This window comes from Lissotriton helveticus, chromosome 3_1 (assembly GCF_964261635.1).
Source record: "Lissotriton helveticus chromosome 3_1, aLisHel1.1, whole genome shotgun sequence".
NCBI classification, from domain to species: domain Eukaryota; kingdom Metazoa; phylum Chordata; class Amphibia; order Caudata; family Salamandridae; genus Lissotriton; species Lissotriton helveticus.
This window is the reverse complement of record NC_136061.1, coordinates 2,018,994,563-2,019,066,651: the sequence shown is the minus strand read 5'-3', so window position 1 is coordinate 2,019,066,651 and position 72,089 is coordinate 2,018,994,563.

The window sequence follows — 72,089 nt, the reverse complement described above, 5'->3', positions numbered from 1 at the left end:
GGAGGGGAACCCAGAGACCACCTGAAGTGACCTGCTGAGGAGAACCTCCAACTCAACCCTCCACCCTCCTTTCAAGGAAACAAGAATTTACTTCAGAAGGGCGCAGGACTACGGGGGATTGACCAGGTATTGGGCCTTGCCACCTCTGCGCCCTGTGAATCAACCTGTGCCCCCAACGCTGTCCTGCCTAAAGTGATAACCTGCCTCCAATTTAACTAAACTACCTGTGGAGCGAACTGCCTGCCTAGCGCTTGAACTCCACCCAGCTGTGCCCCCTCAGAAGCGCTGCAATTTGCGACCTGCTGACTGACCCAAGCGCCGTGAAACCCCCCGGCACTAGGTCCCTCGAGATCGCTGAGCCACTGAACTGCCCCTGGTTCCAACGCGCTATCTGGGAACTCACCGCCACAGACCCTGGGGACGCGCTGTGCCTTGGAGCGCTCCCGGGCCCCCGGCGCTGCGGTGACCTGCTGCTGCTTCTCCCGGGCGTCTGAGGAGCCCAGGGCCCTGCCGCTAGCGCCGCGGCCCCAGCGCTGTTGCTGGCATCATCGTGGCGGCCCCCGGTGTCAGGAGAGGGCCGCCGCTGCGCTGGAGTAGGCCGTACTAGGCCCTTAGGCCGCCGAAGCCTGAAGCTGGTCTCCCGCATCACGTGACGGGGCGCCGCGACTTCGGTCGCGCCCCCGCCCGTGTAGCCTTGCTCTTGGCCATCCTGGCCGCAACCTCCTCTGCCGGCCGCGCTGTGATTGGCGGCCGGCCCTGCCTTGCTGCGAGGCCCGGAAACCGGCAACATCCCTGTCGGAGGGCTCCGGGAGAACCGGAGAGCCCTCCCCCAACGAGGAACACGCCGCAAGGGCCCAGACAGGCCGAAGATCAAGGTAACACCCCTGGGAGGCGGGGGGAGGCCTAGAGGAAGAGCGGAAGCCCCGCGGTCGCCCCGCCCCAAAGGAGAACTGTGGTTGGGGCCCCGTTGGCCCCAGAGGACACTGTGAAGTCCCCTCCTGAACGGGAAGGGAGCCTGTAAGCTATTTTGAGGCCCGGATTCCCATCAAGGTAACCCCCGCTGGGGAAGACTGGTGACTGGGCCCCGTTGGCCCCATATTAGGGCCAGAGCTGGGCCAGGGCTCTGCCAAACGCCTTTGGGGCCTGAGTTTAGTCGAGTTAACCCCTGGCTAGGGGTCTGTTAATGCGTTCCTAAATGTTTAATTAACCTGCAGACTGAAGAGGTTATTCCTAAGGAATTAAATGTTTTACCTATGCTTAATGAAACACTCATTTCACTCTATGCACTGTTTCTCTTTGCCTTAAAGAAATGCTCTACATATGTTTAATGAACTATTAGCCTTCATTTGATGACCTGCTTATTCCTGCCAATAGGAAATGTTATTGCTGAATAATGAAACGTTATTACTGGGATGAAATGTTTATTCCTGCGAAATGAAATGTGTTTAATTGCCTTTATAAAGAATTCCTTGCATGTGCTGACAAGGAGCAAGGCTGTTGCCAGGCCTGCAGTTATTTAATATTTAATATTTATTCATTTTAGTATTTATTGCTGAGTGAGGAAACCCATGTGTTTTTAAGAGAAGCTAATAAGTTATACTCCTGTGAATTTATGATCACCCTGATGCTAATCTTATATAAATAGCTATTGATTTGAATCCAGCATACTGGTGTGGTCCCAGTCATTGCGTGTGCATTTATTGTCTCAGTGGATGCGTGTGCTGTGTAGTCACTTAACACCTGAGCTTTCGGGTGCCTACCTGCTCCTGCCAGTCTACCCCCGGGGAATTGGTGACCCCAGTTCCTACATTTGGTGCCGAGCGGTGGGATTCAGGACCTGTGACTATACAGCAACCTCCAGTGGGACAGAGTGCACTGCAATTAGACTGCACGCCTATTGTGCCTGCAAGTATAATGAATTCCCCCCACTGTCTAGCCTGTGTGTATAGAGAACTGTTTGACCCAGAATTGTTACCTACGTCCTAGTGCGTTCCCTTTATTTTATTTGGGTCCCCACCTGGCAAAATGGAGTTCCAGCTAGCCGATCTGGAAGAATACACAGTGGTGCAGCTTAGGGAATTTTGTCAGGGGATGGGGGTGCCGGTTGGGCGGAGAGCCGCAAAGGAAGAACCCCGTACTGCCTTGAGGGCATGGGTAAGGGCCCACCCAGAGGAGAGAGGGGATGGGGAACAGGAGGGGCAGGTCACAACAGGGGAGGTGGGCACTCCAGAAGACCCAGGCCTGCTCAACATTGATATGTCTGACAATGTGTTGCCGGGAAGACGTTCCGGGGCAGGGAGCAGTGTATCCAGGGGCAGTGCGTCGTCGCAGGAGTATGAGGACAGGAGGGAGGAGAGGCGATTGAAGTGGGAGCTTGCCAAGTTAGAGCACGAGAGGGAGAGAGAAAGGGAAGATAAGAAGCTTGCTTTGGAGGAAAAAAGATTAGCTATGGAGGAAAGGAAGTTGGCGCACAAGCTTCAGCTCAAGGAAATGGAGCTGAGAGCATTGCAATTGGATGCGCCAGGAAGTCCCAATGGTGGCAGCCTACAAGGGGCTCAACAGGAGCCTATATTTTGGTTACCCAAGGAGGTGATAGCGAGCTACACACAGGGGGATGACATTGCCAGGTGGTTGGAGGCGTATGAAGTAGCCTTGACCGCCCATGGGGTGCCCGGGAAACACTGGGGAGGTGGCCTGTATCGTTATACACCTCCCAACGTCAGGGACACCCTCCTGTACTTGGATAAGGCGGACCAGTTCAGGTATTCCCCCATGAAGGAGGCGCTCATTAAAAAGTTTGGCCTCAACCCCGAAAGGTATCGCCAGAACTTTTGTGGCAGCCATAAGCTGTCCACGCAGAATTAGGGGAATTTTTTTGACTATGCCCGTAAGGGTCTGGATGGTTGGGTGCGTGGCAGCGAGGTGCATGATTATGAGGGCCTGTATAATCTTTTTTTGAGAGAGCACCTCTTGGATAAATGCTTTCCGGAGCTGCGCCAACATCTGGTGGACCGCAAGCTGACTGATCCCCGTGAGCTTGCGGAGGAGGCGGATACTTGGGTTAGCACCCGGGTGTCACACAAGTGCCCTGGGGGAGATGGCCCGAAAGGCGGACAGGGCGTCCCCCAGAAGAAAGAGGGGGGAGATAAAAAGGAGGAGGAGGACACTGCAAGGGAGATGCCCAGTGTCGCAAACGACCCGGGATGGCTAGTATAGCGCTTGGGATGGAGCTGCCCCTAGATAGGGAAGGGCAGTGGACAGGCCTGACCCTGGTTTCACTTGGGGATAGAGAGATGGTCCCAGTGACGCCCTTACCATCGAATACTGCTAAGTACCAGCAGAGGGTGAAGGTCAATGGGGAGGAGGTGGACGCTCTGAGGGACACAGGTGCCAGCATGACCACCGTATTGAGGCGGCTGGTGTCCCCTGAGCAGGTAGTACCTGATGTGTTCCATCCGGCCGTGTTGGCTGATGGCAGTCTGAGCTACTATCCCGTGGCTCAGGTTCCCCTTGAGTGGGGAGGAGTTCAAGGCCCGTTGAGAGTTGCGATAAGCCCTGCCTTGCCTGTGGACTGTCTGCTGGGAAACTACCTGGAACATACCGCCTGGAAGGAAGTGGAGTTTAAGGCCCACACTGAGATGCTGGGGTTACCAGGGTGGACTTGCGTGGTGACGCGGTCCATGGCTGCCCAGCGAGAAGCTCAACCCGGGTTGGAGCCTGAGACAATGGCCCAACCCAATGCTGGTCGTGAAGAGGAGAGTGTTGTGGAGGACACACCCCGTGTGATGGATGGGGAGCCCACGGAGGTACCCCCGGAGTCCGTGGAGGTGGATGTCGTTCCCGTGGGGGACTTGCCGACCCTTGCCGAGTGGCATGGGGAAGGAGGGCCTACCCAGGAGGAATTCTGTTGGGCGCAGAAGGAGTGCCCCATGCTTGAAGGTATGCGGCGACAGGCCAAGGCTGAAGCAACTGATCAGGAGACCGGCAGTTTTCATGTATACTGGGAGGATGGCCTCCTTTACAGTGAGCCTAAGGTTCCGGTGCATGGATCCTCGAGGGCCTTAGTGGTCCCCCAATGCTACCGGGCCTTCCTATTGGAACTGGCGCATGAAATTCCTTTTGCTGGACACCTTTGCGAGGCTAGTCCCTCATTTTTATTGGCCCAGGATGAGAGTTGCCTCTGACACCTACTGCAAGACCTGCAGGACTTCCCAGGCAAGTGGCAAGACTGGGACTAAAGTGAAGGTCCCTTTGGAAACGCTCCCGGTGGTCGTGACCACTTTAGAGCGGATCGACATCGTTGGGCCGTTGGACCCTCCGACCTCTGCGGGACACCGGTTCATCTTGGTGTTAGTGGACCACGCCACTCAGTTCCATGGAGGCTATTCCTCTGAGGACCGTCACTGCACCTGTGGTGGCGCGGGCCCTGATGGGGATATTTACCAGAGTGGGATTCCCCAAGGTCGTGGTGTCGGAGAGGGGCACAAACTTCATGTCGGCCTACATGCAGGCCATGTGGAAGGAGTGCGGAGTGACCTATCGGTTCTCCACTCTTTACCACCCCCAGACTAACGGGCTCGTAGAGCGCTTCAATAAGACCTTGAAGGGGATGATCCAGAGCCTGCCAGAGGACTTGAGGCGGAAGTGGGACATCCTCCTCCCTTGCCTGCTGTTTTCGTACCGCGAGGTACCACAGAAGGGAGTCGGGTTCAGCCCCTTCGAACTGCTCTATGGCCACCCCGTTAGGGGGCCCCTCAGCCTTGTCAAGGAGGGGTGAGAGAATACTTTGAAGAAGCGTCCCCGTGATGTCGTCAGCTACATGCTGGCATTCCGCAGCCAGATGGCCAAGCTGTGGAAGGAAGCCTCAGACAACTTGGAGGCTAGCCAGGCCGTTATGAAGGAGTGGTATGACCGCAACGCTCGGACGGTGCAGTTGGACGCTGGACAGAAGGTGTGGGTCATGGAGCCTGGGAAGCTTAGTGCCCTCCAGGACCGGTGGACTGGTCCGTACGAGATTGTGGAGCGCCGAGGCCAGACCACCTACGTCGTGGATTTGAAGACCCCCCGTCAGCCCCATTGGGTGCTCCACGTCAACCGCCTGAAGCCTCACCATGAGCGATCGGAGCTTGCTCTCCTCATGGTGACGGATGGGAGCGAGGAGGAGGAGAGTGAGCCTCTTCCTGACCTTCTGGCGGCCCAGTAGAAGGATGGTTCAGTGGAGGGAGTTGTCCTCTCCCCATCCTTGACCCCAAAGCAACAGAGGGACTGCCGCCAGGTATTGGCGCAGCATGCCTCGTTGTTCTCCCTCACGCCTGGAATTACACATCTGTGTACCCATGATGTGGACAAGGGGACAGTCCGCCAGTAAAAACCAAGTCTTACCGGCTGTCCGAGAAAGTGAAGAACAGCATCCATGGTGAGGTGACCAAAATGCTGGAGCTGGGTGTGATCGAGCCTTCCAGCAGCCCATGGGCTAGTCCGGTCGTGTTGGTACCGAAAGCGGCCCCACTGGGCACCACACCAGAACTTCGGTTCTGTGTGGACTATCGGGGATTGAACTCTGTCACCAAGACAGACGCTCACCCGATCCCACGGGCAGACGAGCTGATTGACCGGCTGGGAGCAGCCAAGTACCTCAGCACCATCGACTTGACATCAGGGTACTGGCAGATTGCCATGGCCGATGGAGCAAATGAGAAGACAGCGTTCTCCACCCCCGAGGGCCACTTCCAATTCAGAGTGATGCCCTAATGAATGACGTTTTTATAGGGTTAAGTTTCCAGCCGTGGGTCCGGGCAGTAAATCAGAAATCTCTAACTTTTAAAGGCAAAACGCGGGAGTACTAAAACATGTACTTGGACGTTTTATCTGCTGTGGTAAGAGACGGCGCGCGACAGTGTCTCTCTTCTGCTGTTACAATAAGTTATATTTTTAACACTTAAAATAATCTTCCTAGCTCATCATATCACTGGGTTTACTTTCATGGATTGTGAAACCACAGGCGGTTCAGAGGTTGGCGAGAGAAGCAAAAACGTCTGCATCCTCTTTGTCCTGGATCAAAATACAACATCGTTAAAACATTTCATGAATATAATTGTTTCCTCTTCAACCTAGGACGCTACACCTGCCACTGACTATAGTTGTCAGCTATACTACATAAATATAATACCTTCAGTCATGTTTTTCCAGATTTACCAGTGCTGGGTCAGTTATTCATTTTTCTTTCAGAGGACCCTGATAGGTAAACATCACGCTTTGCCAAATGCTCTGTAGTGTTTCAAAGGCGCTAGGCTAGTATCCGTCTATTTCTGGTACTTTTCTGCAGTTTCAAGATATTCCTAGAGTTTCTAATCGCTAAAATTGGGACCCTACGCAGGAGATTTAGGTGGTAGGGCCTAGTCAGAAACCTATACCACTGGGGGTGACAGGGTCTTGGCGCTGCCCACCAAGCTGAGTAAGGAACACTGAACTAGCCCACTGATCTGGCCCGGCGGGAGGGGAACCCAGGGACCACCTGAAGTGAACTGCTGAGGAGAACCTCCAACTCAACCCCCCACGCCTCCTTTCAAGGAACCAAGAATTTACTTCAGAAGGGCGCAGGACTCAACTGGCGCTGAGAAGACCCCCTTTCTGTGCCCCCAAGGACTAAGGGGGATCGACCAGGTATTGGGCCTTGCCACCTCTGCGCCCCGTGAATCAACCTGTGCCCCCAGCGCTGTCCTGCCTAAAGTGATAACCTGCCTCCAATTTAACTAAACTACCTGTGGAGCGCACTGCCTGCCTAGCGCTTGAACTCCACCCAGCTGTGCCCCCTCAGAAGCGCTGCAATTTGCGACCTGCTGACTGACCCAAGCGCCGTGAAACCCCGCGGCGCTAGGTCCCTCGCGATCGCTGAGCCACTGAACTGCCCCTGGCTCCAACGTGCTATCTGGGAACTCACCGCCACAGACCCTGGAGATGCGCTGTGCCTTGGAGCGCTCCCGGGCCCCCGGCGCTGCCGTGACCTGCTGCCGCTGCTCCCGGGCGTCTGAGGAGCCCAGGGCCCTGCCGCTAGCGCCGCGGCCCCAGCGCTGTCAAGGCGAGTTCTCCCGCTGTTGCTGGCATCATCGCGGCGGCCCTCGGTGTCAGGAGAGGGCCGCCGCTGCGCTGGAGTAGGCCGCACTAAGCCCTTAGGCCGCCAAAGCCTGAAGCTGGTCTCCCGCATCACGTGACGGGGGTGCCGCGACTTCGGCCACGCCCCCGCCCGTGTAGCCTTGCTATTGGCCATCCCGGCCGCACCCTCCTCTGCCGGCCGTGCTGTGATTGGCAGCCGGCCCTGCCTTGCTGCGAGGCCTGGAAACCGGCAACATCCCTGTCAGAGGGCTCCGGGAGAACCGGAGAGCCCTCCCCCAACGAGGAACATGCCGCAAGGGCCCCGACGGTACAAAAGGGGGTGGTGATGGACGGAGCATCTGAACCAATCAAACACTCACACCCAGTCAACAGACCTGGGTTTAATCCATCACCGTTCTTTAGCCCACTCTGCCACCCCAGTTCAGACATGGCCATATGCAAATCAGTCTGACCCTGTGCCTCATGGGAACACTCCAGCCCGAGTTATCAAGCCATGCCTTCCCTGCACCGGAAACAAGCTTCCGAGGACCGGTTTCTGGCATTTCAGCCGTCTTCAGCCCGGCTTGCTTGAATCCAGTGGCAAAGTGAGCAAGGGACTCACGTCTGAGCATACCCTCCCAACTTATGGCGAACAAAGCGGTACTAAAGGGGGTGGTGATGGACGGAGCATCTGAACCAATCAAACACTCACACCCAGTCAACAGATCTGGGTATAATCCATCACCGTTCTTTAGCCCACTCTGCTACCCCAGTTCAGACATGGCCATATGCACATCAGTCTGACCCTGTGCCTCATGGGAACAGTCCAGCACGAACTGCCAAGCCATGCCTTCCCTGGACCGGAAACAAGCTTCCGAGGACCGGTTTCTGGCATTTCAGCCGTCTTCAGCCCGGCTTGCTTGAATCCAGTGGCAAAGTGAGCAAGGGACTCACATCTGAGCATACCCTGCCAACTTATGGCGAACAAAGCGGTTCAAAAGGGGGTGGTGATGGACGGAGCATCTGAACCAATCAAACACTCACACCCAGTCAACAGATCTGGGTATAATCCATCACCGTTCTTTAGCCCACTCTGCCACCCCAGTTCAGACATGGCCATATGCAAATCAGTCTGACCCTGTGCCTCATGGGAACAGTCCAGCCCGAACTGCCAAGCCATGCCTTCCCTGGACCGGAAACAAGCATCCTGGGACCGGTTTCAGATTCATAATCCTCATCAGCCAGGCTATCTTGAATCCAGTGGCCAAGTGAGCAAGGGACGTCTGAGCATACCCTGCCACACTTAGGGCGAACAAAGCGATACAAAAGGGGATGATGGACGGAGCGTTTGAGCAAATCAAACACTCACCACCAGTCAACTGATCTGGGTTTAATCTTTACCATATTAGGACCAGAGCTGGGCCAGGGCCCTGCCAAACGCTTTTGGGGCCTGAGTTTAGTCGAGTTAACCCTTGGCTAGGGGTCTGTTAATGCTTTCTTAACCCCTTCGGAGGTGGGCTCTTCATGGCGCACACCGGTCGTACGCTGATGACTAGCCCAGCTCGTCATAAGCCCCACCCTTGGGGGAAGCGCTGGCGCTCCCCCCGAGGGTCTGCGATCGAATTTTAAAGTACGGGGCTGGCAGCGGAAGAGTTTCCGCTGCCGCCCCCGCCCCTCCCCATGGGAATCCCTGATGACGTCAGCGCGCACAGCGCGCGCTGACATCATCAGGGATTCCCAGGCGCTCGGGAAGCCATTTGCTTCCTGCACGCCAAGGGAACAGGTAGGTTTTTCGTGCTTGGGGGGGGTTTGGGGCCGCAAAGAGGCATCAGGGGAGAGGAAAGAGATTTTCCTCTCCCCTGATGTCTCTTTGCAGGGCATTTCTGCCTCACGATCGCGCACAGCGTCACGAGCGTGCGGCGGAAATGCCCCCACTAGCACCAGGGATTGTGAATTTAGCTTTTCGGAAGGGACCCCTTGGGCAAGGGTCGCTTCCAGGTGGGCAGCCATTTTATTTTCGATTTTCTGCCCCCCCCCAGGGGGCTAATCGGCCCGTTTTTTCGGCCGTTTTGCCCCCAGGGGGGGCATAAATTCCCCACTGGCACCAGGGATATTTTTAAAGGGCAATGTGTTTGTTTTGAGAAGCGACTCCTTGGGTAAGGGTCGCTTCCAGGTGGCCTTGATTTTGTTGTTGATTTTCTGTCCCCCCTGGGGGCAAATCGGCCCCTTTTTTTTGCCGTTTTGCCCCCAGGGAGGCAGAAAATGCCCACTAGCACCAGGGAATTTAAATTTAGTTTTTAGGAAGCGACCCCTTGGGCAAGGGTCGCTTCCAGGTGGGCTGTGATAATCTTTTTGATTTTCTGCCCCCCCCTGGGGGCAAATTGGCCTGTTTTTTCAGCCGTTTTGCCCCCTGGGGGGGGCAGAAATTCCCCACTAGCACCAGGGATTTGTTTTGGGGCAATGTATATGTTTTGGAAGCGACCCCTTGGGGAATGGTCGCTTCCTGGTGGCTGGTAGTTATGTTTATTAATTTCTGCCCCCCCTTGGGGCAAAGAGGCCTGTTTTTTTTGACGTTTTGCCTCCTTGGGGGGCAGAAAATTGCCGCTAGCACCAGGGTTATTTTTTTTACATGGTTTGTATTGACCGCTTGTGCAATGGTCCCTTCCTGGAGGGGTCTTAATTTTTTATGTATATCTTTGCCCCCCCCCCCCGGGGCAAATAGGCCAGTTTTTTTGCCCCGGGGGGGGGGGGGCAGAAAATGGCACTAGGCACCAGGGATTGTTTTTTTTTCTTATGGCGGCTACCCCTTGGGCAAGGTTTGCTTCTTAGAGGGAACTTGTTTTGGGAATGTTTTTCTGCTTCACCCCTACCCACCTGGGGGCGAATTGGCCCTTTTCTCTTCTGTTTTTTGGCCCACTAGGCCCTAGGATTTGAGTTTTGTAGTGTGTCGAAGCGATCCCTTGGGCAAGGCTTGGTTCCAATGGTGGTTATATTTTTGGTTGTTTTTTACTGACCGCCTCCCTTGGTGCCAATTGGTCTTTTTTTGTCCTTACTGCCCCCGTGTGATGGGGGTACTGTTAGGAGCAAAAGACTGACTGGCACCAAAGGGGTCAGGCAGTAAAAAACTTTCAAAAAATTAACCAGTGTTTTGATTGTTTTCCTCACCTAATCCCAATTTGTCTAAGCCCTATTTGATGGCCCACCTGGGCGAATGTAAATTTGGGGGGCAAATTTGTGTGTTGTTTTTTTACTTCTTCTATTGTTTGTGAAATGTGGTAGTAATTTTTTTTTCTTCTCTATTTTTGTCTTGTTCCAGGCTTTAGCTGTTTGGATTGTTGTAGGTTGCGGGTCTGTTACTGCTGGTTTTGCAGCTTGTGTAGTTGCTTGTGCTTGGTAAGTGAATGTATTTTGTACTACTTTCCCTTGATGATTGTCTTTTTGAAAAAGGTGTACTTATAGCAGTTTGTGTGGCTCTGTTTTTTTTCTTTCCAGCATTAGTGCTTGATGTGCACTTTGTTTTATAATCTGTATATATTTTTTTTCTTTCTAGTGGGATATCATTTCTTTTTGCTGTGTCTCAGCAGAGTAGGTGCTGGTGAGTGTAGCTATATTTGGTAAGAGTGAAATTGTTTTGGATTGGATTGTATTGTTCTTTGTGTGAAAGCCTTACCTTGTTTACTTCTTACTTTGCACAGTGTAGGTTGTTGTTCACTTGTGTGTGCAGTCTTCTTGCTTTGTAAGGATAATGGCTAGTCGCAGGATTACTGCTCAGCAGGTTCTTGGGTTGCTTTTTGAGTCTTCCTCTGACCATGGTTCAGAGACTGACTCCGATTCAAACCCAGAGGTAGGGGCAGAAGATTCAGGCAGTGAGTTTTCTCTTCGCATGGAATCATCGGAAGATGAATCTTCTTCTAGTGCTGATGAAGTGCCTATGGTAGAGGAGAACATTGATATGCCGGTAGTGGTGCAAGAGGCACCTGTGCTGCTGCCTAGGGCCGCAAGGTTTCCTTTTTTTTACGTCGGCAAGAGGCATGTGGACTGCAGCCTGCGCACAAAAGGCTTCACATTGCTGTGGTACGCCAAGAGGCATCTGGTGCTGTTAGTCTTCCTGTTGGTGTAGTGCAGCAAGAGGCATGTGGGGCTGTTAGGCTTCCCATTGGTGTAGAGCGGCAAGAGGCATCTGGGCCTGCTTGGTTTCCCGGTGGTGTAGTGCAGCAAGAAGCATCTCAGGCTGCTAGGCTTCCCGTTGGTGTAGTGCAGGAAGAGCCCTCTGGGGATGCTATGTTTTCTGTTGGTGTTGTGCAGCCAGAAGTATCTGTGGCTGTTAGGCTTCCCGTTGGTGAACAGCATCAAGAGGCTTCTGGGCTGCAGGCTGGGGTGGCTGCTCCCCCCGTTGATAGGGATGGCCTCTGGGTTCCCCCTGGCATGGTGCAGCCGACATTGCCAGAGTTTACTGGTGTTCCTGGGTGTAGAGTGAATACTGAGAGTTTTCTGCCAATAAATTTTTTTCAGTTGTTTTTTGACGATGTGTTTTTGCAAGAGATTGTTGAGCAAACTAATTTGTATGCAGAACAGTTTTTGAGGGACAACAGTGCCAGCCTTAAGCCCCATTCTAGAGCTACCCGGTGGACTCCCACAAATGTTGAAGAGATGAAGAAGTTTTTGGGATTCACTTTTTTGATGGGCTTGCTAAGGAAGCCATCAATGTCTTCATATTGGTCCACTAGTCCCTTGATGGCAACAGCTATATTTCCAGCAGTCATAAGTCGCGATCGGTATATGCTTCTTCTTCGGATGATGCATTTTGTTGATAATGGTTTAGCGTTGCCACGCGATCACCCTGATTGTGACCGTCTGTTTAAAATTCAGCCTGTCCTTGATCACTTTGTTGATCGTTTTTCTGAGATCTTTGCCCCTGGTAAAGAAATTGCAGTGGATGAGTCTTTGCTATTGTTCAAGGGCCGCTTGGTTTTTAGGCAATACATTCCTAGTAAGAGGGCACGCTATGGAATCAAACTGTATATGCTGTGTGACAGTGAGACTGGATATGTCTACAATTTCAGGGTGTACACTGGTAAGGAGTCCAGCATTAACCCTCCTGGTTGTCCTTCCACTTTTGGAGTGACTGAGAAAATCGTGTGGGAACTAGGTAGAGGATTATTTAACAAAGGCCACCATTTATATGTAGATAACTTCTACACTGGTGTGCGGTTCAAGGAGTTGGCCAAAGTGGGCACTGTTGCTTGTGGCACAATGCGCTGTAACCGTAAAGGTTTCCCAAAGGAACATGTTTGCAAAACGCTTGTGCGGGGACAGTCTACTGCATTGCGATGTGGGGAGCTTCTAACTGTGAAGTTTTCAGACAAGAGATATGTGTACATGCTGACTACTATCCACGATGAAAGTACTGTACCTGTGCCTGTTTGGAGTCAGGGTGCTGAAGTGCGCAAACCTGTGTGCATTTTAGCTTACAATAAGTACATGGGTGGTGTTGACAGAGTAGATCAGAGGTTGGAACCTTATGCTGCTCTTCGAAAGGCTTACGTTTGGTACAAGAAGTGGGCTAAAAAAATAATTTGATATGTATCAATCTAGGCAACAGAGCGTAACGAGAGGTCGAAATGAACTGAGCTAAAACATTGGTTTTTTGTAAAAAAGGGGAGTTCAATTTTATTCACAAATTATTAAAACACATTGAAATAATAATACACATTTACAATTTACATTAAACACATGTAACTCAATGAATTGAGAATACACAACAACACTGTTAAAAAGAAGCAAATAATTCAACGAGATGGAAGTTACATAAAATGAACACAATTTTTAAGAGAAAAATGTGGCTAAATTAATCTCTACGCGCGTTTCGGCGAACCAGCGCCTTCTTCTGGAGCAGCCACGATAGTATCTACAAAAAGGAAAATATCATATAAAGAAACATTATATACAATATTACTCTTGTTGTGTAACATAAAAACACTTCAGAACAATCCAATGTTATTGTAGTAGTCTCAGACTTTCCATTTTGTTTTGACCAAACGTTTTTATATTATAACATTACTATTAAGGATTTCATTTCCTTGCCTTGAAGGTAATCATACATGCGTAACTGTGGTAGATCATTGAACCCATAATCTTTTATCTGCACTAGTGGTCACAGAAAGAAGACAGTGTCTTATAATCATAGATTGACTATTCCCAATGTTGTAAGTTTAAAGGGTTTTTACATTGGATGGTTAATAAAGGGATTCTGATATTTGTATCTCTCTAGTTGAACCTCTAACTAGCGTGAACGATGAAGTAGAGAACACTAGAGATGGTCGCAGTTATCAGGAAGTTATTCTAGCAGGACCTAAATAATAATATGCAATGCATCTATATCATAAATAAGGTCACTTACTTTAAAAACACGAAATATATTGCTGTAATTCGATGACGCAATCTGGTCTGTACGTCCAACGAGTACCCTTTCTTTTGTTTATGTTATGTAGATATTCTAAACCATAAAGAAACAGTAAATGAACATTTGAGCCCTTATTATTATAGCCTAGTCTTATGATTTCTTCATGGCCAATACTTAATAGACGAACAAGTTTGGTGTATTACCTATTTTAATTGAGGTTTGCAGATGGATATTCCATAAACATTGATGTGATTCGTTGGTCTCGAATGTTGATTTAAATTTCTATATTTCCTAAAGAAATTATAGGATCTTTCAATATATTCGATCTTTCAACTTTTGATTTTTTAATTTTAACTAAACAATTAGTAAGGATATAGTTTTTTACTTTAGAAGATGAAGGTACCTTAATTAAGGAGTAGGGGTTCATTTAGACCCGCCGCCCGGAGTTAAAAAGTAGTGGCCGCAGTAATGCGTATTTATGTGAAACTGGAAAGGTATGATCCTCCTGATGTGGGGATAGTTAATTGTGATGATTGCCTACAGAATGGATAGAAAGAAAACTGGCATAAACATCTATACTATATAGTCACAGGGTAGCAATTTCCTAACTAAAACTCTTAAGGAGAGGAAGGACTGATGGTTACCTTTTTGGTTGCGCTCAGAGGCGGTTGATTCAGATGATTTTAAAATAACTCCCTGTCTGTAAAATAGAAAAAATGGTAGGGAAGTTATGTTACTCGCTTATTATTTAAAACTTGCGAGTCAACTAAAGAGTGACTAGATTGAAGGTGTCGCATTAAGGATTTCTCCCAGGACTCACCCAATAGATATCAACAGGGCTCCAAAAATCCGGCGGCGGGACACGGGGGTTCTATGCTCCTTCCACGAACGATGGCAACTGAAAGCTCTATCAACTGCTGTTTATATACCCTACTTGATTGGATAAGTAAGTGCACCTGACCTGTGTGTGGGAATGGAGAAAGGACCACCAATTGCAGGGAAGTAGAAAGAGGACTCGATTCTCTAAAGGGATAACCAAGATGGCTTCCAAGTACACTGTCACTTGAGTAGACATAGATGATGGTGTGGAGCGATTAGACTCACCTAACTCAACAGAAGAGTAAAAACGGAGAAGGGAGCCATATTATCAAGGGGCACTAAGGTCAATTTTACCTATTGACCAAATACAAATTAGGAAACTCTATGTACATAGCGCAACAAGAATGATTCCAAATATAGCCATAGGCACGTTATGTATTGAGTAGCGATCTACCTAATAATTTGCAAAAGAAAGGGTCAAATCGTGCGGAATCTCATAAGGCTTGGAACTCTGTTTGATACCACTATACGTGTAAACTGGAAGAAACTCCAGATTTTCTATACTTTTAGTAATTATTAGATCAATGCTTCCCAGATCTAATGTTGCTTAAATCAACATAAACGACAGTGTGGAACGCAAGGAAAATTCCACCTAGTCAGGATAATGGAAGATAACACGAGGAAGTTGCATCTTAGGTGGGCACTGAACTCAATTGTTATTGTTGTAAAAATCAAACCAGGGAATTATCAGTGACACACCGCACGTGTATGCGGGAATAAATCTGGACTCGTTATAAAGCGGTATGCGCTCTATTTTATGGATGTGAAAATCAAACCATAAAGAGAATAGTGCAACTAAATAGTATATTTGACAGAACCATAGATGTCAACATGATGGAAATCTATATCATTTACTATTTTAAAAGATTATACATAAATAATATGAATTGACAGAAAGAAAGAATGGTTATGGTAGTAATAGCTAGAAGAGGAAGAAAGGGGACCCCAGTGTATGTGATATAATACGTGATATCACATGAGGAGAAATACTTTGGAGCTTCTTAATAATTATTTTACTCAGGACACACTATACATAACTGTCAATTTATAAACGGAATGGATCTTCAACATTACATCAGATAGAGCCAAAACAAATATTCCTGAGGTAGGAAAAATCTGCGGTTATTCTAGCAAATAGCGTGCTCCCATGGCAATTCACTATTCATTCCTTCCCGAAAGGTGTTAAAGACAAATATCCAGAACACCTCCCTCTTTTTTCTAATTGCACATCCACCATTGGAGTCTGAGATATGAATTTTTTCCAGCACTCTCCATTTGAAGTCATCTGCTTGGTGTCCCTTCTCCAAGAAATGCTTCACCATTGGGGCAGCAAGTTTGTGAGTTCTTATCGCCGAACGATGTTCGTTTAGCCGTGTTTGTATAGCACGGGATGTTTCTCCTATATACCCGAGGAGACACGGACACTGTATGAAATAGATCAGATTTGAGGATCTGCAATTCCACATTTCTTTCGCCACTGTTGTATGGCCATTGTGTGTGAATTCTTTGCCTCTTATGATGTTGGTACATGAGGAACATGAGGAACAAGGGAAGGTTCCTTTTATTGGATTGCCTGATACAATCGACCTTTGTACTGAATGATTTCTGTCAGATGTAGGTTGGAAGCGTGAACGAACGATATGTTCCTTAATATTTCTGTTCCTCTTGTAGGCAAAAAGTGGCTTAGCTAATTTCAATTCTGGAGTACAGTTGCTGTTTAAGATGTGCCAGTTTGAATTTATGACTTGTTTAATTTTAGTGTCCAGGGTAGAATGTTTAGTTACACAAACCACCTGGTCAGTAGTTTTTGCAGGTTTTGGTTGGAGCAAGTGATCACGGTCATAATAGCGGGCACGCTTATAGGAGTGTCTCACTAATCGGTGAGGATAGCCTCTCTCGATGAATTTGCTTCTCATCACCATTGCCTGTCTGTCGAAATCTGCAAGGCTTGTGCAGTTGCGCCTGACCCTTAGAAACTGGGAGAATGGGATTGAATCTTTTTGTGACCTAGGGTGAAAACTACTGTAATGCAGTAGGGTGTTTCTGGCTGTAGGTTTCGTATGCAGATCAACTTTTAAGATGCCCGCATCATTCATAATTTCAATATCTAAGAATTCCACCTTATCATCACTGATATGAGACGTAAAGTGCAGGTTGGAATCTGCTTCGTTTATCCAAGAGATAAACTCCTCTAATGTCTCCCTCCCATTGGTCCAGACAAAGAAGATATCATCTATGTATCTGGACCAATGGGAGACGGACTCGAAAAAGGGAGCTAATTCATTATATATATTTTTTGCTTCAAAAGCCGCCATATATATATTCGCAATCGAAGGCGCTACTGATGCGCCCATACTTACCCCCTTGATCTGGCGGTAAGTATTCGATCCAAATTCAAAAAAGTTGTCGGTTAGGACAATTTCCAAACATGCCAGTAAAAATGATTTGGGGCAAGAGATGTTATATGAATCAATGAACCAAGATGTAGCTTTCATTGCTCCAATGAGGGGAATATTGCTGTACAAAGACTCAACGTCTAATGTGACTAACAGATCTCTTCCAGGGGCAAAGGTTAAGCCTTCTGTTTTTTGTATCATGTCACCTGTGTCACGCACATATGACTTGATCTTAGATACAAATGGACGTAGATAGTTGTCTATATATTTGGAAAGGGGCTCAGTAGCTGTACCTATGGTAGAGACTATTGGTCGATAAGGGGGATCAGATGGGTTTTTATGGATCTTTGGAAGCCCATATATGCAGGCTGTTTTTCCTTGGTGATGATTTAAAAATTCAAATTCCTTGGGATTGATGTGGCCATCTTCTAAAGCTGTTTTAGTTAAGGATCTTATTTTTTTAGATAGATTCAATGAGGAGTATGCTTGAATCGGGATGTAAAAAGTTGTGTCACCCAACATTTTTAGCATGTTGAGTTCATATTGGGCCGTGTCGATGAGAACAATCCCACCACCCTTGTCACAACTCTTAATAGTGAGATCTTTATTGGATGAAATAGTCGATAGAGCTAGATGTTCTTCTTTGTTTATATTATAAATTGGTTTTGGGATGTATCGCAAAGCTTGGTCCAGTTTCTTTAAAACGACTAGCTCAAAAGTGGCTACTTCCGGTCCTAGTTGTTCCAAGGAAGGACTAAAGGTCGATGGAAGACTCAAAGATTTAATATTGGTAGTTTCTATATCAATACCCTCATTAGTTGCAAAAAATCTTTTTAGACGTACTTTCCGGAAGAATGAAATTATGTCACAGTATAGTTCAAAGAGGTTTGGGGTTGAATGGGGCACAAAGGAAAGACCCTTAGATAACAATGCAATACTGGAAGAGTCTAGATTAGTTTTAGAAAGATTAAAGATTGGAATTATGTCCCCTGCTTCCAATATTGCCTGTTTCTTGTCTCTCGTACAAATTGGGCTTCCTCCTGTTGTTGTTGTTGATGGTGTTGGGGTTTGTAGTTCCCTCTCGGTTGCCCCTGAAAATGGACTCTGGGGCGTCCCCGTCCCATCCCTCTGTTCCCTAAAAAAGGCTGTCTGCGTACCCCTCTACCTGAATTGTAGTTGTAATTAGGTTCTGGTTCGTAATACCCTTCAGTCTCATTCTCTGAATCGGAACTTTGGGAAAAGATGTTTACCCGTTGCTGTTCTTCACTGTTGTCTACAGTGAAGTGATTTTGTTTATAAAAATCTGTTTTTAGATAAGGGTAGGTATTTTCAATTGTGGCATATCGTTTGTCTTTAAGTAATTTGTCGTTTTTTCTTTTGTCCAGATAGCTGGAGAACGATTCTAATTCTTTATTGCACTCAGCAATTTTTTTCATTGCATCCTCTATATTCCCCATTTTTTTGATTTTGTCTTCAAGCTCATCAATATCTGATCTTACTTCTGCAGCTAGTTCTTTTGCAGTTTCGACTATTAGCATCATCAAGTCTCTTGAACACCGGCTGGCAATTCTGCTCCACTTATCAAGAAATGCCTTGTGGTGCACAAAGAGACCAGGGATGTTTTTAACACGAAGACCTAATGGGATAATGCCCAGGCGAAGATATGCCAACATGAATTCGCCATGGGCTTCAATACGTGTTAGCTTTTTCTTAAGATCTAGTAATTTTTTAGTGTCGTCATTATGGCGTAAGGGTTCACTTGAAGGATGATTAAATGAACTCGAAGTGCCAACAAGTGTCTCGAATTCCTCGTCAGTGAATCCGAAGGTTTTTTGGAGAGCCATAAGGTCTGACAATTTATAGGGATCTATATATACGTTATCTAATGTCTATGATAGCTTTTAAGGCAAGGAAAGGAATTACAATGTTTAAAAAATAGAACAAACAACAAAGTGGCCCTGCACAGACAAGCTGTGGGAAAATTGCGTCAATATTTATCAAGGACCCCCTGAGTGCATGGAAATAGAGTTCCTAGACCAGGGAAAAGCAAATAATTTGATATGTATCAATCTAGGCAACAGAGCGTAACGAGAGGTCGAAATGAACTGAGCTAAAACATTGGTTTTTTGTAAAAAAGGGGAGTTCAATTTTATTCACAAATTATTAAAACACATTGAAATAATAATACACATTTACAATTTACATTAAACACATGTAACTCAATGAATTGAGAATACACAACAACACTGTTAAAAAGAAGCAAATAATTCAACGAGATGGAAGTTACATAAAATGAACACAATTTTTAAGAGAAAAATGTGGCTAAATTAATCTCTACGCGCGTTTCGGCGAACCAGCGCCTTCTTCTGGAGCAGCCACGATAGTATCTACAAAAAGGAAAATATCATATAAAGAAACATTATATACAATATTACTCTTGTTGTGTAACATAAAAACACTTCAGAACAATCCAATGTTATTGTAGTAGTCTCAGACTTTCCATTTTGTTTTGACCAAACGTTTTTATATTATAACATTACTATTAAGGATTTCATATCCTTGCCTTGAAGGTAATCATACATGCGTAACTGTGGTAGATCATTGAACCCATCATCTTTTATCTGCACTAGTGGTCACAGAAAGAAGACAGTGTCTTATAATCATAGATTGACTATTCCCAATGTTGTAAGTTTAAAGGGTTTTTACATTGGATGGTTAATAAAGGGATTCTGATATTTGTATCTCTCTAGTTGAACCTCTAACTAGCGTGAACGATGAAGTAGAGAACACTAGAGATGGTCGCAGTTATCAGGAAGTTATTCTAGCAGGACCTAAATAATAATATGCAATGCATCTATATCATAAATAAGGTCACTTACTTTAAAAACACGAAATATATTGCTGTAATTCGATGACGCAATCTGGTCTGTACGTCCAACGAGTACCCTTTCTTTTGTTTATGTTATGTAGATATTCTAAACCATAAAGAAACAGTAAATGAACATTTGAGCCCTTATTATTATAGCCTAGTCTTATGATTTCTTCATGGCCAATACTTAATAGACGAACAAGTTTGGTGTATTACCTATTTTAATTGAGGTTTGCAGATGGATATTCCATAAACATTGATGTAACCATCAGTCCTTCCTCTCCTTAAGAGTTTTAGTTAAGAAATTGCTACCCTGTGACTATATAGTATAGATGTTTATGCCAGTTTTCTTTCTATCCATTCTGTAGGCAATCATCACAATTAACTATCCCCACATCAGGAGGATCATACCTTTCCAGTTTCACATAAATACGCATTACTGCGGCCACTACTTTTTAACTCCGGGCGGCGGGTCTAAATGAACCCCTACTCCTTAATTAAGGTACCTTCATCTTCTAAAGTAAAAAACTATATCCTTACTAATTGTTTAGTTAAAATTAAAAAATCAAAAGTTGAAAGATCGAATATATTGAAAGATCCTATAATTTCTTTAGGAAATATAGAAATTTAAATCAACATTCGAGACCAACGAATCACATCAATGTTTATGGAATATCCATCTGCAAACCTCAATTAAAATAGGTAATACACCAAACTTGTTCGTCTATTAAGTATTGGCCATGAAGAAATCATAAGACTAGGCTATAATAATAAGGGCTCAAATGTTCATTTACTGTTTCTTTATGGTTTAGAATATCTACATAACATAAACAAAAGAAAGGGTACTCGTTGGACGTACAGACCAGATTGCGTCATCGAATTACAGCAATATATTTCGTGTTTTTAAAGTAAGTGACCTTATTTATGATATAGATGCATTGCATATTATTATTTAGGTCCTGCTAGAATAACTTCCTGATAACTGCGACCATCTCTAGTGTTCTCTACTTCATCGTTCACGCTAGTTAGAGGTTCAACTAGAGAGATACAAATATCAGAATCCCTTTATTAACCATCCAATGTAAAAACCCTTTAAACTTACAACATTGGGAATAGTCAATCTATGATTATAAGACACTGTCTTCTTTCTGTGACCACTAGTGCAGATAAAAGATTATGGGTTCAATGATCTACCACAGTTACGCATGTATGATTACCTTCAAGGCAAGGAAATGAAATCCTTAATAGTAATGTTATAATATAAAAACGTTTGGTCAAAACAAAATGGAAAGTCTGAGACTACTACAATAACATTGGATTGTTCTGAAGTGTTTTTATGTTACACAACAAGAGTAATATTGTATATAATGTTTCTTTATATGATATTTTCCTTTTTGTAGATACTATCGTGGCTGCTCCAGAAGAAGGCGCTGGTTCGCCGAAACGCGCGTAGAGATTAATTTAGCCACATTTTTCTCTTAAAAATTGTGTTCATTTTATGTAACTTCCATCTCGTTGAATTATTTGCTTCTTTTTAACAGTGTTGTTGTGTATTCTCAATTCATTGAGTTACATGTGTTTAATGTAAATTGTAAATGTGTATTATTATTTCAATGTGTTTTAATAATTTGTGAATAAAATTGAACTCCCCTTTTTTACAAAAAACCAATGTTTTAGCTCAGTTCATTTCGACCTCTCGTTACGCTCTGTTGCCTAGATTGATACATATCAAATTATTTGCTTTTCCCTGGTCTAGGAACTCTATTTCCATGCACTCAGGGGGTCCTTGATAAATATTGACACAAGAAGTGGGCTATCCATCTGTTCCACTTGGCATCCTTTAATGCTTTTGTTGTATACCAGAAGTCTTGTCCCGAGTCGAATATGCCTTTTGTTAAGTTTCAGGAGTCTATAATAGGCAGCCTTGTACTTGTGGAGCAGGCAAGTGTTCCTAGATTTGGAGTGGTGGAGGATGTGGCTAGATTGAAAGATCGCCACTTTCCTGAATACATTCCTCCCACTACCGCAAGACACTTTCCGACTAGAAGATGCAGAGTCTGTTGGCGAAGAGGCGTGCGGAAGGAGTCTCGTATGTACTGCCCTGACTGTCCTTCTAAGCCTGGATTGTGTCTGTCAGCTTGTTTTAAATCGTACCACACGCAAAAGAGGTTTTGGGAGTTTTAATGAGCTGTAAAGTGAATTGCCTGGTCTGTATTCTGTAAAAAATGTTAGTTTGTTTCAAGGATTGGCATTAGTGCAATGTGTTTAGTTTTAGAATTTGTGTTAGCTGATTTGTAGGTATTTCCATTTGTTTAGTGTTATTTTGAAAAAAAGAATTCTAAATGTGTTTGTGGTGTGTGCAGGCTGGTGCTTGGCTGGCGGTGTGTGTGGAGTGGCGCTTGGCTGGATGGTGTGTGTGGAGTGGTACTTGGCTGTCTGTGCACGGAGTGGTGCTTGGCTGGCGGTGTGTGTGGAGTGGCACTTGGCTGGTGGTGTGCGTGGAGTGGTACTTGGCTGTCTGTGCACGAAGTGGTGCTTGGCTGATGGTGTGTGTGAAGTGGCGCTTGGCTGGTGGTGTGCGTGGAGTGGTACTTGGCTGGTGGTGTGCGTGGAGTGGTACTTGGCTGTCTGTGCACAAAGTGGTGCTTGGCTGGCGGTGTGTGTGGAGTGGCGCTTGGCTGGTGGTGTGCGTGGAGTGGTACTTGGCTGTCTGTGCACGGAGTGATGCTTGGCTGGCGGTGTGTGTGGAGTGGCGCTTGGCTGGCGGTGTGTGTGGAGTGGCGCTTGGCTGGTGGTGTGCATGGAGTGGTACTTGGCTGTCTGTGCACGGAGTGGTGCTTGGCTGGTGGTGTGTGTGGAGTGGTGCTTGGCTGGTGGTGTGTGTGGAGTGGTGCTTGGCTGGCGGTGTGTGTGGAGTGGCACTTGGCTGGATGGTGTGTGTGGAGTGGCGCTTGGCTGGTGGTGTGCGTGGAGTGGTACTTTGCTGTCTGTGCACGGAGTGGAGCTTGGCTTGGCAGTGTGTGTGGAGTGGCACTTGGCTGGTGGTGTGCATGGAGTGGTACTTGGCTGTCTGTGCACGGAGTGGTGCTTGGCTGGTGGTGTGTGTAGAGTGGCGCTTGACTGGATGGTGTGTGTGGAGTGGTACTTGGCTGTCTGTGCACAGAGTGGTGCTTGGCTGGTGGTGTGTGTGGAGTGGCGCTTGGCTGGATGGTGTGTGTGGAGTGGTACTTGGCTGTCTGTGCACGGAGTGGTGCTTGGCTGGTGGTGTGTTTGGAGTGGCGCTTGGCTGGATGGTGTGTGTGGAGTGGTACCTTGCTGTCTGTGCACGGAGTGGTGCTTGGCTGGCGGTGTGTGTGGAGTGGCGCTTGGCTGGTGGTGTGCGTGGAGTGGTACTTGGCTGTCTGTGCACGGAGTGGTGCTTGGGTGGCAGTGTGTGTGGAGTGGCGCTTGGCTGGTGGTGTGCGTGGAGTGGTACTTGGCTGTCTGCATGGAGTTGTGCGTGGCTGTCGGTGTGCGCTGAGTGGTGTTTGGCTGGCGGTGTGCATAGTCTGGTGCTTGGATGGTGGTGTGGGTGGACTGGCGCTCGGCTGGCGGTGTGTGAGTAGTTACTTTCTGTTGGTCACTACACACACTGCTAGTTGAGTGACACTCCACGCAGTCCATCATTTTGTGTAGTTGCAGTGTCAGAAATGTGGGCGTGTGAAAGTGATGGGCCCCTGAATGGCGCTGTTTGCTGGTGTGAGTGTTGAAATGGGATGGGTCCGCGGCTGGCGGTGTGAATGTTTTGTATGTGTCACACGTAGAAAGGTGTATGAATGGCCTGTAAAGAGGTTGGTGCCTTGACGTGGCTTTACAGCTCATGAGCTGTGAGTCAGTGGTTCAGTTAATCATACTTTCAATTATAAGCAGTGTATTTCATTTTTGTGAAATTACTTGCGAATACAATTGTATGTACTGAATCATCACTCACCCTCGTGCCAAATCCATCCAGTATGTGTGTGTGCTTGGGAATTAGATGGCTGTGCAGTAATATTTGTTTTTTTTCTCTTTCTGAACTACGGTGTACCTTGTCCCTTATTGTGATTGTTGTAATGTGTTGCTTTTCCTTCCAGATGGTGTCAATGGTCTGGTTTGTATCAGGTATGAAAGGTGCGTGAATGGCCTATAAAACGGTTGGTGCCTTGTCGTGGCTTTACAGATCACGAGTTGCGAGTCACTGGTTCGGTTTTTATGCATTTATTTATTGACAGAGCATTTCATTTTTTTTAAATATCATCTTAATAAAATGTTATGTACTGAACCATCACTCGCCCTCGTGCCAAATCCAACCTGTATGTGTGTGTCTTTGAGGAATAGATAGCCGTGCTTGAATGTTTGACTTTTGAGTAACTCTGTTAAGGTGTATATTATAGCTATAAATTACTTACTAAATTTAGATATTATTGTTAAATAATGGTAGTATATGGTCATGTCTTTCTCGTGAATTCTATTGTTGTTTTTTATCCACAATCTCCTGCAAACTTGAAATTGCCTGTCACAATTTCCATGCGATATTGTCCCCAGAATCGCACGTTCTCAAATTGAAAACTTAATTCATTCAAAACAATTTGGTTTGGCAAGGGGGTTCCCATGAGTTTTTGGTCCAGGGCTTGGCGGGCATCTTTGGAAACTACCAAACACAAACAGTTCTGAAAACTAGACACCCGGGGGAGTCCAGGGAGGTATAGCATGCGTGGGTCCCCCAATGTTTTCCTAACCAGAAATCCCTGCAAACCTTAAATTTAGGTTAAAAAAAACACTTTTCCATACATTTTTGAGTGGGATCTCCCAGCCGGCACAAATTTCCTACCACCCAGCGTTCCCCTTGATCTCCCAAGTAAAATGATACCTCACTTGTGTGGGTGGGCCAAAGGCCTGTGACTAAGGTGGGGTGCTTAATTTGTCAAACCTAAATACTAAATTTTGTAAAAATTAATTATTAGCCTGTTCTGCTTTGGGGCACCCACACTCGGCATAACAAGGGGAACGCTGGGTGGTAGGACGTTTTTGCCGGCACGGAGATCCCACAAAAAAAGTTTGGAAAAGGTTTTTTTTTTACCTAATTTTAAGGTTTGCAAGGAGTTCTGGGTAGGAAAACATTGGGAGGCCCACGCATGCCATACCTCCCTGGACTCCCCCGGGTGTCTAGTTTTCAGAACTGTTTGGGTTTGGTAGTTTCCAAAGATGGCCGCCGAGCCCCGGGCCAAAAACTCAGGTGCCCCCCCTAAAATCAAGGTAGTTTTGCTATAGGGTATTTTAAATTCTCCACCGTACAATTTGGACCTTTTCCTGTTGCAGCCACTATGCCTACCCACGCAAGTGAGGTACCATTTTTATCGGGAGACCTTGGGAAACGCTGGGTGGGAGGAAATTTGTGTGAGCCCAGTGATGCCACACTTTCCCATATAAAAAAGTGTGAAAAAAACTGATTTTTTTCAGCTAAAATTGAGGTTTGCAAGGGATTCTGGGTAAAGGAACGTTGGAGGATCCATGCAAGCCATACCTCCTTGGAAGCCCCCGGGTGTCTACTTTTCAGAAATGTGTGGGCTTGGTAGGTTTCCCTTGATGGTCGTCTAGCACGGGGCCAAAAACCCAGGTAACCCCTCTTGCAAAAGCTGGTGGTTTTGACATTGTCACCATTGTCAAAACCACCAGCTTTTGCAAGAGGGGTTACCTGGGTTTTTGGCCCCGTGCTAGACGGCCATCTAGGGAAACCTACCAAACCCACACATTTCTGAAAAGTAGACACCTGGGGGCTTTCAAGAAGGTATGGCTTGCGAGGATCCTCCAACGTTCCTTTACCCAGAATCCCTTGCAAACCTCAATTTTAGCTGGAAAAAATCAGTTTTTTCACACTTTTTTGTATGGGAAAGCGTGGCATCACTGGGCTCACACAAATGTCCTCCCACCCAGCATTCCCCAAGGTCTCCCGATAAAAATGGTACCTCACTTGCGTGGGTAGGGATAGTGGCTGCAACAGGAAAAGGTCCAAATCGTACGGTGGAGAATGAATTTAAAATACCCTATAGCAAAACTACCTTGATTTTTGGGGGGGGCACCTGAGTTTTTGGCCCGGGGCTCGGCGGCCATCTTTGGAAGCTACCAAACCCAAACAGTTCTGAAAACTAGACACCCGGGGGAGTCCAGGGAGGTATGGCATGCGTGGGTCCCCCAATGTTTTCCTACCCAGAATTCCTTGCAAACCTTAAAATTAGGTAAAAAAAACACTTTTCCAAACTTTTTTGCGTGGGATCTCCGTGCGGGCAAAAATGTCCTACCACCCAGCGTTCCCCTTGTTATGCCGAGTACAATGATACCTCACTCGTGTGGGTGCCTCAAAGCACAACAGGCTAAAAATGAATTTTTAAAAAAATGTAGTATTTAGGTTTGACAAATTAAGCACCCCACCTTAGTCACAGGCCTTTGGCCCACCCACACAAGTGAGGTATCATTTTACTCGGGAGATCAAGGGGAACGCTGGGTGGTAGGACATTTGTGCCGGCAGGGCGATCCCACCCAAAAATGTATGAAACAGTTGTTTTTGTAACCTAAATTTAAGGTTTGCAGGGATTTCTGGTTAGGAAAACATTGGGGGACCCACGCATGCCATACCTCCCTGGACTCCCCCGGGTGTCTAGTTTTCAGAACTGTTTGGGTTTGGTAGTTTCCAAAGATGGCCACTGAGCCCCGGGCCAAAAACTCAGGTGCCCCCCCAAAAAAATCAAGGTAGTTTTGCTATAGGGTGTTTTAAATTCACCACCGTACGATTTGAACCTTTTCCTGTTGCAGCCACTATGCCTACCCACGCAAGTGAGGTACCATTTTTTTTGGGAGAACTGGGGGAACGCTGGGTGGGTGGAAATTTGTTGATCCACACAGATTCCAGAACTTTCCACCACAGAAATGTGAGGAAAATGTTTTTTGTTTGTCAAATTCTTAGCTTTGCAAGGGATTCTGAGTAACAAAACCTGGTGGTAGGCAGTCGAGTCACTCCATCCTGCATTCCCCTGGTTGTCTAGTTTTAAAAAATGTATAGGTTTGCTAGGTTTCCCTAGGTGCTGTCAGAGCTAGGGCTCAAAAACAAAAGGTAGTCTCTTTGTCCAAAAAGGGCAAGATTTCACTGGGATATTGAGGTGCGATCACGTTGCGTTTTGCGCTGTTTCATGTCACATCCACTATGCCTACCCACACAAGTGAGGTACCATTTTTTTCGGGAGACTTGGGGGAACGCTGGGTGGGTGGAAATTTGTTGAGCCACACAGATTCCAGAACTTTCCACCACAGAAATGTGAGGAAAATGTTTTTTTTGTTTGTCAAATTCTTAGCTTTGCAAGGGATTCTGGGTAACAAAACCTGGTGGTAGGCAGTCGAGTCACCCCATCCTGAATTTCCCTGGGTGTCTAGTTTTCAAAAATGTATAGGTTTGCTAGGTTTCCCTAGGTGCCGGCAGAGCTAGGGCTCAAAAACAAAAGGTAGTCTCTTTGTCCAAAAAGGGCACGATTTCACTGGGAAATTGAGGTGCGACCACGTTGCGTTTTGCGCTGTTTCCTGTCGCAGGCACTAGGCAGACCCAGGCAAATGAGGTAGCATTTTTATCGGGAGACCCGGGGGAACGCTGGGTGGGTGGAGATTTGTTGATCCACGTAGATTCCAGGACTTTCCACCACAGAAATGTGAGGAAAATGCATTTTTTTTGTCAATTTCTTAGCTTTGCAAGGGATTCTGGGTAACAGAACCTGGTGGTAGGCAGTCGAGTCACCCCCATCCTGAATTCCCCTTGGTGTCTAGTTTTAAAAAATGTATAGGTTTGCTAGGTTTCCCTAGAGGCCGGCAGAGCTAGGGCTCAAAAACCAAAAGGTAGTCTCTTTGTCCAAAAAGGGCACGATTTCACTGGGAAATTGAGGTGCAACCACGTTGCGTTTTGCGCTGTTTCCTGTTGTAGGCACTAGGCAGACCCAGGCAAGTGAGGTAGCATTTTTATCGGGAGACCCGGGGGAACGCTGGGTGGGTGGAAATTTGCTGATCCACACAGATTCCAGAACTTTCCACCACAGAAATGTGAGGAAAATGCGTTTTTTGTCAATTTCTTAGCTTTGCAAGGGATTCTGGGTAACAAAACCTGGTGGTAGGCTGTCGAGTCACCCCATTCTGAATTTCCCTGGGTGTCTAGTTTTAAAAAATGTATAGGTTTGCTAGGTTTCCCTAGGTGCCGGCAGAGCTAGGGCTCAAAAACAAAAGGTAGTCTCTTTGTCCAAAAAGGGCACGATTTCACTGGGAAATTGAGGAGCGACCAGTTGCGTTTTGCGCTGTTTCCTGTCGCAGGCACTAGGCTGACCCAGGCAAGTGAGGTAGCATTTTATGGAGCGCTGGGTGGGTGGAAATTGATTGATCCATGCAGATTCCAGAACTTTCCACCACAGAAATGTGAGGAAAATGCGTTTTTTTTGTCAATTTCTTAGCTTTGCAAGGGATTCTGGGTAACAGAACCTGGTGGTAGGCAGTCGAGTCACCCCATCCTGAATTTCCCTGGGTGTCTAGTTTTAAAAAATGTATAGGTTTGCTAGGTTTCCCTAGGTGCCGGCAGAGCTAGAGCTCAAAACAAAAGGTAGTCTCTTTGTCCAAAAAGGGCACGATTTCACTGGGAAATTGAGGTGCGACCACGTTGTGTTTTGCGCTGTTTCCTGTCGCAGGCACTAGGCAAACGCAGGCAAGTGAGGTAGCATTTTTATCGGGAGACCCGGGGAAACGCTGGGTGGGTGGAAATATGTTGATCCACGCAGATTCCAGAACTTTCCACCACAGAAATGTGAGGAAAATGCATTTTTTTGTCAATTTCTTAGCTTTGCAAGGGATTCTGGGTAACAGAACCTGGTGGTAGGCAGTAGAGTCACCCATCCTGAATTCCCCTGGGTGTCTAGTTTTCAAAAATATATAGGTTTGCTAGGTTTCCCTAGGTGCCGGCAGAGCTAGGGCTCAAAAACAAAAGGTAGTCTCTTTGTCCAAAAAGGGCACGATTTCAGTGGGAAATTGAGGTGCGACCACGTTGCGGTTTGCGCTGTTTCCTGTCGCAGGCACTAGGCAGATGCAGGCAAGTGAGGTGGCATTTTTATCGGGAGACCCGGGGGAACGCTGGGTGGGTGGAAATTTGTTGATTCACGCAGATTCCAGAACTTTCCACCACAGAAATGTGAGGAAAATGCGTTTCTTTTGTTAATTTCTTAGCTTTGCAAGGGATTCTGGGTAACAGAACCTGGTGGTAGGCAGTCGAGTCACCCCATCCTGAATTCCTCAGGGTGTCTAGTTTTGAAAAATGTATAGGTTTGCTAGGTTTCCCTAGGTGCCGGCAGAGCTAGGGCTCAAAAACAAAAGGAAGTCTCTTTGCCCAAAAAGGGCACGATTTCACTGCGAAATTGAGGTGTGACCACGTTGCGTTTTGCGCTGTTTCCTGTCGCAGGCACTAGGCAGACTCAGGCAAGTGAGGTAGCATTTTTATCGGGAGACTCGGGGGAACGCTGGGTGGGTGGAGATTTGTTGATCCACGCAGATTCCAGGACTTTCCACCACAGAAATGTGAGGAAAATGCATTTTTTTGTCAATTTCTCAGCTTTGAAAGAGATTCTGGGTAACAGAACCTGGTGGTAGGCAGTCGAGTCACCCCATCCTGAATTCCCCTGGGTGTCTAGTTTTCAAAAATGTATAGGTTTGCTAGGTTTCCCAAGATGCCGGCAGAGCTAGCGCTCAAAAACAAAAGGTAGTCTCTTTGCCCAAAAAGGGCACGATTTCACTGGGAAATTGAGGTGCTACCACGTTGCGTTTTGCGCTGTTTCCTGTTGCAGGCACTAGGCAGACCCAGGCAAGTGAGGTAGCATTTTTATCGGGAGACCCGGGGGAACGCTGGGTGGGTGGAAATTTGTTGATCCACGCAGATTCTAGAACTTTCCACCACAGAAATATGAGGAAAATGCATTTTTTTGTCAATTTCTCTGCTTTGAAAGGGATTCTGGGTAACAGAACCTGGTGGTAGGCAGTCGAGTCACGCCATCCTGAATTCCCCTGGGTGTCTAGTTTTCAAAAATGTATAGGTTTGCTAGGTTTCCCTAAGTGCCGGCAGACTAGGTTGCAAAAGCTAAAGGTAGTCTCTTTCCCCAAAAAGGGCACGATTTCACTGCGAAATTGAGGTGCTACCATGTTGCGTTTTGCGCTGTTTCCTGTCGCAGGCACTAGGCAGACCCAGGCAAGTGAGGTAGCATTTTTTTCGGGAGACTCGGGGGAACGCTGGGTGGGTGGAAATTTGTTAATCCACGCAGGTTCCAGAACTTTCCACCACAGAAATGTGAGGGAAATGCGTTTTTTTGTCAATTTCTTAGCTTTGCACGGGATTCTGGGTAACAGAACCTGGTGGTAGCCAGTCGAGTCACCCCATCCTGAATTGCCCTGGGTGCCTAGTTTTAAAAAATTTGTAGGTTTGCTAGGTTTCCCTAGGTGCCGGCAGAGCTAGGGTGCAAAAACTACAGGTAGGCACTTTGCCATAAAAGGGTCAATTTTTAACTGCAAAATTGAGGTGTGGCCACGTTGCATTTTGCGCCGTTTCCTGTCGCAGGCACAAGGCCGACCCACACAAGTGAGGTACCGTTTTTATCGGGAGACTTAGGGTAATTGAGATTTGTAAATCAACTGTTATTACGTTATTACCAATTGAGTTTTCATGCATTTCTCCCTTCCCAATGAAAGACATTGTGTAAAAAAAAATCTTTTTCAAACATGACCAATAATTCTCATGCTAGTATGAGTATTCCCAATTTTGAAAATGTGCAATTATATACTGTTTCTAAACTCTATAATTTGTACCCAATTCAGAAATACATAGGTGTCTTTCATACCGATTTTTCCACATATACATTTTCAAAGAATAAGTGCTCTATACCCAGTAAATAAAAAAAAAACATTGCAAGTTGCTGCTCAGTTTTTGGATCTGGGTTCGTCGGGATCTTGGAGAAACTACAAGTCCTATATATCCCCACAACCAGGAAAGTCTAACAAATGTAACGGTACATTGCTTTCCAAGAATTGTCAAAATTACAAGAAGTTATAGGTGAAACGTTGAGACAAAAGGCTGTTTTTCTCAACACATTTTCAATTATTCCAATATTTAACTGTTAGTTTCTATAAAGAAACCTTCATGGATTTAGACAAATGACCCCTTTTTGAATTCAGAATTCTGTCTACTTTTCGAAAATGTATAGCTGTCCAGGATCCCTTAGTGCTTTCAAATGCATTTCTTCCATTAACTGGAAGGAGGTGGAAAGCTCTAAAAATAGCAAAAATAGGCTATGTCCCAGAAAAATGCCAAAACTGTGTGAAAAATGTTGGTTCTCTGACAAAAGACTGTCATTCCCTTAAAGCTGAGAAAATGGAGATTTCAGCCCCACAAACCCTTTTTTGATACCATTTGCAGGGAAAAACCCAGAGGCTTTCATTTGCAGCCCGTTTTTCCCATTTTTCTGAAAAAAAAAAAGTCACTATATTTTGGTTAATTTCTGGGACCCCTCCAAGGGAATCCACAAACCCTGGGCACCTTTAGAATCCACATGATGTTGGAAGAAAAGGACGCAAATTTGGCGTGGATACCTTATGTGGTCAAAAAGTTACAGGTGCCTAAGCGCGCACTACCGCAAATCGCCAAAAAAAGGCTTAGCACAGGAGGGGAAAAGGCCTAGCAGCGAAGGGGTTAAATGTTGATTCAACCTGCAGAGTGAAGCGGTTATTCCTAAGGAATGAAATGTTTTACCTATGCTTAATGAAACACTCATTTCACTCTATGCACTGTTTCTCTTTGCCTTAAAGAAATGCTCTACATACGTTTTATGAACTATTAGCCTTCATTTGATGACCTGCTTATTTCCGCCAATAGGAAATGTTATTGCTAAATAATGAAACGTTATTCCTGGGATGAAATGTTTATTCCTGCGAAATGAAATGTGTTTAATTGCCTTTATAAAGAATTCCTTGCAGGTGCTGACAAGGAGCAAGGCTGTTGCCAGCCCTGCAGTATTTATTGCTGAGTGAAGAAACCAATGTGTTTTTAAGAGAAGCTAATAAGTTATACCCCTGTGAATTTATGATCACCCTGATGCTAATCTTATATAGATAGCTATTGATTTGAATCCAGCATACTGGTGTGGTCCCAGTCATTGCGTGTGCATTTATTGTCTCAGTGGATGCGTGTGCTGTGTAGTCACTTAACACCTAAGCTTTCGGGTGCCTACCTGCTCGTGCCAGGCTACCCCCGGGGAACTGGTGACCCCAGTTCCTACATTGACCCTCTGGCTGACCAGCTTGAAGAGACTTGAGAGAGGAGTCATATAATGCTAGTGGTCTGTATACCACCCCAGACCATGGTATGCTTTCTTCCCCTACTGTGGCTACAGAGGAGAGAGCCTTTTATGCTGTGGTGTTGCATAGGGTGGTTGAGGCCTTAGGCCTTGAGCTTCTTACGGTGGCGGTCAAGACTAACCTCCTGACTGAGGTGCTTCAGCCAGAAGCAGCCTCTTCGGAGCCCTTGCTGCCTTTCAATGAGGACCTCACTGACTTCCTTCTGGGCTCCTGGTTCAAGCCCACCACAGGAGCCCCGGTGGATAGGATGATTGCCCAAAGCCACTGCCTGGCCCCAGGTGACCCACTTTTCCTCTCCGAATACCCTGCCCCCGAGAGCTTGGTGGTCCAAGCCTCATCCTCAAAAGGAAGCACTTTCCTTACAGCTCCTCAAGATAGGGAATCCCCCAAGCCGGACCATCTTGGGAAGAAGATGTTTTCTTCTGCCAGCTTAGGACTGCGGTTGGTGAACAACTCATGTCTCTTGGGCTGTTACACACATTCGGTGTGGAACACGGTTGTGCAAGTGCTGTCACAGTGTCCAGAGGAGGCCCAGGCTGTGCTCGCCCGCGCTGTTGCTGAGGGTCGAGATGCAATGAAGTTCACCATCTGGTGTGAGCTGGATATCGCCGTCTCGCTGGGTAGGATTATTTCCACGTCGGTAGCCCTGAGGCGCTACACGTCGCTGAGAACGTCTGGCTTCTCTGGGGATGTCCAATCTACCTTTGTGGACATGCCCTTTGATGGCAGTCGGCTGTTTGGCGACAAGGCGGACAGCACGCTTGAGCGCTTCAAGGACTCTAGGGCTACGGCCAGGTCCCAGGACCTTGCAGCAACTTCTCGCCTCATGCAGTCTGCCTTTTGCCCCATCACGTTCCACCCAGAGCTACATGGCCATACAAGCCAACCAGCCCCTGTGCGGCAGGGGATGAGGAACCCAGCGTCGTGGGTCTGGGGGCCAGAGGGTGGGTCAGTCCACCAATGCCCCCCCTGCAGCTGCCTCCAAACCGTCCTAGTCTGACTTTTCTGGGCCACTAGTTGCCAGTGGGCGGCAGGATCCACCATTACCTCCCCAATGGCACAACATCACGTTGGACAGGTGGGTTTTGTAGATAGTCCGAAGGGGCTACTCCCTCCCCTTCGAGAATACCCCTCCATCCATGCCACCAACACTCCATTGTATGTCTTAGGATCACTTGGCCTTTCTCCGTCAGGAAGTTACTGCTCTCTTGGCCAAGGGAGCTATCAAGCGAGTCCCTGGGCCAGAAGTATGTAGTGGTTGGTATTCCCACTACTTCCTGGTACCCAAGAAAGACAAAGGCCTGCATCCTATCTTGGATCTCAGGGATGTTAACCTCTTCCTCTGGAAGGAGAAGTTCAAAATGTTGACATTAGCTGAGGTCCAGTCTGCCCTCGACTCTGGAGACTGGATGGTAGCATTGGACTTGGAGGACGCTTACTGCCACATCCCCGTCCTGCCAGCCCACCGGCGTTACCGACGTATTACAGTAGACCACAAGCATTTTCAATTTACCCTGTTCCCCTTTGGCCTTACCAGTGCCCCTTGGGTGTTCACGAAAGTGATGGCGGTGGTCGCAGCTCATCTGCACAGATCAGGGGTTCCATTCTTCCCCAATCTTGATGACTGGCTGTTGAAGGCGAGCTTGCCCCAGGCTGTTGTCTCACATCTTCCCAAAACGGTGAACCTCCTACACTCACTGAGGTTCACTATCAACATGCCGAAGTCACACCTGATTCCTTTTCATAAGCTCCTTTTCATCGTAGCAGTTCTAGATAAAGCTCAGCTTCTGGCTTATCCTCCTGAGCAGCGAGTCCGGGATATTGAGACTATGATACTGATGTTTCAGCCTCTATCCCAGATTTCAATGAGAATGACCCTGAGGCTGTTTGGCCTCATGGCCTCCTGCATCCTGCCAGTAGATCATGCCAGGTGGCATATGCGGGCTCTGCAGTGGAACTGAAGTTCCAGTGGGCACAGCATCAGGGGAATCTTTCCTATTGCATCCAGATCTTGGTGGGCACTGCACACCAATTGCAGTGGTGGCAATGGACCAGGATTGGCTCAACTGCAGATCCTTCTCCTTTCCCCAACCAGAGTTCACAGTGATGACAGATGCATTACACCTGGGATGGGGTAGCCACATGGGAGAGGCGGATATCAGAGGTCTCTGGTCTCCGGTGGGAGTCGAGCCCCCACTCAATCTTCTGGAGCTCTGGGCGATTCATCTGGCACTGAAGGTATTCCTTCCTTCTGTCAAAGGAAGAGTAGTGCAGGTGTTCATGGACACTGCCATGTGGTACTGCAACAAACCGGGTGGGGTGGGGTTGTGGACCCTATGTCAAGAGGCTCTTCACCTGTGGCGTGGCTGGAACAACAGAGCATATCCCTGGTGGTTCAACACCTGGTAGGTTCTCTGAACGCTAGGGCCGACAAACTCAGCCGCCAGTGCATGATGGATCACAAATGACGTCTTCACTCGGAGGTGGTGCAAGGTCTCTTTCAGCAGTGCAAAGAACCTTGGTTAGATCTGTTTACCACCGAAGAGAACGCACAATGTCAGCAGTTCTGTGCGTTGGAATTACCAAGGCTGCACTCGCTCGATGACGCTTTTTGTCGCAAGTGGAATTGCGGTCTTCTATTGGCCTTTCCGCCTATACCACTTCTGCCCAGAGTGCTGAATAAGAACAAGCGCGACTGGGCCCAAGTCATTCTTGTGGCTCCAGACTGGGCACAAAGGGTAGCTCTTGAACATGGCCATAGATCCTCTGATCAGACAGGAGTATCTTCATCGCAGCAGCTGGGGACGGTCCTCCACCCAAACATGTCCAGCCTCCACCCCATGTGTGGAGATTGCGTGGCGACAATTGACAGCCTTCGACCTTCCTCCTGAAGTCTGTAATGTCATCTTGGCAGCCAGGCCTCCCTCTACTAAGACAGTATACGCCTGTAGATGGAACACATTTTTGGCATGGTGCGCAGCAAAGGCTGTGGATCTCCTTTCTGTCCCTCTTTCTCAGTTTCTCCTATTCATACTTTCGGTGGCCCAGCAGAGCTCTGCTATGGGCACCCTTAGGGGCTATCTTACTGCCATTTTGGCCTTTCTTTGCCTTCCTGATCAGCCTTCCTTTCCATGTGTCGTGCAGGCCTCAGCCAGGCCCGCTAGTGCAAGGGGTTCGCCCTTCTGCGCACGAAGTCCTCAGACCCAAAGGAAAAAATTGGCACGGAAACTGGAATTGCAAAACATAGAATTTATTACACTTCATGAAGTGGTGCTAAAGTTCGGACAGTACCCTTCGGCACTATGAGAAGTAGCACAAAGGGCTACCGGACACATGGTTTATTTATACCCACACAGGGGCTTAAGAGAAGGCGGTACAAAACATAAGAGCACATTTTATGACCATACAAGGTAATATCGAGAAGCACAATCGATCAGTGGGAGGAGTTAACAGTCTTGGGGTCTCGGCTAACACATTCCAATCTAGGGCTAACCATTGGCAGATGTGGACCCTAACGGTCAGCAGCAAAACACAGAGATGCCATTATTAGCCTGTTGCCGGGCAGATTCAAAGGCCATGAGCAGAAAGGTAGGACAACGCACATGGTCGCCACGAGGCAACATGTAGCAAACAAAATGGCTGCCGTGAATTCAAAATGGATGCCCCTAAACGTCAAGATAACGCTAAACTCGGATGTCTTTTGCTAACGCTCAACTCAATCGCCATCAAAATACAACAGACGACCCTTTTAGCATTAGCTAAAGACATATGCTCTTTTTGGGTAATCTGTGCATTCATCTCGTATATCTATGCACATTATATTTGTCACCTCCTTATCCAATGATTGTTGCGCTTTTACGGCATTTTGTTTGGATGGTATACAGGCATTTATGCACATAGAACATAGCATAGGACCACAGTGTATACACATACAACAGGTGAAAATTAGTGCAGCTGCGATACATAGAATAGTCAGTAGTTTCCAACCCCAAGCAGAAATCAGAGCCCAAAACCATCCAGCGAATGTCCAGGTACCGTTTTTCTCATGAATATCAGAGGCTATCTTGTGCAGTTTAAGAATTGTTTCATATACAGAAGGTGAATTATCAGGAATGTATACGCAACAACTATTTCCGATGACTTTACATGCTCCTCCTCTATCTGCTAACATAACGTCCAGAACCATTCGGTTATGAAGAGTTACAATTCTAGCAACTTGCAGTTCCTCTGTAATATTACCAAGCGCTACTGCTGTTTCATTGGTGACAGCTTCCACAACTCTAGTTAATCGTCGTATTTTCCTGCTGTTTAATGCAGCACCTACAAACGGGAACAAGCCTAGATTAAAGTCAACATATTGCTGTAGACTGGTGTCTGTCTGATCAATATCATCAATTCGAATTGTTCGCTTATAACGATTCATGGAAATATTTTGAAACAGTTTAAAATCTCGATGATAAGAAGCAGGTGCAAGAAAAACAGGGGGCAATAGAAAAGATACATAACAAATACCAGACCACCCTATAGGTAATCTATGATATCCATGACTTCCACATACTAGATATGTGTTATGTGAAGCCAGAAAAGTACTATCATTTATTCCATCTATATTTAGCACAACAACACACTATCTCCCACCGGAATTCGTCCAGTGCTTTGCACGCACAGGTTAACTTTAGTTCGTGTTACAGTAATTACAGATTCATTGCTCGTAGTAAAGTCTCTTGTATGGGTGAAGACATAAGGCGTAGAAGCATTGTCCGGTCGGTATTCTTCCCATTCTTCCCATATAGTTCCATTCGCTTGAGGATAACCATGTTCATCTTGATAACACTCTTTATTCAAACGGAAGAGAAGTCCACCTACTGCAGGTTTTCTGTTCGAAAAGAGAAGAGTGTACCAGGCTCGACAAGAACCATTGTGCAAAAAAGGAAGTGGAATAAACGGCGTTCCACCTTTCTTCTGATGAGCTGGAAGCATACCACAAATCCAGCAGTTCGTAGTCTTTGTGGCATCGTGGGTATGGTGGAGCATTTGGACAAAGGTGTTATTCAGATAAGATTCTCGATGCTTATGCTCATGATAGGGAAGAGTAAAATGCTGATGCTCTTCCGGAATCGGAGTAGTAGGACCCATAAGAATGTTCCGAGCAGGACTCACCACTTCAACTGACCAGGTGATCACTGCTATAACTGTTAGAACAACAAAAACACGTAATACTCCTAAAATCTTCTTCTTAGTAGCATTCATAGTCACAAAACTAAATCTTCAAAACTAAAAAATAGAAAAAACAAAAATAGTCAATGAGCTCTTTACTCTGGGCAGACGTTGGTTTCTTCACCACAGACCAAGACAGGTGTCACTACACTACGCAGGGCTGATCCCCCTCCCTTGTCATATCGGCTCTCCGTTTCCACTACCCATAGCGGTTGCTCAACCAGTCTCGCAACAAAAAAACTTCAAAACACTCTCTTTGATCTCAAATCATAGCGTGCTTCTCCAGGAGTCGTCTGGTCTGGGAAGAACTCCGCAGATACGTCAGGTGATACAGCAGGGCCTTTCTCTGTAGCTAGGATATCTCGATGATCGGTCAAAACAGCAGGTTCCACCAAGGTCGGCAATACCTTGCGACAGTGGACACTATGGATCCAATTCTTTTTGTTGGTAACTCGGACTGCAGTTCTCGTAGCGAGGAGAACTTGCTCTGGTCCACGCCACCTCGGTTCCAGGCTACTTGACCTCTCGAATAGCTTGATCATCACTTAGTCGCCGGGACGGAGTCCATGGCCCTCACCGTGGGATTTATTCGGGAGCGCTTCCCGAACCTGTTGATGAATGGAAACCAAGCTGTCAGTTAATTGTGCCAAATAGTCAGTCATTAAAACACAAGGTACATCATACACAGAACTTGGCTTCGGAACTCCCCAGAAGTTCATCGGCCGTCCGAATACCACCTCGTACGGGGTAAGACCCGTCCTAGAATGGGGTATCGATCTGATGGACAACAATGCCAATGGCAACGCATCTGGCCACGTTAATTTTGTGGAGGCTTGAATTGTCGCGAGTTTGAGCTTGAGAGTACCATTATACCTCTCCACCAATCCTGCAGATTGTGGATGGAACACAGCATGAAACTTTTGCTTAATTCCTAATCCCTTCAGGACATACTTGATAACTTCCCCAACAAAATGAGGTCCGTTATCACTCCATAAAAGTCTGCAAACACCGAACCTCGGGAAGAACTCCTTCAGTAGCACCTTAGCAGTAGTAATAGCCGTATTATCTTTCGTAGGGTATGCCTCAATCCATTTGCTGAAGGCACAAACCACCACTAGGACATACTTCAAATTATTACACTGCTCAAGCTGAATGTAGTCCATTTGCAGGACTTCAAAAGGTGCAGTTGGTGTAACAAACCCTCCAGATGGAACTCGTGTCCCCTTTCCAGGATTGTATTGTAAACAAATCAAGCAAGACTGTACTACTCTCTTAGCTGTGTTGGCAATCTCAGGATGCTCCCAAACTTGCGTAAGCATTTTCGTCATTGCAAGAGCTCCAACATGCGCTACTCCATGTGCCATCTGAACCATAGGTTGCACGAAAGCTATAGGTAACTTCCATTGATCCATTTGCTTGTTTCTCCAACAACCTTCATCATCTAACTCTCCTTCTTTGGACCACTGTTCACGCTCTTTATCAGAAGCTGTCTTCTGTATCTCTCGCACTTCCTGCCTAGCATCGTGCCATCTTTCAGCTTGCGACTTCACTACATACATAGAAGTGGTATTTCTCTGCATTGCAGTCTCACGTGCTATACAATCTACAAAAGCATTTCCTTGTCCAATTTTGTCTGTGACTTTCTTATGTGCACTGCACTTCACTATGGCAATTTTCTTCGGTAGTGTCAATGCAGTCAAGAGATTGTGCACTAAATCTCCGTGCATTATCTGTATTCCATGAGATGTAAGAAAGCCTCTTTCCTTGCAGAGTAGGCCAAAATCGTGCGCTACTCCAAAAGCATAGCAGCTATCTGTGTAAATGTTCTCGCACAAACCAGCACTGAGCTCACACGCTCGCGTCAGTGCTATCAGTTCAGCTGCTTGAGCCGATTTCTGTGGTATGCGAGCTGTCTCCACTACTGTTTCAAGCGTGGTAATTGCATATGCGGCTGAGGTCGTACCATCTGGCAATTTCAAACAGGACCCATCAACCCACAATTCACCATCTACATCTGGAAGGGGCGTATCCTGTAAATCAATACGACCCTTTGTCTGTTCTTCAGTCAGAAAAATACAATTGTGCGTTTCTTGTGACTGGGACTGAGTCACCGGATATGGCAACAAAGTGGCTGGGTTCAAAGTTGAGACACTGATATACAAAGTACTATCAGTCCCAGGATGCATCACACCATATCGGTTGGTAACCATAAGCCAATTAATCCACAATCCATTTTTTTCTTCTTTTCCATATTTTTAAAAAGTTTATTGTTCATTTGTTGGTGTGTTCAAGACAAGGTAATTTCAATTTTCAAATGTCTGTATAATGCATAATCGCCTTTGAATACAGCATGTAAAATCCCTTGCGCCAAAAGTATATGATAATGTTAACCCAATGCATTTCAAGCCGTTATGGCCCTTCGTCAGGGGTTCATATCTGTGAAGTTAAAATCAAATATGTTGCCATTAACATCTTTAAACTTTTATCCACATGTCAATAAACATTGTCGAGCAGTTGTCAATACCCCATTGCATATATAGTTGTCCATCCCATAGTCAGCGTTTTCCCTCTATAAGCAAAAAAAGGTGCCCATTACTGAAGCGGTTTCGTGAATTATACGCTCTGTGCTTAACGATTTCAAGTAACGATTACATGTGTTTAGCCGATGGCTTACGATTAATTAACGTACCTTTCTCAGCTACGAACATAGCGTTCTAAATCTTCTCTCCCAATTGCTGTTCTTGTCCTTCTCTAGTTTCGACTCATATTTAAAACACCTTATTCCCGCCCACCTCACTTTCCTCGCCGAATTCGGAAACTCCCATGATTTACTGGCCTCAAGTTATCCCTCCAAACTTACTTTTGATTTATATACTTGGCGCTCTTTGGATGAAGCGCACACCAGGATAGCTCCATAAGAGAATCAACTAAGATGAACCCGATTAAACATTGGTGTGCGAGTCACAACGTCTTATGGGTTCAAAGTTGCACATCTCTTCAATGTAATGTGGGGGGCTAGCAATGTCAGTTCATATCCTGTAAGACGAGCGCTAGTCAAGTGCTGCGTCTTTGTCTGATTCAGAAGGGCGTCGTCAGCATGTGGTACTAACACTAACAAGTTATGTGACAAAACTATCCCTTCACTCTGTCGAATGGACACCGCTGTTGCTGCAACTGAACGAAAACATCCAGGTAATGCTCTAGCAACAGGGTCAAGAACTGCAGAAAAGTAGGCACACGGGCGTTGCTTATCGCCGTGTAACTGAACCAACACTGATAATGCACATCCATCTTTCTCGTGCACGTAAAGTGTGAACATCTTCGTATAATCTGGTGTGCCTAACACTGGTGCTGAACAAAGGGCTTGTCACAATTGTCGAAAAGCACTTTCACATTCATCTGTCCATGGTAGGGGTACTGGGGTATCTTTCGTCAAAAGTGCTAACAAAGGCTTATCAATGTGTGAAAATACCAAAATCCACTTTCTACAAAATGAAGTAAGACCCAAAAATGCACGTACTCCTTTCTGTGTGGTGGGAACTGGCGTGTCTAAAATTGCTTGTATACGATCTGATGTCAATGCACGTCCCTCCTTAGACAAAAGGTGACCTAAGTAGGTTACCTTTGGTCTACAGTATTGTAACTTCTTTCGAGAGACCTTGTGATGATGTGTAGCAAGAAAAGAAAGCAAAGATAAAGTACATTTCTCACACTGCTCTGGAGTGTCGGCTGCCAACAGGATGTCATCGACATATTGTATGAGAGCTACACCCTCGATCAGTAAGAAAGAATCAAGTTCCCTTTCCAATGCTCGGCTGTAAATACTCGGGCTTTCAGTATAGCCCTGAGGAACTCTACAAAATCTATACGATCGATTATTCAAAGTGAAGCCGAACAAATATCGGCTATCAGGATGAATAGGGATCGTAAAGAAAGCGTTCTTCAAGTCAATCACAGTGAATGTAGTAGCAGTTGGAGGGACTAAAGTAAGAAGCGTCGTAATGTCAGAAACCACAGGGTATTGTGGTATCACTATCTTATTCACCTCTCTCAGATCAATAATGAATCTGTAAACTCGTGTGTCAGTGTCTCTCTGCAAAATCGGAAGAATCGGGCTATTGCAAACATTATAGGGGACTTCCTCAACAACCCCAACTCGTATCAAATCATGTACAATTCGTATGAGTGCCTCTTCCCCCTCCTGTGAGATGCGATATTGTGGCAAACGAGGTAACACAGCTCCCTCCTTGACACTAATCTGGATCAGAGGGATGACCATCTGACCCACATCAGTGTCTGAGGTAGCCCATAAGGATTCAGGAAGTGAGGCTAATGCAGTGTCTTCTTTAACCAGGCAAATTCTGTCAAATTCAGTGTAATTATCATTTAAAATGACTCGCACCCCTTCAGGAAAACATTGTATGGTAGCTCTAAAGTACTTCAACATGTCAAGGCCCAAAATGTTGTCTGGCGTATTAGGGGAAAGCAAAAACGGACATGGAGCATTGAATTTATCAACATAGAATAAGAGTGGCTGGGACAATGGGCTAAGGAAAGGTGTTCCATCGAAACCTATCGAAGTAATAGTTGTGCCAGACAGGGGAGCCCTCGGAACCAATTGTTTAGACAAAGCGCTACGTGTAGCTCCTGTATCAACCAGAAACCGATCAGTAGAGCCCAAAACATGTGCTGTAACATAGGGACCTGTCTGATCTACTGGAACTTCAACTGATTCCTTACCCCATCCTAGGCAATCCTATGCATGAGCAGAATCGTACGAATCAGGCTGAACATAATCGGACATTTGACATTGATTTCGCCTATCAAATGTGTTCTGTCTCTGCTGTGGGCGTGTATTCATGTCAGACCGGGCACGATCATTCATATTCCCTCAAGGCTCCGAGAAACCTGAACCAGTTCTCCCTTGGCCCCGCCCCCTAACGTCCCGCTGAGGACGTAGCAACGGACAATTCCGCATCCAATGGCCTAACTGCTTACAATATGCACACTGATTCGAAGATACATCCAAACGACCATGCGGAGTATTGGGAGGCGGTCGTCCACCTCTATCATAGTTTCTATCAGGGCCCTTATCATACCCTCTAGAAGGCGGACCATACACTTGGGCCAACATAACTTTCGTTTTTAACTCTTTTGATTTATTGTCCTCGGTCCCCTTCGCCTCCGCCTCTTGGCGCTCATAATACTGAGCCATCGTCAAAACAGAGGCCGGAGAGGACGTAGTCCAAGAACTTTCGCTAGCTTTTAGGCGGCTTGCTATGCTAGGTAACAAATTCGAAACATATTTGTCGACGAACAAATGTCTGCCGGTATCATCGGTAAGGGACTGACCACTAAAATCATGAAAAGCTTCCTCAAAACGAGTAAAGAAATCAGAAACCGATTCATCTGTCTTTTGTTTACAGGACGCTAAAACAGTCCAATCAATCTTTTTAGGGGGAATAATCGTTTTAAGTTTAGTCAAAATAGATGCCGGAAGATCTAATATTAGCTGATGCGTTTTTTTGGCGGGCTCTCTATCAGCAACTGTGCGCTCTATCTCCTTCCATTCGGCACCAAAAACAGTGCGATCATCAATTTTACGAACGGTCCTCCACATATCTGGGGGCAAAATGAGACCGAAAAACAAATCTATATCACATAAAGTCATGACACAAGAATTTAAAGCACCCTCAACCTCTTTGTAAAAGGCGGCTTGGTTTTTACGCGGGTCAGGCAACGTATTTTTAAGCACCATCACATCTGCTCTATTCCAGGGAATATATACCCAATTATAAATAAAATATCCCTTAGCATCGACAGAATTTTTATCATCATTATCACCCGTTCCTTTAGGAGGAACATACAAAGGCGCAGCTTCCCGCATAGGTTTCATGACAACTGGTATTATCTTATCTGTCACGAAGATAGGACGCTGCGGCTCTCCGGGCGGATTAGTCTGTGGAACGGCGTCCGCAGCCTTTCTCTGCTCCTTCAAATATCTCGCCTCATTCCGTATTTTAACCAGCCGTCTAATCATGTCTTCCACCTGGGAAAAAACAAAAAGACCATCATGTAACTGTTTATGATCAGTTGCAATATCAGCAGGTTCTAATGTTGGGGAATATTTTCGATACATTTCTACAACTTCATCAGCAAATGACGCAGTGAAATATATCTGTTCCTTTTCTAACCAATCCTTTATAGTAGCAAAAAGATCGGAAGCAGGATCAGTGCTACGTAGTGCTTTGCGAGCAGCTTGTCTAATTTGGGCCAATCGTTCAGCTGACAACATAGATCGGGTGTCCCGCGTTTTCTGTTGTCCCGAATCGGAATCCTCATCGTCCCCGGACGGAGCAGACGGAACGGCATATGGAGATGGAGGTCGATCTAATAACAAAAAATCATCTTGTGGTTTATTAGGGACAGGATAGAGAGGCTGACGGACAGGATATTGGCCAGGTATCTGTAACCTACGTTCTTTCTCCTCTCGCTCCTGTAGTTCTTTTGCTTCTTTCTTTCTTAATTCCAGCGCTTTCTCATATACAGTCTTTCGCTGTTCTTTTTCAATCAACGCTTGCTCACGCTTCTCTTGCTGTCGTACTTCTTTCTCCCACATTCGCAAACTCTCAAACATAGCACGCCTAGATTTTCGCTGAAACAAACATCGCTCCACATATTCAACCTTTCGCGCATCAAACGACCCATACAATGGCCAACGTAACTCAGGATCCTTTTTGGTGTATTTATGCCACAACGTGCTGTACATTATGGCAGAAAGACCAAACTTCACATACATATCTCGATTAGGAGTCCCCTCAGGGGGAGCCGGCTGCGATTCCTCAAGTCGTAAACTGGTACCACCAAACAAGCAACACATCTTTCGAAGTGCGCGGCAAACAGGCATGCTCAAAAATAGTGCAAGATATACACTACTATAGGGAAAGAGCACTTAAGGTACTTTCTTAGTACGTCGCGCTATACAAATCAAGCGGAGAAAAGAGACTCCATGCTATGCCTGCCTATATGAGTTGCAACGCATATATATGCAATCAAAACATACAAATCCAAAGTAGACAAGTCTATCCCAAAGTGAAACGTGCCATGATAAGCGTCCTTATCATACATGGCACTCCGAAGGCCAAAACCAACAACAGGCGCCGCAAAACGGCTCTTACCAATCATAGGCTGTCCAGATTCCAACTGCCAAGTTCTAAATTCGACCAAACGGTCACTGCACGGCAGACCAGAAGAAGAGATCTCAGTCGAGGACCGGCGCCGCCTGGATGGTCGGATCGGAAAGTATGGAAGGAACACCTTGGATGCCAAGACACAGGTCTTATCTGGCAGCGATCGCGTTCTCAGCGAAGTTCCGAACCTTCGTCACGACCAATCCTTCAGGCATCCGAGTCGCCGATGAGCCCCACGTGCCGGGCGCCAATTTGTCGTGTAGGCCTCAGCCAGGCCCGCTAGTGCAAGGTGTTCGCCCTTCTGCGCACGAAGTCCTCAGACCCAAAGGAAAAAGTTGGCACGGAAACTGGAATTGCAAAACATAGAATTTATTACACTTCATGAAGTGGTGCTAAAGTTCGGACAGTACCCTTCGGCACTATGAGAAGTAGCACAAAGGGCTACCGGACACATGGTTTATTTATACCCACACAGGGGCTTAAGAGAAGGCGGTCCAAAACATAAAAGCATATTTTATGACCATACAAGGTAATATCGAGAAGCACAATCGATCAGTGGGAGGAGTTAACAGTCTTGGGGTCTCGGCTAACACATTCCAATCTAGGGCTAACCATTGGCAGATGTGGACCCTAACGGTCAGCAGCAAAACACAGAGATGCTATTATTATCCTGTTGCCGGGCAGATTCAAAGGCCATGAGCAGAAAGGTAGGACAACGCACATGGTCGCCACGAGGCAACATGTAGCAAACAAAATGGCTGCCGTGAATTCAAAATGGATGCCACTAAACATCAAGATAACGCTAAACTCGGATGCCTTTTGCTAACCCTCAACTCAATCGCCATCAAAATACAACACAAGTCCCCTATTGTAAATAGATTTCTTAAGGGCATTACTCACCTCTTTCCTCCTATTCCTTTCGTAATGCCCCAGAGGGACTTGAATCTGGTCTTATCTTACCTTATGTGCTCTCCCTTCGAGCCAACTACATAATTGTCCTCTCAGACTCTTGACTTTAAAAACTGCTTTTCTGGTTACCATCACCTCCGCTCACAGGGTGAGTGAGTTGCAGGCTCTATCTTCTAAACTTTCTTTCCTTGCTGTCCATCCGGAAAAGGTTGTCCTACGAACTAGGCCTTCTTTTCTACCCAAAGTGTTTACCTCCTTCCACATAGGACAGACCATCACTTTGTCCCCCTTCTTCCTGCGCCTGCATCCTTCCAAGAAGGAGGAAAGACTCCACCATCTGACAACAAAACTTGCGTTATCATTTTATCTGGATCGCACAAAACAATTCCGGGTGGACAATCAACTCTTTGTCGGCTATGTGGGTGCCAAGAAAGGTCGGGCCATGCAAAAACGAACCATCTCTCGATGGGTCATCCTTTGCATTAAGATTACTCCTTGGTGAAAAAGCAGCCTCCGGTAGAACTGTGACCCCATTCCACCAAAGCTACAGCAGCCACTACTGCTTTGGGACGTGGATTCCCCCTCTGTCACATCTGCCTGGCAGCCACGTGGGCATCTCTGCATACGTTCACTAAACATTACTGCCTGAATAGTCAAGTCAGGAGAGCCGACTTCTTTGGCCGTTCGATTCTCCAGGACTTTATGGTGAGAACTTAGTTTGCAGACCCACCTCCGGGGTTGGTATTGATGGGGTATCTATTCTGAGGTAAGTAATCTGTAACTAATAGTCTTTCAGATGAACAATATATTTAGGCTGTCCGGTTCTGGGGTTAAACCTATAATAACTGATAAAACCCCACCGGAATGGAAATAGCGTTCACCAGTGTAAACATATAAACATTGAAAAAAAAACCTGCACAACCACAAACTAAATGCCATTCAAAGAAAGGAAAAGGAGAGTGAAAGAGTAATTTGTATTTCTTCCTGAAGGGGTCAATACAATGTAACCTTGTTATATAAGCTGACAGCAAGAAAGACTGGGCTACAATTCTGCTTGAGTTTTGTTGTTTAGGGATGTCCCTAAAATATTGTTTCTTCTTCCTTTTTTCAGTTTTGTGATCTTTGGTCTAAAGATACAGGGGTTAGAAGCATGTTTTAGGTAGTTATTTATTTTATAAACTAGAGAATCAGGAAATATCAAAATCATATTTGACATATTTGATTTTTTGGCTACGTTTAAATCTTTCACTGATAGGAAACATTTACATTTCATAAGAATCTTTCCCAATATGTACCATTACATTTACTCACAGAGAATGGGTAAAAACCCTTGATACATCAGCCCCCTTTTCTATTGAGTCAGTATTGAAAGTAGGTTAATTGCCAAACACCCCAGGCTTTAAACATTTAATGCAAGGTATAGTGACAGTTATATGTGAAAAGAGTGCAGTCACAAAGCATCTGGGATACTGGGGAAAACATGATACTGGACTCTTGGAAAACATGGAACACTGCATCACTTGGAATGCTGCTGCAAACATTTCTTACCAAGTTCAACAAAGATTGGAGTGATATTTTTTGTATTTACAGTGATTCAGCTACGTATATGAAAAGGTTGTGTGATGACCTGTCAAAATTGATACCTGAGCTGAAGTGCTTCCCTGTAAGATATCATTGCCACTTGTTAGATGGTTTGCTGAAAGCATCTTTACAATCTTCAGAGTTAATGAAGAATGCTATTGACTTTTTAGTCCATACTGGTGCACTGTTTTGTTATGGGCGGAAACTAACACATACATTTTTCTCATTTTGTGCTTTGTGTGGCATCAAAGTAAGAGTCATCCCAACTGTTTCACTTAGCTGGTAGTTCTCAGTCCTAAAGGCCATGAATGCTGTATTTACAGCAACCATTTACAGAACTTTTGCTGAGTGATGATGCCAAAGGCAAGAAATGTGAGGATCTTTGGTCACATATTGATGCCCACGGGCATTCGTTGCGCTCTATAAATTGTAATAATAAATACATAAATAATAAATAAATAAAAAAAATAGTGATTTGGAAAAAAGTACATTCTACTGCTTTCTTAGATTTTTACAGAAAAGCATGATTGCTGTAGTAAACATAATAAAAAAATGTAAGTCTGAAAACACCCTTGTCTACCAAGTGTTCAGAATAATTGGTGTAGATGTGAAACATCTCCTTGAGAGTAGGCTGGGCGACACCTTTAGTGACTTTGGCACTACAACGTGTTCCATTTTAGAGTGCTTGCCACTTGGTAAGCAAAGAAATATTGAGGAGCAATTCAGGAACTTTTATTTTAAAATGTATGAGAAATAGCCCTTCACCTACCGTGGCATTTGAAGTCAATGAAGCCTCACTGTGGTACTCTGCACAAGTTATAGATCCCTTCCATAAAGGGAAATTTTCTCTGGAGTTTCAAAAGAGCTGCCTAATTTTTGACCGCTTCAATAAATCTAAAGGCATATGCGCCCAGTTCAGCGCATGTGTTGCAGAACTTGTCGCAGAGAATCACAGTCTTCAGATGCACCAGTATTGGCATGGAAAGCTATGTCAGTGGACAGAGTTAGCAAATTGTGTACTTGCTATTTTGGTGTTGCCTGTCTCAAGTGCCAATGTTGAGAGGGCCTTTTCATAGATAAAAGTTTACATGGGAAGGAAAGAGAGAACGTGCATGACCAAAGACTCACTGAAGAAGTATTTTATAGTGTACTATTATAAGTTTGATTTGCAAAAATGTAATAGGACAGCATGTACACTGTATGCACACTGTCTATATACCACGTACTATCAGTACAGAAAGCGCGCAATAATAAAAGCAAAAAGTTCCATAAACACTGGAAAAACACGGTTTCTGTTGTTTTTAATGGCATGAAAATGTGTAACCACTGATAACCACTGTTTTTAAAGATATTGAAATCACTTGAAAACACTGAAAACCCCCCACCAGAATTTACCAAAAATAGAATCTAAAAACAGGAAAGCCTAGATATATCTGTAAGAGACATATATTAGTTATAGATTCCTTACTGCCCCACCCATCCTCCCCGTTCTGTGAACTGAATTCTAGGGATAGGGACTCCCTTCCAGTGCCCTAGTTGTGTGCAGCAGTGGCCAGTGTCTTGCATGGCTCTGCACTTCTGGCGTGGAATGTTGTGTAAAAGTAAAACTGACATCAGTGCACAGGGACGGCATCTAAGTAGATATCGCGACGGCATCCCGGCGATCATGATGGTGACGACGAAAGAGGAGTCGACCGACGCCACCTACTCACGCGCAGGGGTACTGCTGAGAAAAAATTCTCCGTATCCAGTCTGATGCCTGAAGGTAATTCTAAGGCAAGGAATCTGTAACTAATATATGTCTCTCTTACAGATATATTGTTACCAAATGTAAGTAACTTGTTCTTCAGGTATGTTGGTCCGGTGTTTTGCACGGCCTTGTGTGAAGAGTTTGAATGTTATTCTTCTTTCTACTGGGAGCCAGTGTAGATAGATGAGTCCAGTATTATGCTGAGATTTTGTGCATGGGCCAGTGGGGGGGTTTTAATTTCCTAGGGTGGCGGGGTGGAGCCCAGGATAAGAACTTCTGTTTTGTCAGAGTTGAGTTTAAGGCAGCTGTTCTTCATCCAGGTGGCTACGGCTTTCATCCCTTCTTGGTAGTTTTATTTGGTGATGTTGGGCTCGTTGGTGAGGGAGAGGACGAGCTGGGTGTCGTCGGTGATGATGTTGAGCCTGTGGTTTCTGACGATGGTTGCGAGGGGTGCCATGTGGAAGTAGAAAAGTGTGGGGCTGAGTGAGGAGTCCTGGGGCACTCCACAGTCGGTCTCTGCCGGTTCCAAGAGGTAGGGCAGGAGTCTGATTCGCTTGGTTCTGCAAGTGAGGAATGAGCATATCCAGTCCAGGACCTTGTTGCAGATGCCAGCGTCTTGATTCTGGTGGCTAGAGTTTGGTGTGGGATGGTGTCGAAAGCAGCCACGAGGTCCAGAAGGATGAGGTCTGACATTTCTTCCCGGTGGCGGCGAGTAGGGTGGTCTCGGTGCTGTGGTTGCTGCAGAATTTGGATTGGGAGATTCTTACATTTTGCACTTTACATTGCTTGTTATTTGTATCTCTCTGCAATGTTACTTTTACTCAATGTGCATTTAACAATGTGTGTTCTAATTTCAACTGGAACCCTGTGATTGCTGCCAGCTAGAGGTGTTCAGTTATGCTGGTTCTTCTTGCTGGTCAGTAGTGCTATGGTTGCTGTGCTGCATTAAAGAAAGAAATACTTTTATAACCACCTGGATTCTTCATTTCAACAAGTGGCGACGAGCTGAGGCGAGGAACACCCTGTCAACAAGGTAAAGCCGCACAGGAGCGGCATGTTCCTGAAACCCTGGTGTACCTGTTCATACTACTATGAGGATGTATCTACCAGAAAAGAAACGTGTGCTCTATCGGAAGTAACCCCATCAAAACTGCGAGTGAGAGTGATTTTGAAGCCAAAAGTCTCAGAATTTAGAAGTTTTATGCTGTTTGCCTACATCGGAGAAAGAGTCGGTGAGGCCAACGAAGAGTGAACGTTGCAGATTTGAAAGGTACATTGCTGGTGAAGCTCTGAACGTTCTATTTTCATGCTCATGAAGATGTGTACGTCACACATGTTACGCATTGACGAAATACGCTACGTGGAGGCCATTTTGTATTCAATGTGTGTTGGTAATTATAGTAACCAGAATTAACGAAGGATTTTACGTAGGAAGAAGTAATTGGGGCTACACTTAAACGAGATTGGGGACAAAGGAGGAGGGAAACAGCTATGGTAAATAAATAAATTAAACCAAATAGCGGTAATTAGTTCAAAAAGTAAAGAAAATCCAAAATTCAGCCAGGTGAATTCACAACTTGACTATTTCTTAATCTTTTAATTTCAACAAGTAACTTTATTTGTGTGTGGAAACGTTGCTTGAAGTACTCATATATTTATAAAAAAAATATATATATTATTATTTCAATTCTGTAATTTGTCATTTAGACAAAATGCAATTTGATCCACCTGATACATTTTTACAAAGTAAAGGAGATCCCCCAATACCGTGGACAAGGTGGAAGGAAGAATTTTTAAATTACATGAAGGCGATCGATGGGGAACGCATGGGGGCAGTAAGGAAAAAGAGTATTTTTTTTACATTGTTTGGAATCCAGAGGACAAGTTGTGTTTAGAGCTTTACCCCAAATAATTTCTGCGGCAGGTGATGTTGAAACTAACGTGTACAAAGAGGCCATACAAAGAATGGAACAAAGAGTTAAACCTACAACTAACATTACACTTAATTGATTCAAATTCTTTACTAGGTTTCAAAATGAAAATAAGTAGTTTGAGGATTTTTTGACTGCGTTAAGATCTCTTTGCATGCAGTGTAATTTTGGAAACATGTGCGATGAGATGATCAGATAATTGTTCACGTAAAAAGTAAGAAGACGTAGGAAAAATTATGGGTTTTAGAAGATCCCAATCTTTCAGAAGCTATTTCTACAGCCAGTCTGAGAAATTGATGCACACTGTGAGGAATGTAAGCAATAAGACTGAAACAAATGAAGAAAATCCACTAGGAAGGTAAGGGAATTAGTAAAGTAAAGTCCACATTTGTAAAGCGCACAATCACCCGTAAGGGTCTCTAGGCGTTGGGGGCCGTCGGGAAGATTAAGCGAGCTATTGCCCAGAGTCACATGGTGCTGGGCTAATCTGCCGCCGGAGCCGGGGATCGAACCGTGATCCCCAGATTCCAACGTCAGTCGCCCTGGCCGCGGCGCCACACCTCTCCCCTATCCAAATATCCTCCGATCCGTTAAACATGACCACAACCAGATCGGAGAATTCTCTAAAAAGTCTGCTGCTCAACTGTCGATCTGCGGCGAAACATGCTTCGGACATAGCTGACATCATCATCAATCAAGAAATAGACATAACAATCCTGACTGAAACCTGGCTATCTGAATCCTCATCGCCAGTAATGGACCTTCTGGTACCACAGCAACACAACATATTAAGACTAGATAGGCAGATAAGGACAGGGGGAGGTATTGCCTGTATCTATAGGTCAAATTTAGAAGTTAGCCAATTTCAATCTGACCCCCTTGAATCATGCTAATACCTAGGGCTCAACATAAGATCGGCAAACAAACAGATCTGCAAATTACATGCACTATATCATCCACCAGGAAACAATATGATTTTCATTGACCAAATGATGGAAATCATCACTGCTAACGTCAACTCTGACATCAATAATATATTTTTAGGTGACATCAATCTTCGTTGGAACGACATCAACGACAAACAGGTCAACGCCTTTAAAGAATTTTTAAATGATCTGAAACTATCCCAAGCATGTCTTCAACCAACGCACTCAGAAGGAGCTACACTGGATTGGATTATCTCGAAGAACAAGGACATCTCAATTCTCTCCAATGAACAGTGCGACTGGTCAGATCACCATGCCATAACCTTCCGAATACAATCAGGGGAAAAAATAAAAATGACTCAAACAACCAAAATGAAAAAATGGATCCGAGATACCAGAGACGCTAATATGGATCTTCTATCCGAAAGTTGCAAGAGAGACCTGAACCCACCTGACAACTTGAAAAATGTGATCGACCTAACAAACCATTACAATACCAGAGTAACGAAAATAGTCAATGACACCATTCCACTCAAATTAAAAAGAGTTACAGAAAAGAATAAAAATCCTTGGTTCAATGGAATGCTGAATGAAGAAAGACGTACCTTGAGACGAGCAGAAAGAAAATGGAGACAACACCCCATCCTCCCCTACACTGAAATCTCTCAGAAAAATCTGAAATGATTATAACAAGAAAATCATCAACACAAAAAAGGAATATATCAGAACTGAATTGGATAACGCCAAAAACAGACCACGTAAACTATTCGAAATCATAAAACAACAATCCAACAAACTAGCAAAATCTGTCCAAGAGGTCACTAAAACACAACTAAGTTGTGATGAATTTTCTGCCTTCTTCATTAACAAAGCCAATAAGTTGGAAGAAGAGCTTAAGACCGCCGCGGATAACATCAAAGACATCACGCCTACTCCACCTTCCGTTCCAAACTATGAGAACAGGACAACCAAAAACAAGGCACAATGGAACACCTTCAAATTATTAGACCAGAATGAAATTGCAAAAACACTTGCATCCACAAAACCCAATAACCATTTTAATGACCCTATACCATCGAAATGCCTGAAAGAAATCAGCCATAATATGATTCCAATATGGACAGACATTATAAACGCCTCACTCTCACAGGGATGCCTGCCAGAATGCCTGAAGACGGGACTAGTAGTCCCGGTCATTAAAAAACCCACAGTGGACCCAACAGATCCAAACAACTACCGCCCAGTAACCAACATCCCTTTTCTCGCAAAACTCATAGAGAAATGTGTACAGAATCAACTGAGTAAACATATCGACAATTATTCTTTACTTGATGACTGCCAATCGGGATTCAGAGCTAATCATAGCACGGAAACAGCAATCCTTCACATTGTCGATGATGCATTGCAAGCTCTTGATCGAAATCAATCGTGTCTACTCATCCTCCTAGACTTGTCAGCAGCATTTGACACAGTAAACCATGAAAAATTACTGAACAGACTTCAAGAAAGGATGGGAATGTCTCGCACGGTATTGAAATGGTTCGAATAATTTCTAAAGAACAGAACACAGAGATTCCTAGTAAACCAAACACTATCGCCTTCATGCCCAAACTCACTCGGAGTACCGCAAGGATCCACATTATCTCCTTCTCTGTTTAACTTGTACATCGAACCTCTCACAGAAATTCTACGGAATTCAAAAATATCCTATCACATGTATGCAGATGACACGCAACTTTACATCAAGATCATCAGCCTGGAAGACATAACTACAATGAATGATGCCCTCAAAACATCGCTGAATTGGTTAACCAACAATCATCTCAAGCTCAACGCTAACAAAACCGAATTCTTACTCATCTCACCACAAAAAAATCAATCCTTAGTCAAAGAATGGTCCAAAAGGATTACAGCATTAAATTGCATCCCAACTCTAGTTGACTCAGCAAAATCCCTCGGAATCACACTGGACGAGAACCTGGATATGAAAACCCACATTAATGCTATGGCAAAAAATGCCCGTTTCCATTTGAAGTATTTGAGAAAGATGAAATCTTTTTTAACAGAGACAGACCTGAAATTGGCGGTGCAATCGCTGGTCATATCTAGGATCGAATATGGTTGTACTACACTTGCTGGCCTACCAAACTTTTCAACTGCACCCTTAAAAGCATGCCTCAATCCTGCGGCAAGACTTATTACAGGATCGAGGAAATTCGACCACATCAAACCTCACCTGAAGGCCTTAAACTGGTTACCGTACGAGGCCAGAGTACAGATGAAAATGGCGTGTATCACCCACAAAGCGATTCACCATAACACACCTAAATATCTCGCCCACAAAATAGAAATCACAGGAAGAAACAGACTTGTCAGGAGTGCCAATTATATGCTCCTGAAACCACCTATCTTTAAGAAGATGTCCGGCATTAAACAAGGAGTGTAGAAAGTGTGGTAGAATGGGTCATTTTGACACTGTTTATAAGGATCAAAGGAGAAATATAATGTCTACATGTGATAAAGTATCTTGCACATCAGGAAGAGATTACAGAATACATAAGTGTGAATGCTGTATGAGTACGGAAGAGAATAAAGGTTTTGTGGTTTTTCTTTTGGAAAAAATCTCCAATGTGAATAATGCTGACTATACATATACTAAGAAAGACCCCATGTGCATTGTTGAAGCTGCAGGTGTAGAGTTAGAACTCATGGCGGATTCAGGTTCACTATGGACTATTATTTCAAAAATATATTTTATGGAAATACTAAGTGATGTTTTGAAATTTAGGGAGATTTTACCACCCAACATTATAGTGGAGAGTTATGATGGCTCAAAGATTGATATGAAAGGTTATTTTGAAGTTAACTTGCGATTCAAGAGCAGAGTGACATCTATTAAACTGTATGTTGCTGTTAAAGTGGTAAACGTTCTGGGTTGGAAAGACCAATGGAAGTTAGGTATCATTCTTAATCCCCGCTCAAAGGAACCTGTTATGTTGGATGAAAATATGCATAAATGAACAAAACGTTTAACTTTTGTGTTTGCAATATTTTCATGCTAATTTTTGGTCTGATACATACTAAGGTGTAAATTTGGTAACCCACGCAACAATTCAGTCCCCCCCACTAATGTAAATGCCCCCATGGGAATTTAGCATTATTAGCCATTTGCCAAACTCAGGAGAAGGAGTTTTTTGTTTTCATAAGTTCTTTGGCCCTTCCTCCACCTCCTGAGACGTCGAGGGAGCCCTTGCCTTACACTGGGCCTTCCGCGGAGTCACCGGCGGCTCCGGTACCGGCGCCGAAGATTTAGACTTCAGGTAGAAGGAGGGTGGTGTCGTCGAGAAGTGGTCCTTCGGGGCTCCCCTCTTCGGTGCCTGACGTCCCTGCCTCACCGCAAATGCCTTTGGGGCTCCCTGTGGCATCGCAGGAGATCGCCAGGACTCCCGGCTTGCCCCCGAGTCCCCCTCAGTCCTCTGAGCAGGCGGCTGTCTCACCAGAGATCAAGCCAGCGCCGTTTCGGCACCGGGAGCCTACTTTTCCAGCTCCGGTGGAGTCGCGGGTGGAGGCCGGGACCTGGGGCGCTTTCCCGAGTACCTCTCTTTCCTCGACGCGGGCGGCTGCCCTGTCTGAGGCCGAGCTGACACCTTTTCGGCGCCACACCTTCGCCGCTCCGGCATCAACCCTGCCCCATTCTCCCGGAGAGCACGTGGTGGCAGAAGTCGACCTGGCGCCACAAATGCCCACTCTGGTGCCGGTCGACGTTGATCAGGCACCGGTGGCAGACTCCACGGAGCCGCGCCGGCGTTGGGTTCTTGATTCGTCTCCTGAGGTCCCTTCTTCTCCAGAGGTCTGTCATCTGTTGGTGTTTTCCTCCCCGGAGACTGGGCATCATATTGTAGACTTTTCACCGGCGTCTTCCAGTGAGGACTCCTCGCCATCCCCAGGGCCTAAATCCTCGAACCCTTCTTTCTGTGGCTTGCTGCTGGCTTTTCCACCGGCCTCTACACTTTCCCCTGATGCCCCTCAGGTTCCCCATTCATTGGTGGACCCTCCTCCCTGGACATGGGGATGGATGGCTTCGTCTGCAGCCCTCGCCCACGGAGGAATTGCTTTCTCCTCCGTGACGCCCTACTGAGGCCAGTGTTGCCTTTGCTTGGGATATTTCTACAGATGCTGGTATTCTGAGAATGGGTGAACCTCTCACTCCTTTTCCTACAGATAACCTCTTGGAGGTTCTCCACCAGGGCTCTGGTGGACGGGAGTTGTTCCTTCCCTTTGAAGCGTCACTCCATAATTCTCTTATAGGGGCTTGGGAGCACCCTGCCATGGGCGATCCGGTGCCTCAGGCGCTTCTGCATCGCGCCCGTCCTGCTCCACATGACCCTGTCTGTCTTTCATTCCACCCCTCTACTCAAGGCTCTCTTCTGCGGAATGCCTTTCTGTGCTTGCTTGTAGTGTTGTTTCCACTATCTCGGGAGGCCCGGTGGTTGGATTCATGGGGGCCTAATGTCTTCGCTTCTTCCAGCGCTGCCTTGCGGGCACTTAATTGTGTGTGTTTACCAGGGCTAATTCCAGCCTGTGGGACTGTGGAGTCTATTCTTTCTCATGTCTCCCATGAGGTTGCCTGTGCTGATCTGTGGGGCCATGTGTTGGATGGTAGGGAGTTGGCTGTGTTTATTCTTCGTGCGGACTTGGATGGTGCCGAGGCTCTCGGCCGTGCTATGGCCACCTCTGTGGCTCACCGTCGCCATGCTTGGCTACGTGATGCTGTTTTTCCAGAAAATATTAGGGAGCGTCTGGTTGACTTGCCTTTTGACAGGGTTATTCTGTTTAATACTCATGCAGACTCTTCATGCAGCCATTCAGCGTCTTTTTGCGGGGCTCCGTCCTCCTCCTCCTCAGTAGGTTGGTTTGTTAACCCTCCGGGTCTTGGTGAGAGGCGTTATCCCACTTTGCTCCTGGTATTTGGTTTTTGGAGTGGCTGTTACACTTTCTGTGTCATCAGTGTCCTTTGGTTGGCCCCTCTCTTCAGTTGGCTGCTGGTTCAGCCCCTTTTGAGATAAGAATGTACTTTTTGGCTGATTACTAAGCCTTCTGTGGTTTCTGCCGCAGGTTTATGATTTTGTTCTCTGATGCGGGATTGTCTTCCCTAAGAGTGGTTCCCATGTTTTCTTGGGACATGTCCTACCCTATGTGGGGTACTTGTAGCTATTGTATAGACTGTCTTATGCTGGGAGGGTGTGGACTCCCCCTTGCGGGTTCCTCGCATTTCCCGGTGTTGCTGTTTTATGCTGGTGCGGCCCTTGGTCCTTACTTGGGCGTGGTTTGGCCATTTATGATGTTGTGCTGCGGGGTTTTTGCCCTTTGTCTACCGTCTGGTCTGGTCCTCTGTCTGGCGTTTCTGAGGGGATGTTTTCCTGTGTTGACGGCCTGGTCCGTCCTACTTGTTACCCTCTTATCTTCTAGATGATCGCCCTTCTTTGTGGTTCGGTTCGGTCCAGAACGGTCCCCTTTTAGGGGTCATTTGGGATTTTTTCTGGCTTTGCTCTTGTTTTGAGCCCGATGTGGTCTGGGCGTTTAGTTCGTGGTGCTTGTCAGCCGCTGGCTGCACCCACCTGCTCTTCTGTTCTGTGGCCGGGGGCCTTGGTGTGGGCCCTGGTCCTCCTGCTTCTTATTCTGCAGGAATCTTGTGAGATTACGTTCTTCTTCTCCCGACTGCCTTTATTGCTGAGGCACCTTTCTGTCTTGTCTGTTGACTTCAAGTTGTGATAGGCTCGGCTGCCCTCTTCACTGGGTGTGTTTCCCGGTGGAGGGCTTTGCCGGAGTTTCCAGCTCTTCTCCTTGGAGTCTGTGGGTGGCTCTTCTTCCTCGGTACTCTTCTGCATTCTCTGTACCTCTGGGGCTCCTGGTGGAGATCCCTGGTTCCTTGTATGGGCTTGGGGTGCACTGGACTCCTTTCGCCTTGTCCTTGCTTCTTCCTGCTTGATGAGGGTTGGGCCGCCTCCCTTTGTCGTCATCACGCACCCCCTCTGGCCCGGTGTTGACAAGGTTCTCTTCTGCCTGGGTGGTCTGGGCTATTCTCCCTGTCCCTGTGACTCATCCCTATTGGGGCCCTGTGTTCATCCAGGCTGGAGAGGTCCTTTCGCAGACCCTCCTCCCCCTTGGGTATGGCTAGGGTATCAATTCTGCGTTAAGGAATCTGCAGCTAGTAGTCTCTATCAAATGTATGAGTTACTTACCTTCGGTAAGGATGTACCTGGTAGAGAAGATTCCAGCTGCAGATTCCTTCACGAGCCGCCCTTCCTCCCCGTTCTGCGAGGACCCTTTTTGGTCTTCTGCACTCGCCTGCCTCCGGATGGCGGTCTTCTAAGAGTACCCCTTTTTTCTTACTCAGTCCCCAGGGGGATGCTCATTAGGTTGTTTTCTCCATTCCTTCCTTCTGGTGCTTGCTTGATGTGTCATGTGTGCTTCTGCACCCCTGCACCCTGGTCTCCAGTGTGGGGGTTGCTCATGATCTTCTTCCTTTTGTTGCTTGCTGTAGGAGAGTGGGGTCTGCAATCCCATGGCCACCCCAGATTTTTGCTTTTTGCTTCACTGGTTTACGACTTTCCCTGGCTGTGGGCCTGCTAATCAGACCCACAGCCTAGCTGTTCTCTCTCTAAATTACAACCATGTACCTTAGGTGCATTTTACCAATTGGTACTGGGCCACCTTATCAGTCCCTGTACAGCATACTTTAGGTATCCAGGGCATAGGTGTACCCAGGGCCTACGAGGGGCTGAAGCATGTATTATGCCACCCCTGGCTGGCCACCCAAACAGACACAACTGGCTGCACGACAGCTGGGGCAAGGTGGTGTAAACACCCTTTGCTTTAGATATAGTATTCCTATATCTAACCCTAAAATGGACACATATATTCCTATCAGTCACTCCTATGGCAGGCCTTATCAATCCTGAAGGCAGAGTGCTTGGAATTATGTGAGATGGTGCTCTGGCATGAGCTGAGCCCGTTTGCAGCTTGCGGAACCAAGCCCAAATAGCTGTTCCATGATAACGCTATACCATATACTCTTAAGTGCATTATAATCCTCGCGGTTAAATGCTAACTTTGGTATAGCATTATCAAAACATGTCGAGTAAGGTGTCATACGAATTGGAATACTAACCACTCGCCAATTCTGGTGATGGGGTTAGCATTCCACCCTTCTAGAGGGACACGACATGTATGTAACTGTGAACCCCGGTTAAAGTCAGACACAGCCTCAGCTCCACAAAATGGATGCTGCCACCGAGACACAAGTCTGCCCTCCTGCTGCTGGGAGTCCTTCCAGCAACGGAGGCCTGGACAAAGGGTTTCCTGTCAGGGGCGGTGCTAGCACCATCCCAGACAGGATTTTGTGTATCCCAGGTAGGCAGAGCTGAAAGGAAGGTGACTGCAAGTGGCACCCCGGTGCTCACTGTGCATATGCCGGCTCAAACCAGTTCCTGGGGCACCCCAGCCCCTGAGCTGGGGAGAGACCGGACAAAGGAGAGGGGTGTAACCACCCCCCTCCTGGTCCCACCCATAGGGCAGGACCTAGTCGCGTGCCAGCCCCTTTTCTTAGGATAAAGGTAGGAGCAGGCCCCCTTCCCAAATTAGATAATCTTGAATCTTGAACTACTTTCCACGAAAGGAACTCTTGACTCTCTCTGAAGACTCTCCCTTGTGGCTAAGGAGTAGCCACCCTGCACCAGTAGGCACCATCGAAGCTCTTGCGGTTTGCTGCACGTCCATCCTCCGGATCAAGACTGCCCAGCTCGACGAGACCCGGATTCCCTGCCATCTCTGACCTCTACCTACATCATCCAGCCCAGCTGAGATTCGTGGGTGTGACGAGACCCGTGGGACCGGCCATCTTCAATACCTGCACGACGCTTCACCAGCACGACCCCCGAGAGACCCTCGAGTAAGTGCACTAGGGTTTGAGAAGCCCTAACCCTAAGCAGCTCCAGCACCGAAGTCCAGCCCCCCAGCATCCACGAGGTCTGCGTGGGGCCCTTCTGCTTCTTTGCTGCTTGCCACGTTGTCCGGTCACTTGCCCGTTGGCTAGTGACCCTCTTGACGACGTACCACGACGTTTTCACCGCTGGTCTAGGTCCCCTAGACTGGCCCTTGCTTCTTGTCCAACCAGAAGAGCCCTGGACCCTCCTGGTCCACTCCAGACGCCATTTTGACTCCACCGCGTGGGCTTGCCTTTGCCAAGGTTTGTTGCTCAAATCCTGAGTCCAGCATCGCCGACAGCCTCGTGGGACAGCTCGCACCTCCAGCCTGGACGCCGACAATGCCTCCTAGCCCGTGTGACTGCAGAGTCCAGCGTCGCCCACTCACCTGGTCGAGGTGACTTCATCCGGTGCCATCCTGGTGCCCACATAATCACTGGCTAGTGATTAAGAACTAAGTCCCCTCTGCTTTCAGGTCATCTCCTTCACTGATCCAGCCTTGGATCACACCGAACTTCTTCACTGGTCGCCTGCCAGCAACTTCTTCTTTCAGGCTCCATAGACTTCAACGAGGATTCCCGACGTCTTTTGAACCCTATGCAGCCGCGGCCCCTGGGCTAGGTAACTTGAGTATCTCGGTGCTCCAGCACAGGTTCACTATCCAAGTGTCCAGATCCTTTTTCGTTTTCAGTCTACCTAGTCGGATTCGTCCGGAAACAGTAACTTTAGAAACGCTAGCATCCATAGACTTCTTCCCGCATCCCGCGTGAGAGTGCACACTCTGCACCCGATCTCCCTAGGCCTCCTGCTCCTAACCTTAGGGTTCAGTAGTGTAGTCCTAGCGATCCTGAAGCCTCTGGATCTTGTTACTTACCTGCTAGTATTTCGCATTCCACTTTTTGTGTATATGGTTTTTCGTGCCCCTCGGGCATTTGTGTAAATTGTGCAACTTGAAGTATTTTCATAAGAGTTTTGTATTGTGCTTAGCTCCCTGACTCATAAAGAGTTCAGGGTAGTCTTGTTATAAATAAATATCCTTTATTTTCATAACAACTTGTGTTGAGTCCTTTCACTTGGTGTTCAAGGGGTATATGTGATGGTAAAACAGCTGGCTTAACACGCCCTCTAGAGTTTAGCCTAAAGACTGCTCGTGTCCATGCTACTAGGATAGCTGGTCTATAAGGTTGACTTACAACCAATCATCAATAAGGGTTGTTTGGTATGATACACAGTGATCACTAGAATAGTGAGCACTATATATCAGGCCAACTTCTCACATTGGTGTGCAGCGGTTGGGATTTGAGCTTGCTGTTGTTTTACCTCGCACGTATCCTAAGAATATCAATTGAAAGATCACATAAGTACCCAGGTACATATAACTTAACTTAGAATACTCTGAGTTCTACCGAACCAGCTGTTGTAGTGTAACAGGGCTTAGCACACCCTGACTACAACTCTTAGCAAGGGATCAGTAGGTAAACCCATAGTGTAGGTAGGTGCATCACTTACACCACACTAGAAGCATGTCTACCCATGGAGAGTCTTCAGAGACTCCCCTTGTGGTTGTTGACCCTCCACAGGTCACTTCCAGATATGCAGCCCTTAGCTTCCAGGAGATGAGACAATTGTGTACCTCCAGGAAACTAAAACAGGGTTCTAACCCTACCACTCCTTTCCTGTTAGGTCTCTTAGAGACTTATGATGCTAGAAAGGTCTCTCATACAGATGGGAGCATGCCCCCCTTAGAAGGTACCCTTGGTGATCCTGACCTCCCTGAAACTGAGGAAGTAGAGGAGGAAGAGGATGAAGAGGTTATTTCTGGGGATGAGGCAGACAATGGTCCTGAGCTAGTCAGCAGACTTACTAGGGCCAACTTAGACCTACATAGGGAAGCATCTGGGGGACCCCCAGTACTGACCCTAAGCAGGCCTAACTTTGGAGTTAGAAGAGATAGGTCTCATTCTAGGGACTCCAATAGATCTGTGCACTCTCATGGCTCTGCTCAGAGGAGAATAACTTCCCCTCAGAGGAGAGAACATGAAGCAAGGATGAAACTGGCTAATCTGAGGATTCAGAGGGAAGAACTTGCCCTTGCCAAGGAGAAGCTTGTTTTTGCTAGAGAGCAACAGTTAAGTGGGGTAGTCCCCACTGGTGGCAGCAATATCCCTAAGGATAAAGACAGGAGTTTTGATACTAGACACCTGAGTAAAATAGTGCCCCCCTTTAAACAAGGGGATGACATCCACAAATGGATGACTGCTTTGGAGAGGGCCTGCACTGTCCAGTGCATCCCCCAAAGTCAGTGGGCAGCTATTTTGTGGCTCTACTTTGAAGGTAAAGGTAGACATAAGCTCCTCACTACTAGAGCTGAGGATGCTAACAATTACCAAGTCTTGAAAAATACACTGATTGATGGGTTTGGCTTAACCACTGAACAGTACAGGTTGCTGTTCAGAGACACCCAGAAAACTCAGTCTCAGGACTGGTCTGACTTTGTGGATAGTGCCACTAAGGCTTTTGAAGGCTGGTTACTGGGAAGTAAAGTTACTGATTACACAGGATTGTATAATCTAATTATGAGAGAACAAATCTTAAGTAATTGTCAAAATCAGTTGTTGCATCAGCACCTTATTGACTCAGATCTGACATCTCCCCAAGAATTGGGAAAGAAGGCAGACAGATGGGTCAGGACAAGGGTCAAGCAGCAGAACCAGAACCAGGGTGGTGGCCAGAAGAAAGCAGATCCCAAGGGTAATGAGAATAAGCAAAATGACCAGAAGTCTTCAACAGGGCCCCAACAATCTAAAGAGGGTGGGTCCCAGAATTCCCAGAATTCCCAAAAGTAGAAGAATGGTCAGAAGAAACCATGGTGCCAATACTGCAAAAGTAATACTCACTAGTTTAGTGAGTGCACCAAGAAAGGCCCAACTCCTACCACTACTGCCCCTAAGGCATCTGCACCCCCTAGTACAGTTAGTAGTGGTAGTAATCCTCCTAAGGCTATAGTGGGGTTAACCCTGGGAACTGAGGCGGGCTCTGACTTAGTCAGAACACCTACTCAGGCTTTTCTTGTTTGTACTGGGGACATGGATATGACCCCTACAATAAGTCCCAGTACTCTGGGCAAGTACAGGCAGACGCCTTTGATTAATGGAAAAATGGCTCAGGCCTACAGGGACACTTGTGCCAGTGTCACCATAATGACACCTAACTTTGTGGACCCTGACCAGGTAATACTGGGAGCAGACTACCTGGTGACCAATGCTAGCAATGCCACTACCTCCCATAGTATGGCACTTGTTAACTTCTCCTGGGGAGGGGTAAATGGCCTCAAAAGGGTTGTTGTTAGTTCACACCTCCCTGTGGACTGTCTTTTGAGCAATGATTTGGAATCCTCCTTATGGTCAGATGTGGAGTATAGGACTCATGTGGAAATGTTAGGTTTGTCAGCACATGTCCTTGCTGTGACTAGGTCACAGGCCAAGAAATGCCCAGCTGAACTAGTGCTGGATCCTGGAACAATGGACCAGACACTACCCAAGAGAAAGAGCAGTAGGGGTAAGATTGACTCTTCCCCCCTTGCTCAGGTGATGGATCAGCTCTCTCAGGAGACTGACCCCAAGACCCCAGAAGGAACTGTCCTAGAAGAGCTTGAGCCTGAACAGGTTGAGTTTCTTGGGACAGGGGGCCCTTCCAGGGCAGACTTGAGGCAGGCACAGTTAGACTGTTCCTCTCTTGAACCCCTCAGACAGCAGGCTGCTGCTGAGGCTGCAGGGAATGCCACAGGTGCCCATAAAGTGTACTGGGACGATGGACTCCTTTACTCTGAGGCAAGAGACCCCAAGCCTGGTGCTACCAGGAGGCTGGTCATCCCCTTGTCTCTGAGAGGTTTCCTTCTCACCTTGGCCCATGAAATTCCCCTTGCAGGTCACTTAGGCCAGAATAAGACTTGGGACAGGCTTGCCCCACACTTTTACTAGCCCCATATGTCTGAGGACACTAAGAACTTTTGTCGTTCATGTGTCACCTGCCAAGCCAGTGGCAAATCAGGTAGCACAACAAAGGCCCCCCTTATACCACTACCTGTGGTGGGGGTTCCCTTTGAAAGAGTGGGGATTGACATTGTTGGACCAATGGACCCCCCCAACAGCATCTGGGCACAGATTTATACTGGTGGTAGTGGATCATGCCACCAGGTATCCAAAAGCTATTCCCCTTAGAAACACTACAGCTCCTGTTGTGGCAAGGGCCCTGGTTGGAGTTTTCTCCAGAGTGGGGTTCCCTAAGGAGGTGATCTCTGACAGAGGTGCAAACTTCATGTCCGGATACTTGACTGCTATGTGGAAGGAATGTGGTGTCAATTACAAATTCACCACACCCTATCACCCACAATGCAATGGGCTTGTTGAAAGATTCAACAAGACCCTCAAAGGATGAGAAAAGGGTTACCAGAAAAGCTTAGGCGAAGATGGGACATCCTTTTACCCTGCCTTCTGTTTGCTTACAGAGAGGTCCCACAGAAGGGGGTTGGTTACAGCCCTTTTGAACTTTTGTTTGGACATCCTGTAAGAGGACCCCTATGTCTTGTGAAGGAAGGATGGGAGTTACCGCTCAAAAAGCCTAAACTTGACATAGTGGACTATGTACTTGGTCTCCGCTCCAGGATGGCAGAGTACATGGAGAAGGCATCTAAAAACCTTGAGGCCAGCCAGGAACTTCAAAAAGCTTTACATGACCAAAAGGCTGTCCTAACTGTATACCATGCAGGACAGAAGGTGTGGGTGTTGGAGCCAGTGGCCCCAGCAGCTCTCCAAGACAAATGGTCTGGACCCCACATCATCATTGAGAAAAAGGGAGAAGTCACCTACTTGGTTGACATGTGAACTCCCAGGAGCCCTCACAGAGTACTTCATGTGAATAGGCTCAAAGCATTTGTTGACAGGGAGGACATGGGCTTGCTCATGGCCACAGATGAGGGACAGGAGGAAGAGAGTGACCCTCTCCCAGACCTGCTCACTCAGAACCCTGATGATGGGTCAGTAGATGGTGTAGTCTTTTCTGACAGCCTCTCTGAGCATCAGCAAAAGGATTGTAGGCAAGTCCTTCAATCCTTCAGGCAAATGTTTTCTCTCACCCCCAGTCAGACAAACTGGTGCACACATGAGGTGGACACTGGAGACAGTCTGCCTATAAAGAGTAAAATCTACAGGCAACCTGACCACATCAGGGACTGCATAAAAACTGAAGTACAAAAGATGTTGGAATTGGGAGTCATTGAACCCTTAGAGAGCCCTTGGGCTAGTCCTGTAGTTCTAGTGCCTAAACCTCACACCCAGGATGGTAAGAGAGAGATTAGGTTTTGCGTAGACTACAGGGGTCTCAATGCTGTCACTAAGACAGATGCCCATCCAATACCCAGGGCAGATGAACTGATAGATAAGTTGGCTTCTGCAACTTTCTTAAGTACATTTGACCTAACAGCTGGTTATTGGCAAATCAGGTTAGCTGAGGATGCCAAGGCCAAGACAGCATTTTCTACCCCAGGAGGTCATTACCAATTTGTGGTGATGCCCTTTGGTTTGAAAAATGCCCCTGACACTTTTCAAAGGTTGGTGAACCAAGTTCTCACTGGGTTGGATGACTTTTGTGCAGCATATCTAGACGATATTGCTGTCTTTAGCTCCACCTGGGAGGATCACCTGATCCACCTGAGGAAAGTTTTGGAGGCCCTGCAAAAGGCAGGCCTCACTATCAAGGCTACTAAGTGCCAGATAGGGCAGAGTCAAGTTGTATACTTGGGCCACCTTGTAGGTGGAGGCCAAGTTCAACCTGAGGAGAGCAAGATACAGGCCATAAAGGACTGGGATCCTCCAACCACCCAGACACAGGTCAGAGCTTTCTTGGGCCTGTCTGGTTATTACAGGAAATTTGTCTGAAATTATGGGTCCATTGTGACACCACTTAATGACCTGACAAGTAAGAAAATGCCAAAGAAAGTTCAGTGGACAGTCAGCTGTCAGAAGGCATTCGATTACCTAAAGCAGGCCATGTGCACTGCACTTATTCTCAAGAGTCCAGACTACTCCAAAATCTTCATTGTCCAAACAGATGCTTCTGAGTTGGGTGTGGGAGCTGTTCTATCTCAGCTGAATATTGATGGTCATGACCAGCCCATTGCTTTTATAAGCAGAAGGCTGACCCCTAGAGAGAAACGTTGGCCAGCTATTGAGAGGGAGGCCTTTGCTGTGGTTTGGACCCTGAAGAAGTTGAGGCCATACTTGTTTGGTACTCACTTCAAGATTCAGCCCGACCATAAGCCCCTCTTATGGCTAAATCAAATGAAGGGTGAAAACCCCAAACTTCTTAGGTGGTCCATTTCCCTAGAGGGGATGGACTTTACAGTGGAGCACTGCCCAGGGACTGACCATGGTAATGCAGATGGTCTCTCCAGGTACTTCCACTTAGAGCAAGAAGACTCACCTGGTCAAGGTTAGTTTATTGTCCCAAAGTTTGGGGGGTGGGGGGTTATGTAGGAGAGTGGGGTCTGCAATCCCATGGCCACCCCAGATTTTTGCTTTTTGCTTCACTGGTTTACGACTTTCCCTGGCTGTGGGCCTGCTAATCAGACCCACAGCCTAGCTGTTCTCTCTCTAAATTACAACCAAGTACCTTAGGTGCATTTTACCAATTGGTACTGGGCCACCTTATCAGTCCCTGTACAGCATACCTTAGGTATCCAGGGCATAGGTGTACCCAGGGCCTACCAGGGGCTGAAGCATGTATTATGCCACCCCTGGCTGGCCACCCAAACAGACACAACTGGCTGCACGACAGCTGGGGCAAGGTGGTGTAAACACCCTTTGCTTTAGATATAGTATTCCTATATCTAACCCTAAAATGGACACATATATTCCTATCAGTCACTCCTATGGCAGGCCTTATCAATCCTGAAGGCAGAGTGCTTGGAATTATGTGAGATGGTGCTCTGGCATGAGCTGAGCCCGTTTGCAGCTTGTGGAACCAAGCCCAAATAGCTGTTCCATGATAACGCTATACCATATACTCTTAAGTGCATTATAATCCTCGCGGTTAAATGCTAACTTTGGTATAGCATTATCAAAACATGTCGAGTAAGGTGTCATACGAATTGGAATACTAACCCCTCGCCAATTCTGGCGACGGGGTTAGCATTCCACCCTTCTAGAGGGACACGACATGTATGTAACTGTGAACCCCGGTTAAAGTCAGACACAGCCTCAGCTCCACAAAATGGATGCTGCCACCGAGATACAAGTCTGCCCTCCTGCTGCTGGGAGTCCTTCCAGCAACGGAGGCCTGGACAAAGGGTTTCCTGTCAGGGGCGGTGCTAGCACCATCTCAGACAGGATTTTGTGTATCCCAGGTAGGCAGGGCTGAAAGGAAGGTGACTGCAAGTGGCACCCCGGTGCTCACTGTGCATATGCCGGCTCAAACCAGTTCCTGGGGCACCCCAGCCCCTGAGCTGGGGAGAGACCGGACAAAGGAGAGGGGTGTAACCACCCCCCTCCTGGTCCCACCCATAGGGCAGGACCTAGTCGCGTGCCAGCCCCTTTTCTTAGGATAAAGGTAGGAGCAGGCCCCCTTCCCAAATTAGATAATCTTGAATCTTGAACTACTTTCCACGAAAGGAACTCTTGACTCTCTCTGAAGACTCTCCCTTGTGGCTAAGGAGTAGCCACCCTGCACCAGCAGGCACCATCGAAGCTCTTGCGGTTTGCTGCACGTCCATCCTCCGGATCAAGACTGCCCAGCTCGACGAGACCCGGATTCCCTGCCATCTCTGACCTCTACCTACATCATCCAGCCCAGCTGAGATTCGTGGGTGTGATGAGACCCGTGGCACCGGCCATCTTCAAGACCTGCACGATGCTTCACCAGCACAACCCCCGAGAGACCCTCGAGTAAGTGCACTAGGGTTTGAGAAGCCCTAACCCTAAGCAGCTCCAGCACCGAAGTCCAGCCCCCCAGCATCCACGAGGTCTGCGCGGGGCCCTTCTGCTTCTTTGCTGCTTGCCACGTTGTCCGGTCACTTGCCCGTTGGCTAGTGACCCTCTTGACGACGTACCACGACGTTTTCACCGCTGGTCTAGGTCCCCTAGACTGGCCCTTGCTTCTTGTCCAACCAGAAGAGCCCTGGACCCTCCTGGTCCACTCCAGACGCCATTTTGACTCCACCGCGTGGGCTTGCCTTTGCCAAGGTTTGTTGCTCAAATCCTGAGTCCAGCATCGCCGACAGCCTCGTGGGACAGCTCGCACCTCCAGCCTGGACGCCGACAATGCCTCCTAGCCCGTGTGACTGCAGAGTCCAGCGTCGCCCACTCACCTGGTCGAGGTGACTTCATCCGGTGCCATCCTGGTGCCCACATAATCACTGGCTAGTGATTAAGAACTAAGTCCCCTCTGCTTTCAGGTCATCTCCTTCACTGATCCAGCCTTGGATCACACCGAACTTCTTCACTGGTCGCCTGCCAGCAACTTCTTCTTTCAGGCTCCATAGACTTCAACGAGGATTCCCGACGTCTTTTGAACCCTATGCAGCCGCGGCCCCTGGGCTAGGTAACTTGAGTATCTCGGTGCTCCAGCACAGGTTCACTATCCAAGTGTCCAGATCCTTTTTCGTTTTCAGTCTACCTAGTCGGATTCGTCCGGAAACAGTAACTTTAGAAACGCTAGCATCCATAGACTTCTTCCCGCATCCCGCGTGAGAGTGCACACTCTGCACCCGATCTCCCTAGGCCTCCTGCTCCTAACCTTAGGGTTCAGTAGTGTAGTCCTAGCGATCCTGAAGCCTCTGGATCTTGTTACTTACCTGCTAGTATTTCGCATTCCACTTTTTGTGTATATGGTTTTTCGTGCCCCTCGGGCATTTGTGTAAATTGTGCAACTTGAAGTATTTTCATAAGAGTTTTGTATTGTGCTTAGCTCCCTGACTCATAAAGAGTTCAGGGTAGTCTTGTTATAAATAAATATCCTTTATTTTCATAACAACTTGTGTTGAGTCCTTTCACTTGGTGTTCAAGGGGTATATGTGATGGTAAAACAGCTGGCTTAACACGCCCTCTAGAGTTTAGCCTAAAGACTGCTCGTGTCCATGCTACTAGGATAGCTGGTCTATAAGGTTGACTTACAACCAATCATCAATAAGGGTTGTTTGGTATGATACACAGTGATCACTAGAATAGTGAGCACTATATATCAGGCCAACTTCTCACATTGGTGTGCAGCGGTTGGGATTTGAGCTTGCTGTTGTTTTACCTCGCACGTATCCTAAGAATATCAATTGAAAGATCACATAAGTACCCAGGTACATATAACTTAACTTAGAATACTCTGAGTTCTACCGAACCAGCTGTTGTAGTGTAACAGGGCTTAGCACACCCTGACTACAACTCTTAGCAAGGGATCAGTAGGTAAACCCATAGTGTAGGTAGGTGCATCACTTACACCACACTAGAAGCATGTCTACCCATGGAGAGTCTTCAGAGACTCCCCTTGTGGTTGTTGACCCTCCACAGGTCACTTCCAGATATGCAGCCCTTAGCTTCCAGGAGATGAGACAATTGTGTACCTCCAGGAAACTAAAACAGGGTTCTAACCCTACCACTCCTTTCCTGTTAGGTCTCTTAGAGACTTATGATGCTAGAAAGGTCTCTCATACAGATGGGAGCATGCCCCCCTTAGAAGGTACCCTTGGTGATCCTGACCTCCCTGAAACTGAGGAAGTAGAGGAGGAAGAGGATGAAGAGGTTATTTCTGGGGATGAGGCAGACAATGGTCCTGAGCTAGTCAGCAGACTTACTAGGGCCAACTTAGACCTACATAGGGAAGCATCTGGGGGACCCCCAGTACTGACCCTAAGCAGGCCTAACTTTGGAGTTAGAAGAGATAGGTCTCATTCTAGGGACTCCAATAGATCTGTGCACTCTCATGGCTCTGCTCAGAGGAGAATAACTTCCCCTCAGAGGAGAGAACATGAAGCAAGGATGAAACTGGCTAATCTGAGGATTCAGAGGGAAGAACTTGCCCTTGCCAAGGAGAAGCTTGTTTTTGCTAGAGAGCAACAGTTAAGTGGGGTAGTCCCCACTGGTGGCAGCAATATCCCTAAGGATAAAGACAGGAGTTTTGATACTAGACACCTGAGTAAAATAGTGCCCCCCTTTAAACAAGGGGATGACATCCACAAATGGATGACTGCTTTGGAGAGGGCCTGCACTGTCCAGTGCATCCCCCAAAGTCAGTGGGCAGCTATTTTGTGGCTCTACTTTGAAGGTAAAGGTAGACATAAGCTCCTCACTACTAGAGCTGAGGATGCTAACAATTACCAAGTCTTGAAAAATACACTGATTGATGGGTTTGGCTTAACCACTGAACAGTACAGGTTGCTGTTCAGAGACACCCAGAAAACTCAGTCTCAGGACTGGTCTGACTTTGTGGATAGTGCCACTAAGGCTTTTGAAGGCTGGTTACTGGGAAGTAAAGTTACTGATTACACAGGATTGTATAATCTAATTATGAGAGAACAAATCTTAAGTAATTGTCAAAATCAGTTGTTGCATCAGCACCTTATTGACTCAGATCTGACATCTCCCCAAGAATTGGGAAAGAAGGCAGACAGATGGGTCAGGACAAGGGTCAAGCAGCAGAACCAGAACCAGGGTGGTGGCCAGAAGAAAGCAGATCCCAAGGGTAATGAGAATAAGCAAAATGACCAGAAGTCTTCAACAGGGCCCCAACAATCTAAAGAGGGTGGGTCCCAGAATTCCCAGAATTCCCAAAAGTAGAAGAATGGTCAGAAGAAACCATGGTGCCAATACTGCAAAAGTAATACTCACTAGTTTAGTGAGTGCACCAAGAAAGGCCCAACTCCTACCACTACTGCCCCTAAGGCATCTGCACCCCCTAGTACAGTTAGTAGTGGTAGTAATCCTCCTAAGGCTATAGTGGGGTTAACCCTGGGAACTGAGGCGGGCTCTGACTTAGTCAGAACACCTACTCAGGCTTTTCTTGTTTGTACTGGGGACATGGATATGACCCCTACAATAAGTCCCAGTACTCTGGGCAAGTACAGGCAGACGCCTTTGATTAATGGAAAAATGGCTCAGGCCTACAGGGACACTTGTGCCAGTGTCACCATAATGACACCTAACTTTGTGGACCCTGACCAGGTAATACTGGGAGCAGACTACCTGGTGACCAATGCTAGCAATGCCACTACCTCCCATAGTATGGCACTTGTTAACTTCTCCTGGGGAGGGGTAAATGGCCTCAAAAGGGTTGTTGTTAGTTCACACCTCCCTGTGGACTGTCTTTTGAGCAATGATTTGGAATCCTCCTTATGGTCAGATGTGGAGTATAGGACTCATGTGGAAATGTTAGGTTTGTCAGCACATGTCCTTGCTGTGACTAGGTCACAGGCCAAGAAATGCCCAGCTGAACTAGTGCTGGATCCTGGAACAATGGACCAGACACTACCCAAGAGAAAGAGCAGTAGGGGTAAGATTGACTCTTCCCCCCTTGCTCAGGTGATGGATCAGCTCTCTCAGGAGACTGACCCCAAGACCCCAGAAGGAACTGTCCTAGAAGAGCTTGAGCCTGAACAGGTTGAGTTTCTTGGGACAGGGGGCCCTTCCAGGGCAGACTTGAGGCAGGCACAGTTAGACTGTTCCTCTCTTGAACCCCTCAGACAGCAGGCTGCTGCTGAGGCTGCAGGGAATGCCACAGGTGCCCATAAAGTGTACTGGGACGATGGACTCCTTTACTCTGAGGCAAGAGACCCCAAGCCTGGTGCTACCAGGAGGCTGGTCATCCCCTTGTCTCTGAGAGGTTTCCTTCTCACCTTGGCCCATGAAATTCCCCTTGCAGGTCACTTAGGCCAGAATAAGACTTGGGACAGGCTTGCCCCACACTTTTACTAGCCCCATATGTCTGAGGACACTAAGAACTTTTGTCGTTCATGTGTCACCTGCCAAGCCAGTGGCAAATCAGGTAGCACAACAAAGGCCCCCCTTATACCACTACCTGTGGTGGGGGTTCCCTTTGAAAGAGTGGGGATTGACATTGTTGGACCAATGGACCCCCCCAACAGCATCTGGGCACAGATTTATACTGGTGGTAGTGGATCATGCCACCAGGTATCCAAAAGCTATTCCCCTTAGAAACACTACAGCTCCTGTTGTGGCAAGGGCCCTGGTTGGAGTTTTCTCCAGAGTGGGGTTCCCTAAGGAGGTGATCTCTGACAGAGGTGCAAACTTCATGTCCGGATACTTGACTGCTATGTGGAAGGAATGTGGTGTCAATTACAAATTCACCACACCCTATCACCCACAATGCAATGGGCTTGTTGAAAGATTCAACAAGACCCTCAAAGGATGAGAAAAGGGTTACCAGAAAAGCTTAGGCGAAGATGGGACATCCTTTTACCCTGCCTTCTGTTTGCTTACAGAGAGGTCCCACAGAAGGGGGTTGGTTACAGCCCTTTTGAACTTTTGTT